The sequence below is a fragment of the Chiloscyllium plagiosum genome, unplaced genomic scaffold, assembly GCF_037043375.1.
Source record: "Chiloscyllium plagiosum isolate Xiang-an unplaced genomic scaffold, Cpla_swu_hap1 HiC_scaffold_16, whole genome shotgun sequence".
In the NCBI taxonomy this organism is placed as follows: Eukaryota; Metazoa; Chordata; class Chondrichthyes; order Orectolobiformes; family Hemiscylliidae; genus Chiloscyllium; species Chiloscyllium plagiosum.
Genome location: NW_028270154.1, coordinates 56,423,325 through 56,495,413, shown reverse-complemented (window position 1 = coordinate 56,495,413; position 72,089 = coordinate 56,423,325). Strand labels below are relative to the sequence as shown.

The window sequence follows — 72,089 nt, the reverse complement described above, 5'->3', positions numbered from 1 at the left end:
TGTACCATTCAAGATCAGAGGCGGTTACAGAGAGTGGTGAACTTAGCCCGAACAATCACAAAGGCCAACCTCCAACTATAGAATCCATCCACCAGGCTTGCTGTCAAGGAAAGGCCGCCCGCATTATCAAAGATCCATTCCACCCTGGCAATGTTTTTCTACCAGAAGGTACAGAAGCCTGAACACAGGCACCAGCCGGTTTCGAATCAGTTTCTACCCTACTGTTGTTAGAATACTGAATGGACTCTCAACCTCTTAACATTCGGCTGTACCTGTGTTTTTGTTTTTGCCGCTGTTTACGTATTATTTACTACCTATGCTACTTAACTCTGTGATCTGCCTGTATTGCTCGCAAGACAAAGCTTTTCACCGTGCCTTAGTACATGTGACAATAAATTCAATTCAATTCAATTCATCTTCATTCTTTATGACAATGAATAGACGTCAGTTTTGGGTTGTGGGTAGAACAGTGAAGATTTAAAATATTTTATTGCTGAAAACATTTGAAAAAGATTTAAATTGGTCTGTTTTTTCACTGATGTATTAGCTTTGTTCATCATTCCCTGGGGATTCAAATAGTCTTCTGTTAAAACCTCACTTATCCAGGTCTTGAATATCTTCTGCATTTCCTTTCTTGTTATGACTTTTCATATGTTGCCACGTGGCTGTTTTAACAAATAGATTCATTGGTTATTGGGATTTGAAAGACTCCATTTCCCACCCTGGCTGAGCTGAGCAGAGAATATTTTAAAGCGTTTGCTTTGTCATGTTCAGAAAAATTCATGATAATCAAAATTTCATTTGTGTTAATTTGAGAGCCCTATCAAGTGACAAAATTGATAGAATTGAGTGTGGCAGTCTTTTTTTAATAGCAAATAAATTCTATTTGTCAAGTATAATGAGTGAGGGCTAACCTCTGAGATTGGTTGGGTTTGGTTTAGGTTGAGATAAAGTTAGAATGTGACCGCAACCTGGCTCCACCCACGGGTTTAACTGTGGCACCTTTGGCTGCGTAAATGTAACATGTTCGCAGGAGTAGCACAATCATTTAGAGTGGGCAATTTCATAGCATCTCTAAAGTGCAGATAGAGGCCATTCATCCCATTGAGTATGCACTGACCTTGTGAAGAGCATACCATTCTATCCCTGTAACTCCACGTTTATGATTGTTAACCCACCTAACCTGCACACTATGGGGCAACTTAGTACAGACAATCCAACTGACCTCCATGACTTTGGACTATGGGAGGAAACCCACACAGGTATGAGAAGAATGTGCAGACTCCACACAGATAGTCGCCCCAGGCTGGAATTGAACCTGGGTCCCTGGCACTCTGAGGCAGCAGTGCTAACCACTGAGCCACTGTGCAGCCCTTAGCACTGAGAATAACATTGAATGTTATTATATGATAATAAGGAGACTTTTAATCAATTTAAACATTGTTTTAAATCAAGGTTGCCAATTTGCATTTCACAAGACTTGAGATACTTGCCTGTTAAAAGAAGGCGGTGTTGTTGGTTCATGGGGCTCTTATAGAGACCAAATTGGATAATATCAATTAAGTCTGATTTATTGCCCCTCTGTAAAAAATCAAGGACAGAATCTCCTTGAGCCAAGGAACAGCTTTTAGAAAAAAAGGGACTAGCTTGTTGGTGCCCGCTCACAAACTTCCAAAGCTTCTCAGAAATGTTTATGATGCCAAGATCAAGCCATTAAAAGTTTCCCACAGGGTAGTATTCAAAACCATATATTATTTTTGAAACTATAAACTGAAATGGAAACTGGATTACTAATATTTCTCGAGTTTTGCAATTTGAAAATCAAATGCTCATATTGTTGCAGTTTGCAATACTGTATTAATATTTGAAGAAGTGGGAAGGAACAGTTTCAGATTGAATGGCACCAATTCTGCCTGACAGCTGCCCTCTGATTGGTTGTGCTGCAGTGTGCTGACAAGCATTCGGAGCAAGAAGAGAAAATCTTCCAGAAGCTTCAAGCTGAAAGCATCCGTCTTTCTTCTCTCTCTCGGTCTACATCTCTGTGTTGAAAAAAGGCAGAAAAATAAAGAAAGCTTAAAGGAAAGAATTCCAAAACAAGAAAGACTTCACTTCACCTGATCAACCATTGAATCAAAGAACAACCATCATCCCACAGACAGTAGCATGTCATTAGTGCTAAAAATTACAAACGTCTGAGGGAGACAATTTAACCCGCCCTTGATATCTAGGCTTGTGATTGCCATGGTTTCGTTTACCACGTGTATATTAGTTTTCCATCCATACAATTTGTTTTGAACCATTTGCCTTGTGTCCACTTTAATCATCATTGAGTGTGTGTTTCTGGGGGTTTTGAAGGGGTGTATTTTAAGTTGCTTGGTAATAGATTAAAAATCCTTTCTTTTCATTGATTTTATTAATTAAAGTTGAGTGTGTTACAATAAAAAAAATTTTTGTTGCTGTTGCCTGATGTACGAATTGCTTTTGTCCTGAAAAGCAGTCAGACAAATAAATTGGTCACTTTTGATGGTCACATGATGGTATACATTTGTGATGATATCAGTTATAACAATTGTGGAACAGTGGGGCATGATTATTGACTCAGTCTCTTCAGCTAATTAATAGCAGAATGAAGAAGAAAGCTGTAAGAACTGAGTCTTAATTCAGATCAGGAGAGAGTGAGGACTGCAAATGATGGGGATCAGAGTCAAAACGTGCAGCACTGGAAAAGCGCAACTGTCAGGCAGCATCCGAGGAACAGGAGAGTCGATGTTTCAAGCATAAGCTCTTCATCAGGAATGGGCTGAAAGGGACTGAGGGAAAAATGGGAGGTGGGGTGGGGGTGGGGGTGACGGTTGGAGGCAGGGGGGAGGTAGATGGGAATATGATAGGTGGATGAAGATGGGGGGGGGAATGGTGATAGGTCGGAGTGGAAGGTGGAGCGGATAGGAGCGATGGAAAACGGAGAGGTCTTCAGGGCAGAGGAGATGACTTGGGGGTGCAGTGAGAGACACTCACTGAGATCATTATAGAGGAAGGAGAACTTCTTCAACGCGGGCATCCTTGGAAGAGGCTTCTCAGTAAGGTTATACAGAGGAATCTCAATTATCCGAACAAGATGGGTGGGCACTATTTCGTTTGGATAATTGATTCTTGAGTTAATTGATTCAATGCCTCTCCTCTGGGGCTCAGAGGTTTCTGAAGTTTCCTTTTTCTTCCCTCTGCCTGCTTTGCTCACTCTCTCTGTCTCAGAGTTCTTCTGAGCAGGCACACACTTGTGTATAATAGACGTGCGGCATTGCTGAAGCCTCCACCACCGCCCCCCCCGCCCCCCATCAGTTCAATGTGATTGACATAGTGAGCACTTGCTAAGTCCATTCCCCAGGAGACTAGGCAGCAGCACACCCCGCACGAGCCTCACCTGCCCCTAACCCTGTCCAACACCAACCCCCATCCACCCCACCCACCATCCGCACTCCCCCACCTACCATGTACCCTTGCCGATCAGTCTGGTTTGGTCCAAAGATGAAAAGGGTTTTGAGAGGCCTTTTGTCTATATGAGACTTCAGGCCAAAGTGGTCATGCTTTAGAAGTGACCTGTAAAAGGAGAGGGGAGGGGTCAGCTCTTCAGCTGAGCTGAGCAGGGCTGTTTTAGTTCAGTGTGGACACTCTCTCTCTTTTCTGCCCTTCAACTTCAACCTGTAAGCATGTGTTCCATTTATATTGGGTTTTAAAGCAAGTTTGTTTCTTGGGACTTTTGTGTATTCAGAACAGCATAATTAAGTCTAGTTGGATAGGCTAAATTCTGTAGGGGTTCTTTATTCTGGTCTTTGTGTTTCATTGTGTAATTTTGTGAAAAAAATTTTGTCTGTTTCAAAATCTAGTAGTCAACCTAGCTATCTTACTCTGGGTAATTTTCACTGTAAACTTACCGATCGCAAAGTTCGGTCTAGGGCTGCCTGTTTAAGAATGTTTTGAGTGGTCTGGCCTAGTCCATAACAATTGAAAGACAAAATCACTCACCATCCAAAGCTGTGGTGAGAGGCTGAGGTGGGATCAGAAGATGCACAGGCATGGAGGTGTTTAAGAAGATGCAACTACAATCAGCGATGGTCGATGTGTATAGCGCATTCCCTGAAGTATCATAATAGCTTTGTACTACAGCTGTCCAACATCCCATATCCATCTGCTGATATCCCAAACATTTTAGTGATGGTGGGCAGAACCTTAAAGGGCCTGACTGACATGGGTTATAGTGAAATTTGAGGCATGAATAGATGAGGCATACAGTAATGCTTCTGTTGATATCGGGAGCATGTTTTATGTGTCTGCTAGGTCCCAAAGTGAGTTTCTCAGCAGCAAATTGCCAATTACGGGTATTGTTGCCTGTTAAATGTGTGATATAAGTGGTGTAATGATATGTATAATTTTTAATGTTGTTTATTGTGAGTTTGTATCTCTGTGTTTTTGAATTAGTAACTGATGGGTTTTCTGTATGTCTGAAATTAATTAAATGCAGGTATTTCTGGAGCCATGGTGATTTCTTTTAGAAACAGCTTTGAAACATCACTTTAAAGTGAATGGATTTTGAGTAGTACTAACGGATTGTTGTTTATTTTAATCATTTTGTGACCAGTATGGTAAATGATGTGGTGTGACAGTGGAAACCTCATAACTATAATAACTGTTCATGGATTGAAAGAAGCAGCAATAACTCTGTCTCTGGAACAAGCTTTTTCTTGAGATGAAATGAGCAATGATAAATGGTTATAAAAGGAATTGCAGCAACATGTGAATTAACCATCCCTGGAAAGAAGAAGCTCCAGAAACAACATAAACAAGCTGTTTCCTTGGAGAGAGAAGATAACACTTATTTGATAATCTCCAGCTTTATGATAAATGAGGAATTAAACCTGTCTTCTGAAGTAATGTTCTGATGTAAAGGTGTTAATTGCAGGAAAAAGCTGTGTTTTAAACAGACAGCTAACCCCGAATGTAACAAGGAACAAAGGAGCTATTTCTGATCAGAAAGCAAGCTGCACACTTGTGGTCTTCGAAAATATAATTAATGTTGGGGATGAAAGAATCTATAGGATATCACAGACTTGAAAGAGAGAAAACTTTATAAGAATCCAACACGAGAACAACTCAACAACAGAACTTGGAAGAACAAAACTGCAGAAGGACTGAACACTGGAAACTTCCAGAGATGGATCACTGTTAATTGAAATCCTGGCCAGATTTCACCATTAATTGGATTGTCTGTGAGACCTATTAGTAAGTAGCTGAATTAAATGTACCTTGTGGTGATTTACCCACAACAGGGCCTCATGATTTGTTTGTATTCCAGAACTTGGGTTTTGTTTAAAGCTTAAGGGAAATACCCATAACTGAGAGAGATGTCTCATTCTGACTTTGAGTGGGGCAATCCTGCCAGCCCTTGTCATTCTGTAAATGTAAAATGCAACTGGAAATTGGTGGGGACAATGCTCAACGTGGGTAGAGTCTGTGCTAATATGTAAAAATGCACATCTGGTGTGTGATTGGACTTTGAAAGGGCACATAAATGAAGCATGTGCTTGAAATCTCCAACTACAGTTCATTTGCGATCATTTCTTTGCCCATCTGCAATACGTGCAGACTGAATGTGTTCAGCATTGAAATGCTGATCAGAGGTGATTTGCATCACACCATTGGTGCTTGCAAATCAAACATTGTCATTTCAGTGATGCAGAAGTTAGCGGCCTTGACTTAAAAGGAAGTGAATGCTGGTCAAAATCATTTGATCACTTGTGAAATGTCAATACGTGCTGAGGGAGGAGGGGAAATTGCTTAATCATTTGTCATGTAACTATGACGATAGATACAATGATTATTGAGTACAATGAAAATTTAAGTGATCGATGTTGGTCTGGGAAAGGGGTTATTGGAACACAGAAGGCAATATCATTTTGATGCAATGCCTAGGCAACTCACTTGTCTCAGCACCTCCACCAAGTTGATCAGAGCGAGGGTGGAGCAGAGTATAGTGCTCTTGAAGATGCACTTTCACTGTTTGGACCAGTCTGAGGGAGGAGGGAGTTGGGGATTGTGGGACTCCAGACGGAGCGTGCCACCTCATCCTGTTGTGTTATGTTCCACACAATGGGACAAAGTGCTGAATGCTGAGGAAGTGAGAGAATGGAGCAGTCTTCCAAAGAGGAAGCGAGGACACGAGGAAGGAGAAAGTTTTTCTTGTGCGTGACAGAGATTGATTGTGTTCGGTGTTAAAAACCAGGGCAGGACTGACACCTTCCAAACATGGGAGTTGGGGACACCACACCGTCATTGATTGTAGAACAGCTGTATATGATAACATTTGTTTTACATTGTGGGGTGAATTGCAGCCTCTATTCATTTTGTTTGTGTTCCCTTTTGCTGGATGGAAATCAAATCTACATTTGGAATTGTCCAATTGCTTGCCTGTATATGACTTTAACTTACTGGATGATGACAAGATCTGGACTACATTGGGCACTGGGAACAGAGTAGCAATGAATTAGAGAGGGTTTTCAAGTGGGATATAGATAAAGAATGGTAAACTGAGTGACCTGGTGGTTAAACAGTGACTAGGGTGAGAGAATGGAGTTGTAAGGAGTTTTAGTTATGTTAACTCTGTGCAACAAGCAGAATGGCTTTGTTGTTGCTGTACCATCAGATTCCCGGTGAGGGCACAAGGGATGCTGGTCTTTTGGTGGACACCTGCCAAATGGCAACTTGTTCTGGGGACAGTGCATGGCAAAATGGGGCTAGAATCAAGTGCAAGGGACACCTTTGGGGTAGAGTCGGTAGTTAGTGAAGTGAGTTTGTTAGGTAGGGTGAGAAATCCTGCTAGGCCTCACAGCAAACATCCCTCCAAAAAAACTCAGCTGGCACTTGGATAAACAAAAAAGGCTTCATGCTATATCCAACCAAGTGATGTGAATTGTACCTGACTGCTGTCACGCAATAAACTATGTTTTGTTCAACACAAGAATTTCTTATTAAGGCACTCAAAAAGTTTTGTTCTACCACTATAAACTAAGGAAATCTTTAGACCAAGTCAAGGGAAGAGAGTGCTGCCAGCAAACTGCATAAGCTGGTTGTGGTTGGCATTGCAGCATGTAAAACAAAGAGAGGTCACAGGTATAACTCTTCTTTGCATCTGGGAGCTGGACTATATTGTAGCATCCCACCTTCATTTCTGTCCCTCTATTTTTCTTGCACCTTGGACACTTTTCTGCAAGGAATAGAAATAAACTAAGACTGTGGAGGATATACTCACTCAGTGGGTACAGTGCATTCTGTGAAAGGTGACATATCAAGCAGATACAAAAATGGTGCTGAGTGGCAGTGATTGATGGACATATGCAGAGGAGTGGAAGTGCACTGAAACTGAAGAATGGGTTATGTTGAAACTTAAATGGGTGTGAGGAGTCATTTGATAGATTACGTTTGGCAAGACGGAAGAAGGGTTGGAAATTGCACCAACGATAGAGGTGAATCAGCAAAATGGTTGATTTTGTTTTTGCTAACCTGGTTGGGTCATTAAACCATGTCCAGCATTGCATTCAAAAACAGCTTTTTGTGCTGCTCACCTTAGCTACATTCAAGGAGAAAGTGAGGACTGCAGACGTTGGAGATCAGAGTTGAAAAGTGGCACTGGAAAAGCACAGCAGACTCCCTGACCTGCTCTGCTTTTCCAGCACCACACTTTTCAACTCTTAGCTTCATTCGACCTCACCTTCTTGGGAATAGCAGGTTTCTTTGTTGGGATAAAAGTATGTCGCTTCTGTTCCTAGCTTCAGTCAGCAAGAATTCAAGGGAAGTGTTAAAAATTCCATTTCTAGACAGGTGCTTCATATGTGGACTTTGGATTATCATGTGGGTGTGCTTGTATTCAGTTTGGTAATGACAGACCAGGAAGCAAGGCTTGGTGATTCACTGCATTTGAACTCAGAAAATCCAGTCCAGTAACTTTATTTTCCAGTTTTGTGTACATAGTCTCACCAACCACTCTACCTCAGCTTGGAAACTGTTTTGAATTAATATTGGGGCCACTTTAACATCACACTTTTTAAGCTTACTCTATTTTCTTTCTCCTCACTCAGAAAGTCTGTATTGCTATATTTAAATCATCAGCATAAAACTTTGAAGGTTCTTTTCCAAGGGATTTTGATCTTTTTTTAATTCTTTGTCTTGCACCCCACCCCTGCATTCCACAAGATCTTGTAAAGTAGGAATGGGAAAATGAGTAAAGGTATTCATTCCCAATTGATTACATCACATGATTTTCATAAGCAGCATTTTTTGGTCTGTTTGCCAAGAAAGTACTGCTAACAGGAAACATCTTGTGCTGAATTGCTCCAGGATTTTGAATGCCATAATGGGAAATGTCTGGCTGCTTGTGTTTCTTGAGTTACCTCATAATCTCACAGCCTTAGCTCAGTAGAGGCTCAGTTGCCTCTGAGTCAGAAGGTCACAGGTTCTTGTCTCACTCCAGAGACTTTAAACAGCCTGGCAGGCCAACCATGGAAGTGGCGCATTTCACATGAAATGTTAAACCAAAGTCCTGTTTGCCATCTCAGGCATTAATGTTCCCGTGAACCTAATCAAAGAAGAGCAGAAGAGTTATTCGAGTGTCTTGGCCAATATTTATTCCTCGATCGATATAATTAAAAGCTGATTATCTGGTCATTACACCATACAGACTAGCTGCTCATTTCCCCATATTACAATAGTGATGACACTTCTGAACTACTTTGCTGGCTTTAAAACTCTGAGGCTTTCTAAGGCTATGCAAGATATTTTCTAATGAATGATTCTTTCACCTTTAATGCTTCAGAGTTGTTGGTTCAAAGCAAAATGATTGCACAGAAAGTTCTTATTATCAGGTACCATAAAATCCAACTCAGCACGATCACGATTGAGGAATTCTACCCACAACAGTTTCCATTCATGATGTCAGTTGTTGAAACTTGATTCATGTTAGCAAGAATGTATCTGCTTTAGTTCCCCACATGGTTAAATCACACTTACTCACCCAAAAACAGTCACTTGGCTGGGATAGTGGACAATTGTTTGAACTGGTCGAGTGATAAACTGTGCCTTTAAGACAGTGAGGGGAAAAAAAGACTAGAAGAGTTTAAATAAAATCCATGCAATCGTCAATAGAATAAGCTCCAAACATTAACTTCCATATCTCTTTCCACAGTCAATGATAATTATTAAGAAAAATGTGTGTTGTGTGATATCCCCAGCCACATCTGAGCTTCATTCTTTACAGATGCATTTTCAACGTTGCTATGAATAGTGAATAGCATAAATCCCCAAGGCACCTCTTATTTATTTTATATATACTTGCAAAGTACTCTTTAACATGTAAATTGTGTCTGGCCCCTTTCCGTTACGGATTTGACATTACAATATTTTTCTCCATGTGATTCATTGGAAGAAAGCATTAGTATATTTTAACATTCAGATTAGAATTTGCCACCAGGCTATTGAACTGTGAGCATTTCCTGCTCCTTGGATGGCAATATTTAAATTCACTTGGCTAATCCAAATGATCTTTACAAACCTCTCTTCTTCTTTATCTCATTTAAAACCCACCTTCCGACGTACCTCTTTGACCAAGCTCTTAGTCACTCTTCCTAACATTCTTTGGTTTTGTGTCAGTTTTTCTCTGACTCTGTTTCTGTGAAGCACTATTGGACATCTTCCTATTTTAGGGGTGTCTTATAAATTTAAACTGTGTATTTTCTGTTCATTGTATTAGATGCTTTTAATGCAGCTGAAATGCCTGGACCCTCCTCATTTCTCACCAGCCCACCATCCAAAGATGATTCTCATTGTCATTAATTTACAATAATTGACAAACTTGGAAAAAAGATCATTGATAAAACCAAGTTAAAAATCACACGACACCAGGTTATAGTCCAACAGGTTTATTTGGAGGCACTAGCTTTCAGAACGCTGCTCCTTCATCAGGTGATTGATAAAACCAGTTATCTTAAAGTTGTCCCCTCTGATTTTAATTATATGATGATCTGTGAATTATACAACACATCATTTTTGGGAATTTTTTGATATGGAATTTCACAGTTGTAGCTAGGTTTGCAACCTTGGTGAAAAATTCATTAACAAAACTCATTCAGCTCAGAAAATGCACAAAATAATCTTAAAGAAATTGCATGGCTTAATTTGGATTAATCAATATTAGTGTCTAAACCCTGCTACATAAATCCACCTTATTTAAAATGCTTAATGCAGCTTGTTACTCCTCATGGTCTCACAACGCTAATTTACTTCAGTCTGGGTGGGATAAAGAAGCTATTGTTTGTTTCTATTTATCTAAAGTTGAACTATTAAATTATTTTTCAGGCAGAATCAGGAGTAAATAAGATCCACTGGTTATACAAAACACTGTCGTTGGTATGGAAACAGTGAATTGTGAGAATGTTACTCTATTTTTTCTAAAATATTAATTTAAAGAAAAATCATTTGAAGGAATTCAAGTTTTGAACTAAACAAGTGAAGCAATCATTTTTTAATAATTAAATATGAGTCCTCTTCCAGGGAGCATATTGTCAAATCTCCCTGAAAGGATTAGTTCTATAATTACCTTCCTAGTCCAATCCTCACCTTTTCAGGATTTTTCTTTGTGATTTGTGCCCCCTCTTTTATTTAGCTTGGGAATATCATATATGCTGTGTACTCATTCTGAATCATAAAAGTAAGCTTTCTTTTACATGAATATGCAATTTGCACGCAAAGCTATATGACCATTATGCGTTGTAATCACTGACATTTTAACTGATTTGTTGCCACTGTCTAAAATCATTTACTATCAGGAGAAATTGAGATATCTATACAGATTGTTTATCAATGACATGACATGTTTGCTGCTGTACCAGCATTACACTTGGTAAAATAGAAAATTCTCTATGAATAAAAACACCACTTATGCAAAACTCTTCTTGCAATGTTTTTCAGATAAGCACAGGATATGAGTAAGGCGTAAATTGAATGAAAGCATTCCATTGGTAAGAATCCTTAGATCTTTAATTGGGACAGAATTGCATCAGAAATCTGTGCTTTAAAAATGTTCATTGTTGCAGCAAAATATATTAATTCTATAGCACCATAATTTTTTGTCAGTCAGTGATGATTGGCAGCAGAGTCTGGAACCTTTGCATAGATAAAAGCTTGCTTTAAGTATTGGCCAATCCATTTAGAATTGTTCTGCAACTGTCACATGTGCTGTACCCTGATGTCAGTGTTTCTTAATATGTAGATTAGAGAAGTTCATGTTCTCATACGTGATGCAACAGTCGACTTTGGCTTTATTACTATGTATTCAAGCAAATGTTACAGTTGTCCTAATGAAAGATAAATCTCACAATGGAACAACAGTGTACAAAAGAACACTTTATTACGCAAAGGAACAATAGTGAATTAGAATAGATTCTTACGAATTCTCGATAATGTCTGACAAGCCTTTTCCTAAACAATTTGATGGTGTGTGACATACAAATGTTCTTTTCATCTTGATACAGATTGCTTTTTTTGTCGTAGCTCGGAGGGTGAGGAAATGTGGAATATGAAGAATAGACAGGAGCGAGGCAGACTGCCACCTTTTACACCTGGATCCTGGATTCTATTCCATTCAAACAGATGGAAGTCCTGTGTTTGCTCTAAGCTCTGAGCATGAAATGAGTTCAAATTCAGTCCAATTTCTAAAGTATTTGTTTCACAAGCACTTTCCCAAATTGGTGATCTTCCGCAGAGTCAGAAAATACCTTGTAGCATAGAAAATTCAACAACTTTACATATTGCTATTTTAAGAGATGGTTTCTACTTATGATTAGGATACATTGCAAGCTTTACTCTGTACCAAACTCTCTATTAGCATTTGTTAAAATGTTTAATTCCATGGTTTTGAATTCCTAATATGAAGTTCCTGCAATGCAGTGAGCACAGTATTCTTAAAGCAGCAATTTACTTAAGTGGAAATAATATGTAACCAATTTAGTTAATGAAGTTAGTTTGGAGTTGTCAGGTCAATTGACCTTTAGGTACTTCCTCATATGTTGAGTAAATTGGATATTTCGTTTTCTCTTCATTGCACAACTTGTGTGAGAATCCCTCTTTTTATACTTTTGTGTTCAAGGATAATGTCTGTATGAAAGTACTTCTCTTTCTCCAAATCAGGGTGTGCTTTGTTTCAAAGATGGTGCATTTGCTTCCAAATCCTAAAATTCTACACATTAAAAATGCTGTGACTCAAACACATCAAACCATTTATTTTTCACATTTTATTTACAAATGTTTTTTCTTGATTTTTTTATATAATCTCTGCATCAGTCCCCAAACGGTAGGTTTGTTAAATTGGAGCCGACTACGGTGAATGAAGACAAGCTGACTCCTTAAGGATAACAAGAACTGAGACCTGAGTGACTCATATCATTCATTAGTTCATAAGATCACTTTTAAAAACCAAGTCATGCGCCCAAATGACTGTCCCACCTGAGTATGTCTATGGAGTGAATGTGAACAATCAGTTAAAACTACTCAATCTTATTTCTCAAAATGACAATTATGGGAACAAATAATAAACTTGTACATCTCTTTATCTAGTTCTAGCCAATCTCTGTGTTGCTTTTTAGTGCATTTTCTCAATAAAGGAAATTTATTAAACACATGAATCTTGTGCATTTGTGAACACTTCTTCTAGTTTGCTGTTGCCTCTTAACCTTTTCATTCAAAAATATTTATAATCCTTTTTGGCAATTCTAGCTCTATAAAAACAGTAATTATAAATTGAATAATGCTGCAAAAGTAACAAATTTAGAATTGAATCCAAAATTGTAAAGCAATAATGGATTTGAGAAAAGCCTTTGCTCGGTTTAAATTTGCACGAGATGTTAACTACGTATGAAATGTTAAAAATGGCATGCAAACATTTCACGGTTAGTCATCATGTAAACATTTATGGCTTGAACAAGTTCCATAATTCAATGTATCATCATTTTAGGAATGTGGAACGTGTAAGCGTGCATGCATTGGTTGGTTTTGTTGAAAATATATTTGGGTGTTTAGGGATAACAAAAACAGTGACCTAAAGACTTTGGATTATGTTGCTATTACACTCGAGAAATTGGAGGCACTGGGAGTCAGCATTCCAATCATGCTTATTGCATGAGGTTACATTTCCTCAGCAGTTGTGCTGATACATAATGTACCAGCACAACATGTATGGACTTGTTGAGCTCCTTGGGAACTGTTGACTGATTCCAGCTTCTTGAAGCAATTTTGAAATGGCACAGGTACAACTCCAAGTTGATTAGGATCATATGCAGTTTTGTTTCTTTTTCACTATAGAGTGCAGGAATTTTAACATACTGATTCACATTTAACTTTAGAAGGAAATACTTGAGATGGAGGTTGGGGGAAATTATGACGCATTACTCCTTAAAATGCATGAGTTTCATATCATTTTGAAAACAGAATGTTCTCAACTAGCATTACCGAATTAACAACTCATTGCATAGTTGTGTGATAAACAAGAGAGACATTTTTCTTTTATCACATCTTTCTTTTAACTGGATATTTATCTTACTCCCATTTTCTTCCTAAGGCTTTAATCTCTTCTATGTTTCCTTTCAATTACATGCAATGAATTTCATGGAGGAATGATTTTAAAGTTGGTAGGTCCTACTGAAGAAGTGGGAGTTGAGGTTGTGATTGTTGGTGGCGCAGGGCAGGAGGGAATGGGGGAAATGGAGGAGTTCTATCAATTTGTACGAGTTTTATGGGAGATCTTAGGTTTGAAGAACTGTGAATTTGATTAAGGCTACTTGGATGTATAACAGCTATGCGTATACCTCACTTCTGTCCACTTTCTACAATCTTTTAAATCATGTAATTTGTTTGCACCCAGATGACATAGATCTGGGAAAAAAGTAGACAAAGCTTCAGGTCTGTTATTGCCTACCTGACAGAAATCTCTGTATAAGTAAGAAATGCTGCATTCTATGGCTCAGACGCAAAAAACTGCTCTGTTATATTGCAGCAGAAATGTAGCTCAGTCCCTGCCACAAGACCTTATTAAATCAAATTATAGTTATTTCTTTCTTTTGAACTAACTTTCCATCATTAGTATGGGCAATCTCAGCAGGAACCTCAGTGAAAATGAGAGAAATGATAGTTTATTCACAGTACATATAGTTCAATTCATTTTGCAGAATTTCCTAATTTGTCAATGGTAAGAGATTTTCATTCCATTATAGAATCATAGAATCCCTACAGTGTGGAAACAGGCCATTCAGCCCATGAAGTCCACACCGACCCTTTGAAGAGCATTACACCCAGACCCACCCCCCTACCCTATCCCCTTAACCCTGCATTTCCTATGGCTAATCCACCTAGCCTACACATCCCTGAACACTATGGGCAATTTAGCCTGGTCAATTCACGAAACCTGCACATCTTTGGACCTGCACATCAGACTAGGTTAGTTTCAAATATAAATTGAAAGTTTGCTTTAAACTTTGTTTTTCAATTTCAACAAAGTTCTGATTTATCACTGTATATATAGTTTGAAGGGTCCTGTATTTTTAAATCACACTATTTGTTCAAAGTGTACTAACATTATGTTCCAGCTTTCATTAAATAAGTAATGCACAAACATAAATTCAATAAATCCCATTATAAAATAATTACCTTTATATCATTTTAGAAAACTATTCAATTATATCAATAAAACCTTCAATGGTTTATGAAACAGGTTCATGACAACTTTCTCAGGGCAAGAACAGAGGACAATAACTGTGGTTCTTGCCAATGATGCCAGCAATTTAAATACAATAGGAAATTAGAAGCACAAATATTATGCAAGTTCAAAATGCAAATTTTTTTTTGAAGCACTACATGCTAAAGTAGAGTTGTTCTTCTGAACGAAAGAGAAACACTTGGTTTTGCTAGAGGCATTGTTGAAACCACTTTGTGTAGCATTATTATCTGGAAATGAAAGACTTCATCCCACGTTTCAGTTAATATTTTTTCCATAAAAGATTATATAAGTCCTTACGTTTTTTCATGACGCATATTTTTGCTTTTTCTCTGTGGCACTTTTATTGGTGTTGCTATTCGATACCAATAGGAAAGTGGAAACCAAAAGCAAAGAGACTTCTGAGAATCTTTTATATTTACTCAACTTTAAAAATTGTTCATCGTGGTTAACCTATTTTCGAGTAATGTATGCTCTTTGTGTGACATGTGAATAGCTGCTGTATTTAAAGTGACTGTATGCAATCTGCAGCTTCTAGCTATTAGTATATGAGAAAGGAATTCAAGAAATACCACAAGTTTGGACCAATTATAGTGGAATAATGATAAAACTTCAAGTTTTTGTTCAGTGCCTGCCAGGCATTATTGTTACGGTTGAAAGACAAGACATCATTTTGTATTCAAAATTAAATATATTTGACCATCAGGTGGTGCAGTGCTTTAGTGCTCAGACGCACTAGCGGAATAGTAGATTGGAGGTCACTTGATTTTGACTGCAGCATTGCGCATTACAGAGGCCATAAGTAGACAAGGTTTACTGGTCCCTTGCTGGTTCTGAAACTTCAGGGCCATTATGTTTAGATTAGATTAGATTACTTACAGTGTGGAAACAGGCCCTTCGGCCCAACAAGTCCACACCGACCCGCCGAAGCGCAACCCACCCAGACCCATTCCCCTACATTTACCCCTGCACCTAACGTGTTTAATCGAGGTACAATCAATAACTATTGAACCATTTTCAATCTGAGCTATTCTTTCACTGTGGTTTGTGAGAGTGAATCTAGATTGTCAGCAAAAACAAATGTTTCTTCTATGATTAATATCCAGGGAAACAAAAACTTATATTTGTAAAGCATCTTTAACATAACAAAGCGATCAAGGTGCTGAACAGGCATATAATCCAAAAACATTTGATAGCAAGCCATTGAAAGAAATGTTAGGATATACAGAAATTTTGGTCAAAGCTTAACTTTTAAAACTTCTATTTTTACATACACACCACACCAACCCCTTAACACAGTGACAGTGTTTGCTTGCTTTACTTTCAGCGATGATTCCACCAAATATTATCATGACTTCCTGGGTGATCCTATGCACTGATAACATTAGATTAGATTAGATTACAGTGTGGAAACAGGCCCTTCGGCCCAACAAGTCCACACCGACCCACCGAAGCGAAACCCACCCATACCCCTACATTTACCCCTTACCTAACACTACGGGCAATTTAGCACAGCCAATTCACCTGACCTGCACATCTTTGGACTGTGGGAGGAAACCGGAGCACCCGGAGGAAACCCACGCAGACACGGGGAGAACGTGCAAACTCCACACAGTCAGTCGCCTGAGTCGGGAAATGAACCCGGGTCTCTGGCGCTGCGAGGCAGCAGTGCTAACCACTGGGCCACCGTGCCGCCCACATGTTACCTTACTAAGTCGATATATGATAAAGGAAATGCTTTGACCTCCTTTAATCTTACTAAATCATCTGTACATTTAATGTTCTCTGAAAGGGATGATTGTACATCCTGTTTTTGCCTCGTTTTAAAATGAGGTCACTTGTGTAAAGACAACATATAAAAGTACATAAATAGGATTCAGTAGAAAGAAAAATAGAAAGAAAAATCTTTGGTATTCTGCCATTTTCCATTATTATCTTATTGCATGAATTAAGTGAAAATATTTTCTGTCAACAAAGTTCACTGAACAAAGACCCTTCTTTAGACATAGTTATGTGTTCTCTTGCTAATGTAATTTTTCTCACTTAAACTGTGAGATTGAATGTATATTAATTACATCAATTATTGGGATTCCATGCTTTCTTTCTATTCTCAGATATGTTTGAAAACTGGGACAAGAAAGATTAATTGTGATTGTTCTGAGAGTAAGTAAGCTTGTTTGTCAATGAAAGGAAGTGGATATGTTTCAGAAAAACAATTTTAAACTTCATTTGTGCAATTATGCAATACAACACAATTATTCCATGTGATTGGAACGGGTTATTTAAAGGTATTTACAAACTTGTTTTCTCTTCTACTTTACTGCTTTTGCTATACTACTTTGATCATGTTGAATTTTCCTTTGTTACCTGCTATGCAGCCTTTGATGTGGTCAACTACACTAAATGCCTCTTTTCAACGACACAGCACAACAGTACTAAGCAAAGTTGGTTCTTTTAGCCCCTGTTTTCTGCCTGGTAACTTAGGGGAAGCAAATCCAGAGCTTCCTGGATGATGAGAGAGATAAAGAATAAGATGAAGCAGAAAAGGGGTGTGTATAAACGATGTTTGGTGGATAATGCAATAGGAAATTTGGCTCAACTTAGAAGGTTCAGATGAGAATCAGAAAAAAATACAAGATGAAAAGAAGAGACTAGCGGATAACGTAAGAGAAAATCCAAAAGTCTTTGGGAGTATGATGAGGACGTTTCTGGAATACTGTGTCCAGATCTGGTTGCCCAATTATAGAAAGGATATTATCAAGCTGGAGAGGGTTCAGAAGAGATTTACCAGGATGTTGCCGAGTATCGAAGGTTTGAGTACTAAAGAAAGGCTGGGACTTTTTTCACTGGAGTGTAGGAGATGGAGAGGTGATCTGAAAGTTTATAAAATAATGAGAAGTATAGATAGAGTTAATGGTAGTTGTCTTTTCTCTAGGATGGGGAATTTCAAGACTAGGGGACTAGGGATAACGACCAGGAACAAGTAGATGAGACTAGTTTAGTTTGGGATTATGTTTGACATGGACTGTTTGGACTGAAGGGTCTGTTTCTGTGCTGTATGACTCAATGGAAATATGAATTGTTTATAAAAGGGAGGAATGGGACAAATTTTGTATCAAAGTGGGACCAGGCATATGAGTACTCTATAAGGAATTTGGATCTGTTTTTATCATGGAAAAGCATGCTGTCAAAATCACAGTGAAGGAGGTGTCAAGAATTGCTTGGGGTTTAAGCAACTGAAGATTTGGCCAGCAATGACAGAGTGATTATGATTAAATCATGATATTAATGAAGCTGAAAAATGACTAACCTTACCTGATAATTGCCTACTTTTATCAATTGGATAATGGATAGTCTGGGATGACCTTAGCCTTATGTTAAATTCTGAATGCATCATTAAATCAGGTTCAAGGATATGCAAATAGAAGTTAAGTGCCTTTTCCAGTTGGCTTAATTATTCTCTTTATGCTTGCTTGATTTCTCTGGCCACTTCCTGTGAGAGACCTTTAAAAGTTGGCCTCTTACCAAAAATGCAATTTACGTCATGCCCTGTTCTTGTGCAGAATAGAGAAAACTATCAACAGTGAGAATGAGGCACGTATGCTCACTTGCAGCTATGTAGCTAAGCTGTGGGTTCAAGATCCTCTCTTGGACCAAAACAAAAAATCTTGTGTGAAATTCAGTCGTAGTGCTGAGAGTCCATAGCACTGTGAGTGGTGCTGTCTTTCAGATGAGACATTAGACCAAAGCCTAGCTGCCACCTCAAGGATCCCGTAGTGCTATTTCAAAGCAAAGTTATCCTTTCTCATGTTGTGGCCAAAACTTATTCTTAAATCAATATCACAAGACAAATTATCAGGTCGTTAATACATTACTCATTTGTGAGAGTTGGCTGTTTGTGAATTGGCTGCCATGTTTTCTACAATATAATAATAACTAACTACACTTCAGACATGCTTCATTGGCTGTAAAAACCATGAAAGTTACTATATAAATGCAGATCTGTCTTTTTTGATTTAAAATGAATTCAAAATGTTGAAGGAGTTTTAGAGTGAATTACAATTTATTTCAAACATCATCATATCTATTCCTTCGCTACATCGATGACTGTATCGATGCTCTCACGTGCTCCCATAAGGAGGTTGAACAGTTTATCAACTTCACTAACACCTTTCATCTCAACCTCAAATTCACCTGGACCATCTCGGATACCTCCCTCCCCTTTCTGGACCTCTCCATCTCTATCCCTGGCGACTGACTAACCATGGACATCTACTACAAGCCCACTGACTCCCACGCTACCTGGACTACACCTCCTCCCACCCTACCTCCTGTAAACATGTCATCCCATATTTTCAAGTCCTCCATCTCCAAAGTATTTGTTCCCAGGATGACCAGTTCCACCTAAGAAAATCCCAGATGGCCACCTTCTTCGAAGATCGCAACTTCCCTTCCCACCAGTACATCTCCTCCACCTCCCGCACCACCGCCTTTGAACCCCACCGCTCCCAACACAAGAAGAACAGAAACCCCTGGTCCTCACATTCCACCCCACCAACCTCTGCATGCATCGCATCATTCTCCACCACTTCCGCCACCTAAAACGGAGCCCACCACCAGATATATTTTTCCCTTCTCACCCCTATCAGCATTCCTGAGAGATAATTCCCTCTGTGTCTTCTTCGTCAAGTCCACACCCACAACCAGCCCACACCCCACTCCCGGCACCTTCGCCTGCCACCGCAGGAAGTGCAAAACCTGCACCCACACCACTCCTCTCACCTCTGTCCAACGCCCCAAAGAATTCTACCACATCTGATAGAAATTTACCTGTACCTCCACCAATGTCTCACCTATGTTATCCATTGCACCTGCTGTGGTCTCCTCTACATTGGGGAGACAGGACACCTAGTTGTGGATCATTTCAGAGAACATCTCTGGGGCACCCACACCAACCAACCCAACTCCTCCTCCCACTCCACTGTGGACATGCACGTCCTGGGCCTCCTACATCGCCAAACGCTTACCACCCTATGACTGAAGGAAGAATGTCTCATATTCCACTTTGGGACCCTGCAACCACACAGGATCAATGTGGATTTCACGAGTTTCCTCATTCCACGCACCCCCCACCACCACATTATCTCAGTTCAAAGCATCTAACTCAGCACCGCCCTCATGACCTGTCCATCACTTTTCCCATCTATCTGCTCCACCTTCCTCTCCGACCTATCACCTTCTCCCTCACCTTCATCTAGCATTCTCAGCTATCCTCCCCCCAACTCCACCCCCGCCCCCCCCCATTTATCTCTCTGCTCCGTGGCCCACAAGCCTCATTCCTGATGAAGGGCTTATGCCCGAAACATTGATCCTGCTGCTCCTTGAATGCTGCCTGACCTGCTGTGCTTTTCCAGCACCAAACTCTCAACTCACATCTTAATGCCTCAGTAATATAAAATTTGAAACTTTTTGCATTAGTGTGAAATTTCTAAAAATGAACAATTAGTCATTGAGCTGTGAACATTCGAGTGCCTTAGCTTTTATGTTTAAAGATAATTGAACACCAAATAATTGATTCATTTGATATCTTGGATTGTTCAGGGAATGCTAAGTAGGGACTGCCATAGACCATAACATATAGCATCCAATGTAAAACACGACCTCATCTTTTCAATGCCAATATACAGTTTTAGGTCTATAATCAGTATAGAAGTCATACAGATATACAGCACGGAAACAGACCCTTTGGTCCAGCTTGTTCATACCATGCAGATATCCGAATAAATCTAGTTCCATTTGCCAGCATTTGGCCCAAATCCCTCTAAACTCTTCCAATTCACATACCCATCCAGGTGCCTTTTAAATGTTGTAACTGTACCAGTCTCCACCACTTCCTCTGGCAGCTCATTCCAGAAACGCACAACCCTCTGCGGGAAAAGGTGCCCCTTAGATCCCTTTCCACTTTAAACCTATAGCCTGTAGTTTTGGACTCCCCCACCACAGGGAAAAGACATGGTCTATTTACCCTATTCAGGTCCCTCATGATTTTTAAAATCTTTATAAGGTCACCCCTCAACCACCGACGCTCCAGGGAAAACAGCCCCAGTCTATTCAGCCTGTCCCTATAGCTCAAACACTCCAACCCTGGCAACATCCTTGTAATTCTTTTCTGAACCCTTTCAAGATTCACAGCATCCTTCCTAGATCAGGGAGAACAGAATTGCATGCAGTTTTTGAATAGTGGCCTGTACAGCCGAAAATGACCTCCCACTCCTATACTCCATGCACTGACCAATAAAGGAAAGCATACCAAACACCTCCTTTACTTCCTATCTACCTGCGACTCCATTTTCAAGGAACTATCAATCTGCACTCCAAGGTCTCTTTGTTCAGCAACAGTCCCCAGGATCTTACCATTAAGTGTATAAGTCCTGCCTTCATTTGCCTTTCCAAAATGCAGCACTTTTATCACATTTATCTAACTTGCACTCTATCTGACACTCTTTAGCCCATCTGCCCATCTGATCAAGATCCCGTTATACTCTGAGGTAAACTATTTTGCTCTCCACTACATCTCAAATTTTGGTGTTATTTGCAAATTTACTAAGTATACCTCCTAATTTCACATCCAAATCATTTTAAAAAATGATGAAAAGCAGTGGACCCAGCAACGATCCTTGTGGCACACCACTAGTCACAGGTCTCCAGTCTGAAAAGCAATCCTCCACCACCACCTCCTGTCTTCTACCTTGGAGCCAGTTCTGTATCCAAATAGCTAGTTATCCCTATATTCCATGAGATGTAACCTTGCTAATCCACCTACCACGAGGAACCTCATTGAATGCCTTAATGAATCTGCCCTCATGAATCCTCTTTTTCAAAACCTCAGTCAAGTTTGTGAGACATGATTTCCCACACACAAAGTCATGAAGAATATCCCTAATCAATACTGTAAATACATGTAAATCCCATCCCTCAGGATTCTCTCTAACAACTTGCCCACCACCGACATCAGGCTCACCAGTCTATAGTTCCCTGGCTTTTCCTTACCACCTTTCTTAAACAGTGGCACCATGTTAGCCAATGTTCAGTCTTCTGGCTGCTCACCTGTGGTCATTGATGACTCAAATATCTCAACAAGGGGCCTGACAATCACTTCCCTAGCTTCCCACAAAGTTCTCAGTCCTGATCAGGTCCTGGGGGCTTATCCACCTTTACGCTTTTTCAGATGTCCAGCACTACCTCCTTTGTAATGTGGACATTTTTCAAGATTTATTTCCCCAGATTCTCTATCTTCAATATCCTTCACCATAGTAAACACTGATGCAAAATACATGTGTTCCTGTAACTACATTTGTGCTTGGAGCTGACCTAACTTTTTTAGCTCACTGAAAAATTGTTATAGTTACCCTTGCCTTGTAGGTCAGAACATAGGATCAAACAAGTAATATGGGCCATGTTGCAAAATACAAGCATGGGAGTTTATAATATGCCCATAAGAATTAGATCCTGCATGGTGACAGATGATCAGAAATGGTTCCCTCTTGCACGACCAGCATCAGCCGTCTTGCACTTTGAGAATGGCTGGTCAGAATCATAGATTAGAATCATGGTATCCCTGCAGTTTGGAAGCAGGCTATTGGGCCCATCAAATCCATGCCAACCCTCTGAAACCTATCCAAACCCACCCTATCCCTGTAACCCTACATTTCCCATAGCTAATCCACCTACTCTACATATTCCTGGACACTATAGGCAATTTAGCATAGCTAATCCACCAAATCAGCACATCTTTGGACTCAGAGTTATATGTTTCTGGTGAGTCTTCCTATAACCAAATTGGTTGTTTATCATCTGCTGGCCCTTGGGCACATGAGAATGTCCCATAAGCAACGTTCATTCTAAGTTGTGTGGTCCAAGATTCTGCTCATGATCATCAGTGACATTGACTCTGGTTCTGGGAGTTGCTGCCATGCATGGATCGCGGAGGAACATGTTCCTGGAAAGCAAATTAGAGGGAATGCTGTCCATGAGGAAATGAGATTTCAAGTGCAGGATTTGCTTCCTTTTCATCCCTTTTTTGTTATTGCTCTGCTTCACCGTTTATGTATTTGAACTTAAAGCATAATACAGTTTGGTGGATAAGGTGTCGCCATTTTAAAAGAGCAACCTCCTCCCAGTCATTAATGTCAATGTCACTGTGCTTCAAGGAGAACTTCAGAGTAACTTTGAAACATTTACTTTGCCCTCTCTTGGGAAAGTTGGCTATTTGAGACTGGACCTGGCTCAGGAGATGCTTTTCAGCCATCTGGGGACAAATATTCCATCCATCATAGTTGATTTTTCTGGAGTTTTGCATGAATACTTTTAGGCCTGACTACAAAAAGGATAGTAGTGTTTGTATGACAGTCTTCTTATGAACGTGGTGCAAGTAACAGAGCTTTCTCCACTGCCGTATGTCATTGATAGACAGTCCAGGTCTCAATACTGTATAGGAATGTGGTAACAAGAATACCTTTATACACAAATGACTTCAGCAGAGATCTTTGTTATCATACACTTTTCTGCTGTTATTTGTAGAGGATGGTGACACGGTGGCTCAGTGGTTAGCACTGCTGCCTCACGGCTCCAGGGACCCAGGTTCGATTCTAGCCTCGGGTGACTGTGTGGAGTTTGCACATTCTCCCCAAGTCTGTTTGGGTTTCCTCCAGGTGCTCAGATTTCCTCCCACAATCCAAAGATGTGCAGGTTAGGTGAATTGGCTGTGCAAAATAGTCCACAGTGTTCAGGGATGTGTAGGTTGGTGCATTAGTCAGGGGTTAAATGTATGAGAATGGGTTTGGTAGGTTACTCTTTGGAGGGTCAGTGTGGACTTGTTGGGCCGAAGGGCCTGCTTCCACACTGTACGGATTCTATGACTCGACTGGTGCAGATGATCTGTATTGAATCTTCTCCTCATTGGAGGTGGCTGCCAAGATTCAAGAAATGGTCAACATATTCCAGATTCTCTTGTAAAACATATATGCCAAGTGGAATATTTAATTGATGATACTTGAACTGATACGAGTTTTGTTGTTCAAGTTGAAGTCAAACCTTCTATATAAAGAACTGGAGAGATGGAGACTGCCTTACAAATCTGATGTATCTGCATCCTGTAGATTGTGTATGCTTATGGTAGTCAGTTTAATATTGGCATGGAGCTGACTGAAGCTGAAGAGTTTTCTATCAAGATGGCATGAGGTCCAATTTTGTATGCTATGTATAAGTCGATTTTCAAAGCTTTACAGATTGATTTATACAGTACAGTCCTCTGTTGATATTTCTGGAGCAATTGCACATTACTTGGTATCACACTTATAAAGGTAATCTACAGTCACAAAGAATTGAAGTGATAAAATTCTGACTAGTATACATTCAGTATATAATTTGTATATGTGTGCATATGAATATTTATTTGTATTAAAAACATATGAAGGCATTTCTAAGATGAAAATTGTTTCCTATAGTGTGACGTTTAAGAACAAAGCTTGTATTGTGCCTTGAGACACATTTGTAGAGATCAGATATTATTTTGATGAAATCAGGTGTCATTTGAGAGAGGTCAAATACCCTTTGGGATTGTTAAAAATAGACATGAATGTGAGTTAAAAAGTTAATTGAAGCTATCAAAGGGAACAATCAATCATTTGATATGACCTTTCATAGATGAAAAAAGATGGTGTGTCATTTAAAAACAATTGTTGTCTGCTTTTTCATCCTGTCTGTTGACATTAGCCAAAACGAGCCTTCACAATGTAGAATATGTGCTACATGACTGATTTCATAATGTGCCATTGCCACTCTGGAGCTCCTATCACTTGACAGTTTGATTGCTCAAAGTGGTTATAAAGTCTTCAAGCTGGTATTATTGAATATAAATCATCACTTTTATAAGGAATTAAAAGAAGTTAATATAGTGAATTAGTTTTTATCGATTAGGTTTTTTAAAAATAATGAATTCATCAATAGACACATTATTCAATATTAGCATGGGTTATGTGATCTACTAGTGGTGCATATTGAGTGAGTTGGCATGATTAATGTAAGGGAAAAGTGTGGTAGGTGGGGGCATGTGTTGGCATGGGGCTACAAAAGCCTGTAGATGAGGCAGAGGAGAATATATTGTCATAAGGGCTATATAGGACCATGGTGTGGGTAAAAGGTCTTAGCTTGGCTTGTAGGGTATGAAGGACCATGGACGTGAGTGGGAGACATGATGTAGCATGAGTGACTGTGAGAACTGGATGACTTTTATTGTTATAGTTTTTTGTCAAAGTTGCGGCATACTGCTGGAATACTGAAGCTGATCCTTTGCCCAGCCCACCTCCTTATTTGATAACAATCATTGTTGCTATTTCACCCTGTCTATGTGACTGCCTCCAAACTGCATCCACAGGCTGTGGGCAGAATTTCCATTTCGACTTTTCCAAACCCCACCCCAGACTGCAAGTGCTCTTCTCCAGAATGCACACCCAAACTTCTCGGCCCTTTACTTTCCTGGGTGACGTTTGTAAAGCTGGTATTTGTCCCAGCTCTGTGCTCCTGAGCTGGAAGTGAAAATTCAGGCCATTTGTTTCTGTTTTCCCTCTTCCATCCTTTTGTATTCTCAACAGTTTATCAAACAATAGGTGAAACCTTGAGAATGCTCATACTTATCAATTGTTTTCTCTGTTGGCCAATCTAAAACTAGGGGTTCTTATTGTTAGCATGAAGTAGCAGCCATTAAAACAAATTTTATCTCTGAGTGATGTAAATCTTTAAAATTGTCCATGCATGAGACCTGTGGATGCCTAGTCATTGAGTATATTCAAGACTGATATTAATAGATTTATGGACATTAAGAAGCTCAATGGATATGACAATAGGACCTGAAAATTGAGTTCACGTAGAAGGTCAATTAGATTTGACTGGCAGGATATTTGACTGATGAATGATCCATTTCAGCTCCTATTTCTTGTGTTTTAAGTTCACCTTTTAATCTCCTCTATTCTAATGACAATGAAATTTAGTGTTTTAAATGAGTTAAGACAGGCCACAATGTGACCACAGCTGGTTGCAAGCTAAGAGGTCGGATTATTTTGAAGGTTAATGCAGTGTATAGGTTTTGGTGCGAAATCTAAAGAACGGATATTGTATGACTCTATGTGAATTTCCAAAATTCCTTGGTACTGCTCTCCATGTGGCAAGTTTTCAGAATGTGCTGGAAACCGTGAATTATCGCTTCAAATTAATCAAATATCTTAAAATATTCTTGCCTAACCAGCAAGTTATTTTCTGTACTGCACTTTCTGCCAAGTGATGTCAATGACCCACATTCCTGGCTTGGAAGCTGTACATGTTTAAACACAGTGAGGAACATTTGGTAATGATGATAAATAAATGGGAAACTATGACTCCAGTAGTTCAAAGTAGCTCACATAGCCTGCACAGTGGAATATAATTATGTCACAGCTGTTCAATATATCTTGATGGGGGTGGAAAGGAGAAACATTTTACAATTGAGTAACCACTGTCTTTATGAATTTAATTTTTAATAGCTAAAGAAATATGTCATCACATTGTCAGCATTGTACCATCACACTTCTGCACCAAGCCCCACCATTCCCGTAAGATCACCCATAGTAGAGGGTGAGCAGGAGCCAAAACTTGCAGGCTGCCCACCAAGTAGAATTAAATGGTTCAGACTCAATTGAACTTGTTAAAAGCTCAATTTAACAAGATAACATGTTGCCTGTTTATTGCTCAAAATCTGTTTATAAAGACATTTATAAAGTAGCAGGAAGAAAGGAGGGGTATCATCCTTGGGGGTCTTTATTCATCAAGGAATCCTTCTCAACCACCCCAAACTCCCTAAACTTTCCAAATCCTCTGGACTCCCTACAGGCCAGGACTCATTCTGTCATCTTCAAAGTCCTATCTGCATGATTGGCAGTGTCCACTCCTGAGCTTGTGGCATTGCCAGTCCTGCCAGGAATGCTGGCCGAAGAAATTAGCTGCGGTTCCTGTGAACGAGGCATCCACTCTGGTGAAGGGTGGATGTCCCACGGTGAGGTAGTGTAGCCTTTCTGTAGCATGGCATGACTATGGGGTGGGCTTCTTTCTCTTGTGTTGGCTCACCACGGACTTTCTGTCTGGCATCAGGTATGGGTGAGGGATGGGGTTGCAGCAGAAGGTTGGGTTGGGGTAAGTTGGGCGGTGTGGCAAGGCAAGCTGTTCTCCTCCTCTCATTCATGTGGCATGAATGTTACTTGTTAATGATCAATGTAAGCCTGACTATTGTCCATGTTTTTGCTCCAAATGGACACAAGCTGCTTCAGTATCTGAAGATTCATGAATGGTTTGAACTTGATGCGATCATCAGCAAACATCTTCACTTCTGACTTTATGATGGAGGAAAAGTCATTGATGAAGCAGTTGGGGATGATGGGGTCTCCGACATTACGCTGAGGAACTCTTGAAGAGACATCCTGGAATTGAGATGATCAATTTGAAATAACCGCAACCATCTAGGACTACAGCCACCAGAACGTTTTTCTCTGATTCCCATTGATTCTACTTTTATTCAAGCATCTTGATGCTTTGTTTCATCAGGTGTCACACTTTTGCAAAGGCATATGTATTATTGTCATCGTTATCGATTTACTGTCGTCATAAACCAGGTCTCATGTGAGTCACCTGTCACAGATATTTTGTGCTTTATGTAACCAGACACCTTTGCTGAGTGGTAGTTTTGTTTTCTGGCCTGTCATGCAATTAGTTTTGCCTGGTAAAATAATCTTGTTTGACATGTTCTCTGATTTCTGTTCAACGTATGTGTCAGACCATGAGTCATTATTTATTGTAAATTTTTTGTCATGTGGTTTTCTTAATCATCCCTATCCCGTCAACCTCCTCCTTCTTTATTAGTAATTAATTATAGTGCCAGATGTTTAGCATTTTCTTTGAAAACACATCCTTACATCCTGCTAGTGTAAAATTTATATTTACACTGTCACAAAGTGTAACATGTAATAAGTAACAGATTTAAGGTAGCGAAAAAACACCTTTCCAATCCAATAAACTCACTTTTAACCATGTTCACCCAGCAGACATGGTGTGTGGAAGGGGTTAAGACTCACCTCACTTTCCTACTTCAGGTCAAGTTGTCCCTGTCTGATGGCGTTATACCTTTAGCTGGGGGCCCCACTTTAGAATTTGGGTTTCTGGATTCTTAAAATCTTGTGATGCAATTTGCACTCCCACTTGCAGGCCTTGACATTAATCCCAACAGTTTTGGGAGGGAAAATGTCTTGCAATATGGTTAGGATTTAACATGATAGAATCAGGTGCTTGAATCCCTGTGAAGATTTCCTTACAGTCTGCGTCACTGCCCAACCTGAAAGCACTCCCATATTTACAGTTCGATTTCCCGTGAAAATCATTGAGCATGTTGCAACATTTATTCCATGTGAATTTTTAAACAAAAAATTGTGATAATACACAGCTAAAAGGTATGGCAAAATGGCAAAATGTTCTGACTTTGTAATCAATGCAATTGAGAAATTTCCGTCGTGCAACGGTTTTGTTTGGATACCTTGGAGCTTTTGAAGAAAAATGGAGTTGTGATAACAAAGGCATGGGAAAAAGTAATTCACTAAAGAACCTGTACCTCTGGTAAATTCCCTGCCACCAAGTGGAGTCCCTCAGTTTTCCATTCCCTACAGTAGCATAGTATAATCAACAAAGTTTCACAAAAGATGTTCATTAATAGATGCACTTATTTACATTTTTTGAGATTTTTTTGCCTGTAAAATTCTTCTGCTTATTTTCTTTTTGGACATGGTTTGATTAGCAAGATTAGAGATGATACATTGCTTTGGAATTGAAGGAATATACTATTGGTTAAGGATGGTCTAATTTCTAATATCTGTCTTAAACATTGGTGTGTAACAGCATGTTTGTGCAAGTTTCCTCATGACCTAATTCTTATGATTACAATACCAGGGCAGATATAGTGATGTGTCACTGTTCTCTACCCTCTGCCTTGGGTCTGGTCACGTAACCTCTCAGGAGTGACTTATTTGAAGACTCATTGCTTGTAACTGTTAACATTTACTCAACAACAGCTCATTGAACACTCAACCTCAGGTGCTTTTTTGTATGCATAGAGACAATAGTTTTGCAATTTTCTTTCTGGGAAAGCTAACTTGTATTTCAAAATTTACGTTACCAACAATACTTCCATTTCATGTGTATAGGTTATTAAGTATCGATTTTAGGTTTTAAAGTGTTTGAATGAGCATCTGCTGAAAGGTGAAATTTGTGTGATATACTGTAGGATCTTAATTACAAAATATTTTAATTTAGCTGTTTCACTGTCAGGAAAAGTTTCCAGCAAGATTCCCAAAGACACCTTTTCGCAATCAGTTTAAAGAAACACCTCTTTCTGAAATGGTATTTGGCAAACTATTGCCATTGTTTTAAAAATGAGCAACATGATGTCAGAAACTACCTGAAAACTAATCATCAGATTACTGACATTTAGCGTTGTGTCAAATGTGATGCAGAGTCTTCTATTTTTTAAGTAGAACTTGGAGGAAAGTTTACCAATGGCTAACTGGCAAATTTACTGACAGGTGGATACTAAGCCACGTGGATTAGCAAAACAGCTTTGATTCCTATACTATGCAATGTATTCTATTTGAGACTAGGTGATTTGTATTTGCATTTGTAAAATATCCAAAATATAGCAAACACTCCAATATGCTGTCACAACTGTTATAGAACAAAATTTTATCTAGTCATATAAGGAGCTATTTAGATAGCTGATCAAAAACTTGGGTAAATGAAGCACAGTAAGTTCTTGCATTTAAATTGTATCTTTAATGCAGTAAAATATTTCATGCACTTCAAAGAAAAATTACAAAGCTCAATTTGACAATACATCTTAAAGAGTATCTTGAAGGAGGTGAGGAATTTAAGGAGGAAATTCCAATGTCTTGGCAATAGAATTGATTTCAACCAGAATTACTGCTTTCAACCAACTGAATTGCTTCTTTAATGCTAATGAGTTTGTCTTGGATATGCAAAAGTTAGCCTGGAGAGTACGAATTGCAAAGGTTATCCAATCCCTGGAAAATAAATCAAATCACATTTTATTGTGAAAATGATGCTAATGTTTATCAAACTTTATTATTTATTTATAAATGGTACAGTAAGTTCAAGCAAAGAACAGATGGATGGTAAAATTCCAGATCTGAAAGTTGCTTAATTTGGTTTTTAGCTTTGTGAAAACATTGCTATCTGTCTCAGCACTGAACTGTGTTGAACAGCATGAAGTTGTTCTATTTGCATAGTTTTATATGAAGTAAACATGCCAGTAGAGTGAGTTAGGTCATGACATTTCAAGTGGAAGCATCCTTTTAGCAACACAAGTGTTAGTTATTGCCAATCAACCTCCTGGCACAGAAAAATAACTGTTCCAGTTCTGGAGTTGTGTTCCTTTAGCTATTAATTGTTGAAAATTAAAAATATCCCATCTATATACAAAAAAAAATTCTTTTACTTTTGTTATGAACCCAGCTGGTGGTAATACTGGACATATCGGGTTCCAATTCTGGATTAGTGGTGCTGAAAGAGCACAGCAGTTCAGGCAGCATCCGAGGAGCAGTAAAATCGACATTTCGGGCAAAAGCCCTTCATCAGGAATATAGGTAGAGAGCCTTGAAGGGTGGAGAGATAAGTGAGAGGAGGGTGGGGGTGGGGAGAAAGTAGCATAGAGTACAACAGGTGAGTGGGGGAGGGGATGAAGGTGATAGGTCAGGGGGGTGGGAGGGTGGAGTGGATAGGTGGAAAAGAAGATAGGCAGGTAGAACAAGTCATGGGGACAGTGATGAGCTGGAAGTTGGGAACTGCAGTGAGGTGGGGGAAGGGGAAATGAGGAAGCTGTTGAAGTCCACATTGATGCCCTGGGGGTTGAAGTGTTCCGAGGTGGAAGATGAGGCATTCTTCCTCCAGGCATCTGGTGGTGAGGGGACGGCGGTTAAGGAGGTCCAGGACCTCCATGTCCTCGGCAGAGTGGGAGGGAGAGTTGAAATGTTGGGCCACAGGGCGGTATGGTTGATTGGTGCGGGTAACCCGGAGATGTTCCCCGCCCCCCAGAACCCTGAGGGGAACACCACCCCTGCTCATGGACTCCACCCCCATTCCCCCCACTACCACACTCACTCCAGTTACCGGCTCCACCCCCACTCCCAGCTCCACACCGACACCAGATCCCAGCTCCCAGCCCTGCCGGGTTTTCACCAACCCTCCAGACGTTCCCCTCACTGAGGATGAATGATCAGTCCTCAGCAAAGGACTCACCTTCATTCCCCCTCCGTCCACGCATCAATGAATTTAATACACGCCGTGACGTCGAACACTTCTTCCGCCACCTCCGCCTCCGACACACTGCATTCACCTGGACACCCTGCGCTGGCCTATTACCCGCCCTCGACCTCTTCATTTTCAACTGCCGCCGGGACATTAACCGCCTCAACCTGTCTACTCCCCTCCCCCACTCCAACCTCTCACCCTCACAATGCGTAGCCCTCCAATCCCTCTGCTCCAATCCCAACCTCACCATCAAGTCAGCAGATAAAGGGGACGTAGTGGTAGTCTGGCGCACTGACGTCTACACCGCTGAAGCCAAACGCCAACTCGAGGACACCCCTTCCTACCTCCCCCTCGACCATGACCCCACCCTCCATCACCAAACCATCATCTCCCAGACCATACAGAACCTCATCACCTCAGGAGATCTCCCACCCACAGCTTCCAACCTCTTAGTCCGGGAACCCCGCACTGCCGGGTTCTACCTCCTTCCCAAGATCCACAAGCCTGACCACCCTGGCCGACCCATTGTCTCAGCATGCTCCTGTCCCACTGAACTCATTTCTACCTACCTCGACACTGTCCTATCCCCCTTAGTGCAGGAACTCCCCACATACGTTCAAGACACCACCCACGCCCTCCACCTCCTCCAAGACTTCCGTTTCCCTGGCCCCCAACGCCTCATCTTCACCATGGATATCCAATCGCACTACACCCCCATCCGCCATGACCAGGGCCTCCAAGCCCTCCGTTTCTTCCTCTCCCGACATCCCCAACAGTACCCTTCCACCGACACTCTCATTCGTTTGGCCGAACTGGTCCTCACCCTTAACAATTTCTCCTTCGAATCTTCCCACTTCCTCCAGACCAAAGGGGTAGCCATGGGCACACGTATGGGCCCCAGCTATGCCTGTCTCTTTGTTGGCTACATAGAACAGTCGATCTTCCGTAATTACACCGGCACCACTCCCCACCTCTTCCTCCGCTACATTGATGACTGCATTGGTGCCACCTTGTGCTCTCGCGAGAGGTTGAGCAATTCATCAACTTCACCAACACATTCCACCCTGACCTTAAATTTACCTGGACCATCTCTGACACCTCCCTTCCCTTCCTAGACCTCTCCATCTCCATTAATGACGACCAACTTGATACCGACATTTTTTACCAACTCCCACAGCTACCTGGATTACACCTCTTCCCAGCCCACCTCCTGCAAAAATGCCATCCCGTATTCCCAATTCCTCCGCCTTTGCCGTATCTGTTCCCAGGAGGACCAGTTCCACCACAGAACACACCAGATGGCCTCCTTCTTGAGAGACCGCAATTTCCCTTCCCACGTGGTTAAAGATGCCCTCCAACGCATCTCGTCCACATTCTGCACCTCCGCCCTCAGACCCCACCCCTCCAACCGTAACAAGGACAGAACGCCCCTGGTATTCACTTTCCACCCCACCAACCTTCGCATAAACCAAATCATCCGCCGATATTTCCGCCACCTCCAAACAGACCCCACCACCAGGGATATATTTCCCTCCCCACCCCTTTCCGCTTCCGCAAAGACCGTTCCCTCTGTGACTACCTGGATCAGGTCCATGCCCTCTTCAACCCACCCTCCCATTCTAGCACCTTCCCCTGCCACCGCAGGAATTGCAAAACCTGTGCCCACACCGCCTCCCTCACCTCCATCCAAGGCCCAAAAGGAGCCTTCCACATCCATCAAAGTTTTACCTGCACATCCACCAATATCATTTATTGTATCCGTTGCTCCCGATGCGGTTTCTCTACATTGGGGAGACTGGATGCCTCCTAACAGAGCAGTTTAGGGAACATCTCCTGGACACCCACACCAATCAACCACACTGCCTGTAGCCCAACATTTCAACTATCCCTTCCACTCTGCTGAGGACATGGAGGTCATGGACCTCCTTCACCGCCGCTCCCTCACCACCAGACACCTGGAGGAAGAACGCCTCATCTTCCGCCTCGGAACACTTCAACCCCAGGGCATCAATGGGGGGCTTCAACAGTTTCCTCATTTCCCCTTCCCCCACCTCACCGCAGTTCCCAACTTCCAGCTCATCACTGTCCCCATGACGTCCTACCTGCCTATCTTCTTTTCCATCTATCTATTCCACCCTCCCACCCCCCCCGACCTATCACCTTCATCCCCTTCCCCACTCACCTATTGTACTCTATGCTACTTTCTCCCCACCCCCACCCTCCTCTCACTTATCTCTCCACCCTTCAGGCTCTCTGCCTTTATTCCTGATGAAGGGCTTTTGCCCGAAACGTCGATTGCGAAGCTCCTTGATGCTGCCTGAACTGCTGTGCTCTTCCAGCACCACTAATCCAGAATCTGGTTTCCAGCATCTGCAGTCATTGTTTTTACCTATGTCCGGTTCCAAGCTGAGACTTGCCTTCTGTCGACCAAGATTGGCTCTGGTGGATGAAATTGAGAATTCACATTGTTTTTAAACTTGAAGACAAAGGTTACAACTTGAATTTCAAGGAAAGAGATAATCAGCAACAGGAACCTTCTCAAAGTAATTTGTTTTTAGAAGAATTACAGGCCAACGTTAATAATATTTTTGTTTTTGAATTATAGGTGGGACAAGATTTGTGATGTCTCTTAGAATAACCATATTAGAGTTTAACAGATACGTCATAAACAAAAGCTATTCATCAGATTATAAATATTTTGTAATCGCTATTTGCAGTATGATTAATGACACAAAATCAGGGATTGACATTCTTTTCCACTTTAGTCACTAGTTTTGAAGCTCACTGCAGCTCACACATCTTCTTGCTTTGCTTTATTCTTAACCTCATTTTGCTCAGGAGTAGAGATGATAGTTAAGGTTGTTACTGAGCGAATAAATAGTTTAAATCTCTGAATCTTTCATACCCCCTCTCTGCAACTGTTTATTTTCTTTCCAACTGAATAAGGAAGTGAGAAAATTCTCAATGTAACTTAAAAGTCTGAAGGACTGTTCAGCACTTTTCCCCATGGTCAATAGCAGCAAATTTACAAGGTTGCTAGGAATGAGGAGAAGTGGTAGGGGCAGGGCAGGACAGGAATAGGGGATAAGAAACCTTGGCTTAATTATATTCTTGAGAAAAATGTTTTTTTGGCTTTGTATGTTAGTTTTCATGAACAAAATTATGAGTCGTCAATGAAAATATGTAACACATGAGACTATAGTTGGTGGGAATGGAAATCCAGGAATTGATCGCATTGTGTCTATGACACTTGACCTTCAGCAGTAGAATGTCCAAAACATATGCAGACCCTTTTAATAGTCCAATTTTCAGATCATGTTTTGGGCGTGCTGTTAGTGGTAGTAGTAGAAAATTAGAAGCACATTACTGTCAGGCAAGGATGGCCCTTCAAATGTGCAAAAGAAACAGCAGAATGGCAATCGTGTGAATCATTGGTTTAAATGGGAACAGGAGCATGATGGTTATATTACTGAACATGTAATTCAGAAGGCTGAACAAATCATCTGGAATATGACTTCAGATCTGACCACAGCAGTTACAAAAGTTAAGTATGTTTAATTAAATCTGGGATACAATGTTAATTTTAGCAAAATTGACCATGTAATTAATAGATTTTTGTAAAAGTCTATCTGGTTCATACTATTCCTTAGGGAAGAAATGTGGCTGTTCTTATCTGTTCTCTGCTACATGTGACTCTCGGGCTACAACATTGTGGTTGATTCCCAAATGTCCTCTGAAATGGCCTAGTAAATCATCCAACTGTCAAGTATGTCAGCACCTTCTCAAGGGCAAATAGGATGAGCATTAATTGCAGGCTTTGCCAGTAATATCCATATCCTCCAAATGAATATAAAAGAGGAGTGCAATATTCTTGTATTGGAAAATCTGGCAACAATAAGTGAATAAAGAATAGTTAATGACTGTTCACGTTGTTAATGGCAGCCACATCCTTAAATTAATAAAAAATAATATTCAGTATCCATACGTTGAGAGATCTGACTGAAACTAATAACAGCGTCAAGGTAAGGCATTAATAAGAATATGAAACAGCTCTACTGCATATACTTGAAAACTAATTTAGATCTGTTTTATTCCTACAGAGAAGTGTATTATCTTTCATTGTATCACCTGTGATTTGCTCTTTCAATTTTCTTGTTATGGATTTCTGCCCTGAGCCTTCAGCAAATAATAATCATGTCTTGGTTGTGTTTTCTTAATTTCTGTGTTTCATGGGTTCTGATGCAAGAATATGTCGAATAGATTCAAACCATAGAAACCAAAAAATGCAAAATCAGAAGATTTTCCAAATGAGTTAATGAATTAAATTGGAAAAATGTATATTGAATTTGAAAATTAATCAGATCATTGGAGTGCATATCTACCATCTAAATCAGGGAAATTGGAACTAAATAGCATGAACCTTACTTGTTTGAATCAGATCTAATGATAATTTAACTTCTATGGTTGTTTTATCTTCTATTAAAATTGCAATGCATTATCAAATTAAATTGTATGCTTTAAACAAAAGAAAGAAAACTTGAATTCATATTGTGCTTTTCATGATTCCTGGGAGTGTCAAAGTATTTTATAGCCAAAAAGTACCTTTTAAGTATATTCAATATTGTAAGGTAAACAACCTGGCAGCCAAAGTGTGCACAGCAAATTCTCGCAAACATAATGTGATGATAACCAGATATTCTATTCTTTTATGATGTTATGACTGAGAGATAACTATTGGTTTGGACACCTGAGTTAACTTCCATGATCCCCTTTTGAAATAGTGCGGTGGGATATTTTACATTCACCCAATGGGGCCTTATTTTGATTTCCGATACAGCACTGGAGGTAGAGCCTTGAGTTTTATGCTCCAGTATTAGAATTAGTTTTTACTCCAGACCCTTGTGACTTAGATGCGAGAGTGCACAAACTAACAAGATTTATTTATTTATTATCCCAAAAGGTATAAAATTATGTGGTTAATTAGCTTGAAGTACACTAATTCATATGTAGGCAAAGATAGCAGCCAAACTTTACTGTTATCAAGTTCATACACACAGGAGCAAAATACTTGATTGAGTTTGACTGACAGAAATTGTTGATTTCTTACAGGGGATGTGATGGCCTAGTGGTATTGTCACTGGAATGTCATTCCAGGGAGTCAGGTAATGTTCTGGGGACTCGGGTTTCAATCCTATTTTGACAGATGGTGGAATTTGAATTCAATAAGAATCTAATGATGACCACTAATCCATTGTCAGGAAAAACCCATTTGGTTCACTGCTATCCTTTAGAGAAGGAAACTGTAAGTTACCTGTTCCTGACGCTTAGCAATGTGTGTTTTTATTCCTTCACAGGATGTGGCATTGCTGGCCAGGCCCACATTTATTACCCATCCTTAATTGCCCAGAGGGCAGTTAAATATCAACCACGTTGCTATGTGGTCAGAAGTCACATGTAGATCATACCAGTAGTTTTCTTTCTTGAAGGACATTAGTGAATCAGATGGGTTTTTCCCGGGCAATTGATAATGGTTTCATAGTCATCATTAGACTCTTAAATCCAGACATATATTGGATAAAAAAATTCACATCTGCCACGGCAGGGTTTTAATCTTTTCATCTGGATCCCCACAAAACTACCAGGGTCACTTGATTAATAGTCTAGTGAAAATACTGTTCGGCCATCATCTGCCCTCAGTGGTTGACTCTTATTGTCCACTGGGATGGGCAATAAATGTTGATCTAGTCAGTGACACCCTAATCTCAGTGACGAGTAGAGAAAAAAAACAGAAGAATTCTCTGTTTTTCAAATTGTGCTATCCAGACTTTAAAATTTAATTGGACCGTTGGATTAATCTCACACATTTTCAGTTTAATGACTCATCTGAAAGAATAACACCTCAAAATGTGCTGCGCATTCCAAAGTATCAGTTTACTTTATGTGCTTAAACTCTTGTGTAAGGCCAAATTTACAAAGATGGAGACAAAAGTGCTGCTAACAGAAGTAATGTTGACAAGTAGGAGGCTGGAAGAACACAGCAAGCCAGGCAGCATCAGATGGTGGAGAAGTCAATGTTTCAGGTATAACACTTCTTCTCGGGGTGGATGTAAGGGGAGGCTACAGATAAAGGGTGGGGTGAAGGAGGGTTTTGGGTGGGGACTGGGGTGGATTGGTGAGGCAGTGAAAAGTGAACACAGGTAGAGGGTACGGCATGGTTGGTCATTGGGAGGAATGAATCTGGCTGGTGGCTGGAAGGAGGGATCGGTAAGTGGAACAGAAGAGAGGAGTAGGGGCTGGAAGGGAAGTTGGTGGATGGGAAGGGAGGCTATTTGAAATTGGAGAACTCAGTGTTGAGTTCAGTTCAGCCTGGGTGCAGGATGCAGCACTGATGCAGTCATCAATGTAACGGCGGAAAAGTTGGGGAACAGTACCTGTATATGTGCTGAAGAGGGATTGTTTGATTTAGTCGACAAACAGGCAGGCATAGTTGGGGCCCATGCGAGTGCTCCACGCTGGTGTCCAGCCCCCTCTCGTCCCCTTTGGATTCCAACATCTGCAGGTTCTTTTTGTTGCTAACAGAAACAATGACAGCCATGTGGGTTTGTATTTGTAATGTTATTATTTTAAAATGCTGTGGATAACATTTAAAATTCAGCATCTATTTTAAAATTGTGGCGTGAATGCATCTATTATGTGCATATCTGTGCCTGAATGTGCAATATTTACTGAATTTGTTAACATGTTACTGCAAGTGCTCACTGTCCCCTGGTGGCTAAACAGCAGCATGCATGTAGCATAAACATTTTAAACATTTTAAAAAATACTAGACAGTCATCACTCAGAGTTGTCCATAAATATTGGTCAAGCGAGTGGGCCACAACCAATCCTGGGGGTTCATCTACCAAAATTCACGGGACTTATCCCGCGGCCACTGCTGGAGGAGGGGAGCTAGCGTCTCATTTGTAGGCGTCTCATTTGTAGGGATTGGAGGCAGCATTATTGGATACAGAGGGGCTAACAAATGTGAAGTGGGTAAATATTTACCTGCAGCTAAAATTTATTTAACTGTATTGATAAGTAAATCTTATTAATTATACCAAAACCTGATCTTTGTTTTCTGTCAACCTATGTCTACAAAGACAGGTAAATTGGGGAGTTTTGCATACTTTTTGTAATGTTTTTAACTTTTGTGACAGCTTTATAAATAGCAGGGCTTAATTTCCAGTTCAGCACCCCAGTGAAGTGTGACAGTAAATGTCCAGTTTTCATCATCAGCTTTTTGATAATTTTCCTATCCAGCTGCAACTACAAGATTGAAGGTATAGAGTCAAGTCATAGAGTCATGGAGATGTACAGCATGGAAACAGAGAGTCATCCTCAGCACAGCACGAGATTTCATTGGTCCAAAGTGTGACGTGAGCAGCTTCAGTAACATGTGCAGGGTATTGAAACTTGGAAGATAATTGCTACAGTTAATCTTTTCAGGCCACTATACATATCTTGTGCTTAATAGTAATTAATTCCTGATGCTGTATGATGTGGACAAGATTGCTTAGGCTCATACTTTGTACTCTGCACAGTAGAATGCTTAATATTCATAGACATTTGCAAGTGTTTTTCAGCTGTAAAGATATCTGTGTAATCCTCTTACTCTTTGATAGGCCTCACATTAATCGACAGTGTAGCCCCTTCCCTTACAGAAAGAAACATCTATCTCACCCAACCTTTCTAAAAAAGGGTCACTGGACTCAAACATTATGGAACATAGAAAAGTACAGCACCGAACAGGCCCTTTGGCCCACAATGTTGTGCCGAGGTTTAATCCTAATGTAAAATATAGTAACTTAACCTACGCACCCCTCAACTCACTGCTATCCATGTGCATGTCTAGCAGTTGCTTAAATGTCCCCAATGACTCTGCTTCCACCTCCACAGCTGGCAACACATTATGTTTGTTCTCTTTTCACATGTGCATCCAGATGTTTCTGTTTTTGTTTGTTGCCTATCTCACCACTCCAGGTATGATGGCAATTTACATTGCAGATTTTTTGTTTGCATCATGATGAAGGAAAACAGCATTTGCACATCACAAAGCGAGACTAGGCCCAGCCTCGAGGTAAAGCCCCAAATTTATAGATTCCTTTCTTGGTAACCCTCCCCATCAATCCCATTGGCTATCTATTTCTCTACATTCCCAGTCAACTCGTCTCTCCATCTCCCACTTTAAACTCCAGTTCCAGGCATATCAAGTCATGGGTGAGTAAGACAGCAACAGACAATGATTCTTACTTGATTGCCGGGACATGGATCAACAATGAGCAGTCTTATTCTTGCTGACCAGTGCCAGGATCATGTCCTCACAAGGGCTGAATGTGGGATGCCCCTCCTCCTGTTCTGGCTCTCTCCACTTGAATGTGGGTTGTTTTCTCATGTAATGCAAGAAAAGGGAGGGTTTGAATGAATAGCTGTTAGTGTTTGTACAGGTGGTGAGCTGTACTGAGTGAGTGAATAAGTGCAAAAGGCATTCAGAATTGGTAGGGTGAAGGAATTGGGGTGGGTGACATTCAGTGCAATAGCGAGTGTGGTAAACCATGAGACTTGGTGGGAGGTGATGCAGCAGCAGAGATAGAGTAGATGTGAGGCAACAGAGAGAGAAGATAATGGTGCTCTGACCTTCTTTCTGCATTGCTGTGTGCTCCTCTGGACTATGGATGCTGAGCTGTTCCTGATATCAGTTTCTGATCAGGATCCAAGGGTCTGATGTTCAGCCTCTTCTACTGGTTTTGTATGGAAAGAGGACAATCCTCCTTCACACAACCCTGTCCACCAGGATCTCCAGGTCCTTGTCTGCAAAGTGGGGTGCTAATTTCTTTTTATCTGTCATGTCTAAGGCAAATACAGCCATACAGGGCAACTTTGGACTACCAACACATGATCAGGTACACGTGTGCCTTTTAAATATGGAGCTGGTGCCAACAGTCCCTGCAAAGGCGAGTATTTCAACCTCCAGTGACTGGGAGAATACAATGAATGGGAGCAGCATAGGGTTGCGATGCATAGTTAATGAGACACATTTTGGATAATAGGGCGAAAAAACACACTAGGCCTCACAGAGAGAAACCGCTCATAAAACTAGCCAAAAATAACGCACAGCCTCCTTTGACAATCCCATGTAAAATTTGTGGATTTGTAGGCAGAGGAATGTTCATCATACTGTGAGATAGGTGTGTCGCACATTGTCAATATGATGCATTCAGGGAAAAGTTCTGCCAGTAAAATCCCAGAAATTTTTTTTCATTATATTAGGCGTGGGTTTTGCAATGACGGAGAACTTATCCACTGTTGCAAAAATCATGACGGAAGCCAGAAATCAAATATATCATGTCTGAACATGATATCTAACAATTTCACAAGAATGGGAATATGGACTGGATAAGATTCATGCATTTGTATTTGTAGACTGCTCACTTAAATTAGTAGTTTCCCGCATTCATGTCGAAACTCAGAATACAAGATGAATGAAAAAGGATATGCACATGTTGGTAGGGGAAACGTTTGAACCCTACAGAGTCCTTTGGAGAGGTGAGGTACCATTTAGAGAGGTAGGTACTCATTTGGAAATGGCCCAGGCATAGAGAAATTCAGCAGTGTCTGGAAGAAATAAAGTACCCATGAGAGAGGTTCAGTACCCATTAGGATTAAGTGTAAAAATGATTGCCCATTTACTCATTAATTGTGCAGCTCATAGGAACTGTCAAAGGCAACAATCAAAAATGTCAAAGGAAATTGTCAAAGCATTTAAAACTCTTGTCCATTAGGATATTGGAAATAAAAATGTTCAGAGTGCTAAATAAATTGCTTGTCATTTCACACTGTCACTTAACATAAGCCTCATGGTTACCACAACGGGATTAATACTATAGGACTGATTTCACAACCTTCCATATCACAATGCCTGCCATTTCTCAGTTTGACAGGCCCAAATGGCTGAAAACACTTTGAAGTGGGACTATGAATTTCCATTTTTTTTTAAAGTTTATTGTATATCTGATTGAAATGTTTCTTCCTATAAATGATTAAATATTTGAGGGGACATGTAAATGCAATGAATGGGTTATTATAAATGATAGGGTTTTGTTTTTAAAAGAAGTCTGTAATTGACACAAAAAGTTAAATGAAGATTTATTTCCTAGATCCTAAAACTGGCTCATGGAGCCTGGGTGAGTTGACATGGTAAGTGTTAGGAAAAGGGTGGTCAGTGGGGCTTTGGTTTCATCGAATTAACACTAAATTGGCATGGTGTTACAGAAGGCCATGGGTGTAAATGGAGGGCATACGTTGTCAAGGATGATATCACGGTTAAGGGTGTTGGTTAGAGGGCATAGAGTAATCTGGAGAGAATGATGGACTGTGGATCTGGATGGAGTACATGAAGTTGCATGGCTGGAGGTTAGGGAGTGTGATTTTTCAAAAAGATTGAATACAATGGTGAAGCATTGAGGTGGACCTTCCACCCAGGTGGCCTCTGAAACCCATACACTCCCCAGCATGAAAATTCCAACTTCTGGGGCACTTTCTCCATGCTAAGATTTGTGGAGCTGGAAGATGTCCCAAATTTGCACCCTCAACCCGTGAATGACAATTCAAGCTTTAACATTCAGGCCTTCAATTTCTTTCAGTTTTCTTGTTGCTAATTTTGAACAAGAGATTTTTAGAACTTTAATATGAAGTAAACATTTGTACAATCATGGAATGAGACAGCACAGAAAGATCCCATTTACCCCTTCTAAAATATTGGTTCAATACATCCCATTTCATTTCTCTTTCCCAAAAGCTTAATAAATTATTCTGTTTCAGATTTATTTCATACCCTTTTGAAAATTGTTTTGAATTTGCTTCAATCACTTTTTCAAAATATACATTCCAAATAAATATCTGTTGCATTTTGTTTCCATTGAAAATGTTTATGCTTATTTGTTATATCAGAACCCTTTGTGATTTAAACATACCTCTCAAATGTCCCTTAACCTCTCTGCTATAAGTGGAACAATTGCCAGCGTCTCTTGTCTCCCTTTTTAACAAAAGTTTTTCATGATGAGTACTATTCTCATAAAGCTACTCTACATTCTGCCTAAGGTTTTGACAATTTTCTAATGTATAGTCCTCATCTTTGAGCACATCCCTTTGGAGGTTAAACAGTGTTTTATTAAGTTAGTGTAATGTTTTTACTTTGCCTCTATTCATAAAAACAAGAATTTTCTGTTTTAAACAATCTTCTCAACTTGTCCTACCACCTTCAAAGACTTGTCTCATTTGGCTTATATAACCTCTTGTAATTATTCCCTTCAAAAATGAATCACTTCCACATGTTAAAATGCATCTGCAATTTGTCTTCCCAGCTCAGCAGTCTGTATCTGCCTTTCTGAAATCTGCTTGATTTACATTTATTACATGTATAAGTCTCATACAATCTGAAAACTTTAAAATTATACCCAAAACCAGTCATTAATCTGTACATGAGCTTCCAAAACAGAACTGAGGGACCTTTACATTTCTCAATTTAAAATGTCCATGTTCTCTTACTTTCTACTCTAGCATCTAATCAAATTTCATATCATAATCATCACTGCCCTTTTAAAAGCCATTGACTTCAATTTTGAAAATCCATGTACCGTTTGTCAACAAAGTCACCTTTTATCTATTAACCCATATTTGCTAAAGTGTCTATTCATTTTATCCATGATAAACGTCCCTAAAACCTTTCTGGGGTTCTCTGTATCTCATTTTTTGAACAGAAGAGTTATATTTGCAATTTACTAGTCATCAGGTTGCACTCTTGTATGTGAGAGGATGAATAGAAAATGTGGCCAGAGCTTTCACCATTTCCACTCTTGTTTCTCTCTGCGAGCAAGAGTCACCCATCTGCTCCATGTGCTATTACTGTCAAACTTACGTATTCTTCATCTATTTTCATCCTATCCAATTTCCCTATTTCATTCTGTATCAGCACCTCCTCTTAAGTGAAATAAGCACTCATTTAGTAGCTCAAGATTTCCTTTTTGATCCTTAATTGACTCCAGCCTTTCATTGACTGCTCTATTACTACTTAACATGTTTATAAAATATTTTTGGATCTCTTTTCATAAACTCACATTGCCACTGGCTCATTTGGTTCCTTCTCCACTTGGTGCTAAACTTCCTTTGAGCATTTCAGCTACAGCTTCCATTTTGATTAGTTAATCCAAGGAAATCAGCTTTGATTCTTTCAGATAAATATAACTCAGCCTTTCTCAGAGTTTGATTGTAGAATGAAAATACAATGGAAAATAAACAATGGTGGATACATTTTGCCAACTGCATATACCAAACAAATTCATGCTAGCTCTCTGTTTTAATAATTTGTATTTATTAGTAACAAGTGGACATTGCTTATAATGCAAATTATTGCTATTGACAATGATGAACCATTGTCTTAAATGTAAATGGGTAGCTCACTGAGCCAGTTAAGAAGACTGATTACACTCAGTCACATTTCTGGTGATCTGGAGTCCCAAGAAGGCTAGGACTGATAAGCACAGCTGTTCTGCTTCACAAAGGTCCAGAAAAGGCTCTTAATGTTCTGAGGAAGGGTCACCCGACCCAAACAGTAACTCTGATTTCTATCCACAGATGCTGCCAGATCTGCTGAGCTTCTCCAGCAATTTCTGTTTTTGTGTCTTCATACAATACAATTGGTTCATGGTCAATATTGCTGATATTTCTTTTCTATTGCAGATTTTATTTAATTACTTGAATATATTTACTTGAGCAACACATCTTCCTTTACTATTATAATGTTTCCTATTTCAGCTACAAGGTCGAGAAAAAGATTGCTAGTGGCTGTGTTCAGCCAATAGCTTATAGGAAGTGTCCGTATATGTCTGTAGCATACCACTATACAACGCTGCATAACAGCTAACAAGTCATAGATTTAACCAATAAACATAATAAGTAGTCTTGCAACTGTGGAATGTATTTGGCTCCAGTCTGGTTTAGTCTATGTATAACAGTGGTATGTGGGATATTATAAATAAATCTGTCAGCATACAAATAACCAGATAAGCATTTGGTATAGATTTATGTTGAGTTTACATTACAAAGAAATTAGAAAATCTAAAACACTGAGTCTGAAATGAAAACAGACTTGGTGCAAAAAGCAACGGTTCCATTTGTCTTGGCTATAGTGTGGTGGAATTTATCCTTTGACTCAGTTTGCTGGATGGCTGGAGTGGATCAGATTGGTTTTGATGCCCATTCAGCCTGAGGTGGTTTTGAGATCTGCTTCCATGTTCTACCTATGCAGGACAACATGGCACTGTGGTTTGACCTACCTTAAGTTCGAGACTCAATGCTCAACTTCTAGTTCTGAATCTTAATCTACATCACTACACTATCTCAGCTGTTAACTGAAGGATAAATAAAACATTTCACTTTGTAGCAGATCTAGAGAGAGAAACATGAGTGCTTCACTTTCCTTATAATTCCTTTGCAGTGTCAGATGCAATCCCTGTAATCGTATGACAAAAAGACAGTATTGTGCAAATGAGAATCGTGTGGTTGGATCACAGATGTTGCCATGAATGTATACCTTGAAAGATAAGAATTAAAGTTGGATACATGTTACAATAATGAATTGGATAGATTTACTTCTTAAGCCTTTTTAAAAAAGCAAACAACATACAAAGTTCATTTCTTCACAGAGCTCTGTTAATGGCTTTGGTCAGATGCATAAAAAGGCCACTCATTATCAAGATGGAGAAAAATACCTTGATGCAGAGGGATTTGGGTATCCTCATGCATGAGTTGCTCAAAGTATACAGATACAGAAGGTAACAAGGAAGGTAAATGGAATTTTGACATTTATTGCTAAAGAAATTTAATATAGAATTAGGGGAATGTTGTTGCAAGTGTACAATGCATTGGTGAGGCCCCATCTGGAGTACCATGTCCAATGTAATTGCATTGGAGGCAATTCAGGGAGGGTTGAGTAGATTAATTCCAGAGATGAAAGGCATGTCTTACGAATAAAGATTGAGCAGTTTAGATCTACACTTGCTAAACTTTAAAAGAAAGACAGGACATCTAAGTGAGGTATCTAAGATGATAAAGGTCATTGCCTCTAATGGATAGCATTAACCAATTGTCAGTACTGTCGGAATCCATTTCAAAGCTGCTCATTGTAACATATCAAAATGCCCGCTATTTCTGTCAGTGCAATCCTTAATATGTAGCAGCTTAATCCGTAGGAATGCTGGATCCTTGGCTTTGTTACTGGGCTAATAATGACTCACAGATGGAATTTTAAATTCTACCTGAGCAGCTGGGAGAATTAAAACCTGTTTATTAAATAAATCTGGAATGGAAAGCTAGTTCCAATAATGGTAATAATGTAATGATGTAATTGCAGTAAAACTAACTGGTTCACTCATGTCCTTTAGGGAGGAGAATGTACTGTACTTGCTCTGTCTGACACTAATGTGGCTTTTGACACATAACAATGTGGCTGTCTGTTAACTGCCCTTTGAACTGATCTAACAAGTAATTGAGCCTTCAAAATCCTCTGTTACTTCTGGGGACTTGTGCCTAGATTGTGAGAACTGTCATGCAGTCTAGTCAAGCAATGTCCTTTGAGAGTCATAATTACAGAATTCTATCTTTTAGCCACTATGCCAGACTTCTCCATTAGCCTGCCCTGGGAAGGTCCCATGATGGGAGAAAATAGCAGTGCCTGATCTGCCATTCAATATGATATAGCTGATCATCCAACTCCATAACCTGTTCCGCACACCCTTTTTTCCCTTTAACTCTAAAAGGTATATATAACTCCTTCTCAAAGAAATTCAATGTTTTGGCTTCAACCACTTTCTGTAGCAGACAATTCCACAGGCTCACTGCTGTCTGGGTGAGGATATTTCTCCTTATCTCAGTCCTAAATGGCCTAACGTGTATCTTTAGACCATGCCCACTGGTTGTGGACCGTCCCACCCAGGAGGGTGAACTTGCAGTTTTTTTTTACATCTGTGCGGTCCTTAAAACTGGAAGGTGTCAAGCATGCATCAGGATAAATACCTTTCTGGTCGAACTAGAGAGACTTTTTGAGTAAGCAATATTAAGTTTACTGCATTTCTGTAACTATTTACAAGTTACATGAATTAAATCTGCATTACTACAGAGACTACAAGGTGTACACCAGCCTCAGGTCTGACTCCTACAAGCTCTTTCTTAATTCTGACTAAGACTCATCATGGTGGGTGATGCTTACTGCACTCAATTAAATATTAACACTTTCATACAACAGTCCTTTCCAGAGGAGAGGCTGTGGTCCTGGGCTGTCACCAGTATCCCCAGACCTGAGAAGTCTCATAACACCAGATCAAACATGGCCCAGTAAGTCTCCTTTTAATTATCGTCTTTTACCCCTCCTTGGCTGATGAAACAGTGCTCCCCCATTGCCCTCAATGCATTTTGAGGAAGCATTAAGGGCAGTTGGTGCATATATGTGCTCTAGGTCAGAGCTTTCAATATTCATAGAATCCTGACAGTGTGGAAGCAGGCCTTTTAGCCCATCAAGTCCTCACTGATGCCTGAAGAGCACCCCATACAGACCCCATCCAACCCCTGTAACCCTGCATTTCCCAAGGCTACTCCACCTAGTCAGCACATCCCTGTACACTAAAGGAAATTTAGCATGATTAATTCACCTAACCTGCACATATATAGACAGTGGGAGGAAACCAGAGCACCCGGAGGAAACCCACATATACAGGGGGAGCATCTGCAAAGTCCTCACAGACAGTTGCCCAGGACTGGAATCGAACTCGGGTCCATGGCACTGTGAGGCAGCTGTGCTAATCACTGAGCCACTGTACTGCCCACAGCCAAAGGTAACAACATTTATCTTTGAGCTAGCTGAGACCTGAAGGACACAGTTATCGTACATGATCTGCAGCAGATGTTAAGTGGACCAATAGGAGAGAATAAATTGTTTGATCTTATCCTTGCCAATCACCCAGTCTGTCCATGACAGCAACAGCAGCGATGACAACCATGCAGTGAATTTAAAGCCCTGGCTTCACAGTGAGGAGATCAGTGATACACCTAAACGGAATGAAGTTCAGGACAGATCTAGCAACTCAAACTGAACTTTCATGAGGAACATGTCTGATGGTAGAATAAGATAATTTCTTTGTCATTTTCTTAAAAGTTGGAAATCCCAATTCTCTTCTGTTTTTCCTTCTGTAGAACTGTTGGAATATCTAAATTCCGGCAATGTTGTGAGGGCAATCCTTCAATACAGTGCAGCATCTCCTATAATCCATTACCCAAGCTCATTGACCAAAAGTACTGACAACAGCCACCAAAATGTTCTTCAGTATTGATCAAGATCAAACTGAAAATTACTGTCATGGAAGTGTATATTGTTGTAAATAAATAAGACTGTCTCAACACCATACAATGTGTTCTGGACCCACCCTCTCAGTTTTTAAAAAAATTTTAACCTATTTTTCTAATCAACCTGTTCAGAGATGTTAGTACACACTTCTGGAGTAATGGAACTTGAACCTGAGCATTCTGATCCATGGTAGGGACTGGTAGGGACACCACCACTTGCCACAAGATTTACTCGCCCACTCAGATTAGTTTTTAAAGTCAGTGGTACACAGACCTTTTATTTATATACTTTTTAAAATTAATCTGTTTTCTGTATCCTATTCTTTCCAATCAATCTGTTCAGAAATGTTATTACACAGCTCTGAAGCAGGTGGGACTTGAGCTCCTGGTTCAGGTGTAGGGTCACTACCACAGTGCTACAAGAGGCCCCCCTCCTCAGAATTTTAAAGGTCCAGATCAATTAGGGCCTGGGAGTGGATTCATTGTCCAATAGCGGACAGTAGGCAGTCCCTGAACAGTGGGAGGCCCTGCATCACTGACAATCAGCAGCTCACCAGCTTTGGGGTAGAGGCTGGAGGGAGTGGTGGTACTGTTGTTTCAAGCCCTATAGAAGAGAGAGAGTGTGAGGAAGAAGGCCAGGAAAGTTCATTTGAGTCTTCAAAAATGGCCAGAGCTGCCTGGTCATTACACTGGAAACAGCAAATCCTGCAAACTCAACCAGAGCTGCAACCTCCAGCCATTATTGTCAATATCTCATGGAGGTGACAGGGGTCTTGACCACTGGCAGGAGAGCTGACATGTCACCCACATCTTGTGCCACTCAGGCAATTAACAGGGCAGTGATGGGCCTTCCCTCAGATCACTGTTGAAGAAGTAGTAGTCCTGGTCACTAGCCTTTGGCTACCCAGAGATCATCAGCTCTTCTGTACTCAGCAGTGACACCAGACTGGTAGTGGTTTCTGCCAATATACAACACTCACCTATGAGGTCACACAAGTCAGGGTGAGTGATGATGGCGGGGTTGGAAAAGTGGAATGGGCGATTTCACAATAAGGCTTTCAGCAGTGTACCCCTCCCCTGATGCCAAGTCCCTTAATTAGGCATTGAGTGCCTCAGAATGAAGGACACTCCCCTGCCCTCCCCTACCAGGAGCCTACAAGGATTTCCTTCTTATGCTGCTGACCATATAGTGATCTCCCTGGCTACTGCTGGATTATTGCCATCAGAGTGGGATGAGGTGAGGCCCTTTCTCGATCATTAATTGCCTGTTTAAGGATTTCAGTTGTTGGTGGGTTGGGAAGATGTGGACCTCCTTGTAAAGATTTAATTTGGGTAGGGAAGGAAAGGCAATGGGATCTCCAGTTGTCACCCTCCTGCCTGATGAAATGTCTCTCTGCCACCAAACCTACCATTATGGGACAGCACAAAATTCCATCCTGTGGTTTGAGAGTTCCCCTTGATGATTCATTGTGCCTCCATCTCACACCCTCCTTGATCCTTTCAATTTGAGCTGACCACAGTTCAGCACCAAATGGCCTGCCCACATTGTTGACTGAAAATCTGAGTTGACCTGGGAACAGGACTGTATAGGTTCCATGATTAGCCTGAAATGGCTGTCTGCCAGGAAGTGATGGGCAGCCACCATGGCCCTAAGCTGCCCTCAGGGTTGGTATGGTGCTGGGGAAAGAGCACGGAGGCAGTGATGCTAAAATGCTTGTCTGCCTGCATCCAATGAAGCTGTTTAAAAATCCATTCCTATTCATCAAGCATGTTTCCTGACTGTTTTCATTGTCAAGGTTAAAACTTAGCAAGAAAGCTACACTTAAATTTTAATAAGCGTGTGCGTATTTAGATATACCCCACGAATTGCAATATTTAAATTGACACAGTGCTTCTTTAGCAGCTGTTTAAATAAAAATAACTCGAGGCAAGTTAAGCAGTGACCCTATGCAAATCCAGCACAGATCATCACAGCGCTAATTTCATCACTGTCATAAGCCATGAAAAATTGATGTCATCAAGTGGAATTTAGACCCTGGTACTCTTCATTGCAAATGTTCACTTTTCAGTAGTGAAGGGAGTAACTTCTGTCAGAAGTCAATTCTGAAAACTGAGCTGCTATTCTGTATCATATATGAAAGGCACAAAAGGATTTTACAATTATTTTGGAATGTGTTCATGCAGATGTATGTTTGTTGATGTTGACCTTGAACATAAGTAGCTATATGATTCATCAAATGCCATCGAATTAATTTTAGGTTGCTGTATATTATGAAACAAATTGTTTCTATATTTAGATGGGAATAGGATTATATTATCATCTGCTTCCTTGGCATAAATATTTGAATCTCACATGAATTATAAGAATGGATTTGACTCCACTGAGAGGCGAAAGGTATTTTTAAAGTAATCTCCGATCAAAATATAAATCCCACAATCCTATTTCCCTTTAGGCATGCGTATACTTTATTGGCAGTGACAATGGGGTTTAAGAAGATTGACTCAAGATGTAATTGCAATTCCTTACTTGCTATGACATTCTGTATAAATTTAAATTTATGAATAAAGTATGTTGTCAGTCGTTGCACCTTAATGCTGCTACAAAACATTTATAAATATATATTCGTAAATCTCTATTTTACATTTCATTATATATGCCATCATTTTATCATAGATGTTACTTTGCTGGTTATACCAGTTTTCATGCACAACATATGGACTTATGCAAACCTGATTTCCAAGTGTTTGATGTTGACCTAAAAACATATAAAAACATGGAAAGTACATTGCACCACAGGGATGTATTTTACCAGCTCAGATTACATGTCCTCCCTGACTCTCCCAAACTAAATGTCAGTCAGCTTATCACAAAATGGAAGTCTGACTGCTCTATAGCAATACCAAGCTTGAGCAGCCGTAATACTGTCAGAGTGGGACTGCTGCCTGGAGAAAACTTGGCCAGACAGATTTTCTGGCTGCTCTGGAGTCCCAGCAGTTCCAGAAAAGAATTCTGCCACCAGCATTCCCAAAGAGGAAGTGTAGGTACCTCCCTGTGTTTGAGATAATGCTGCAGATTTTGGGTGGCCTCTACTGGGAGACTGCAGCTACTGCATGTAAAGTCTCTGGGGAGTCAGCTTAGAAAAGCAGTGGAGCAGTTTGGGATGTTTATGATGTTGGGTGGTGGAGTGTCCCCAATGGGCATAACTGAAAATTGTAGCGGGAGTGGGACAAAGCCCTTCAGTGGCAGTTAATTGGGTCTTAAGGGCCTCAAAAGGCCTAATGTTCTACCTGCAACATTGGGGAATGAGGTGGAAAGATGGTGGGCTACCTCACACTTTATTTTCTGACCGCCTCCACCTTAAAATGCACCAGGGAGGATCTGCAAATATCGACTATATTGTTCAAATATGGCTATGTTTATGGCTACTTCAGTCATTTGTAGAGAAAGAAAGATAAGGCTTGAATTATTCTGTAGAGAAATTTCACAAATTGGGAAATTTGTGCTGGCATACTTTAAATGTATTTATTAACATTGAGCAGAGTAGGTTTCAAACCAATTTCAATGTATTGTCCTGCATCACTTAACTCATTTACTTTCCAAGATAATGAATAATTCTTAGCAAAAGAAGAGATCACATCTTGTCACAGTTAAGACTTTGTTTATAGGAAATTTAGGTTTTGATGACAGACAAGAGTATTATGTTTATCTTGATATAAATTAGGATCTAAATAAAATCCAGAGTTTGCTGTAATGGTATATCTCACAGCGATGATACAGCAACATGAACAGTATGTTCTTATTCATTCCAGATCACGCTATAGTTGTGCCAACATTTATAGAAACACTGAGTGACATTGGCGGACTGATGTTAGCATTGCAATTGAGACCTCATGGACATTGTATGGATTTCTGTTTGTTGTCACTTAAATAAATGAACTTTGAAACACAAAGAAGAATATGGGGTAAATTAGCTGACTGATTAAAATAAAACTAAAAGGGAATGCAATAGAGTGGTTTGAGAGTGAAAGAGTGAAAAAGGACAGCAGAAAAAGGGACAATAGAGAACAAAAAAGACATTCTAACCAGTTATGTTTATGAAGTACTGTAATGGTCTTTGAGATAATACAAATGATGTCATTGTCAATGAACTAAATTCACAAACATATTAAGGCCATGAGTTTGAGGATCGCAACATTGGATCTCCATTCACAGGAACAAAGTAATGCATCTCGTTTTTCTTCTACCAATCCAGGCATCCAGTGATACAGTAATAATAACCAATATTTCTAATTGAGTCTTTAACAACAGCAGACATGAAATGAGCAAACACAAGATGAACAAACACAAGTGTTAAAAGGCATTTGGGAATTATTGGTCCAACATCACATTTATTCTTTCAAACATGCTAAAACTTAACCACATCGTGTTTCAAAATAGCTCATATATTGTGTCCTAAAATCTTTATCCCTTATGCACATGAAGAGTCAGGATTCAGCAATAGTTGTTTGCTTCCTGTGTGAATGAATGAGATCACTGAACTCATGTTCTTGCTACAGGTACTGAAACTTGTTTTCCAGCAGCCGTATAAGTGGCTTTCAAAACCAATGGTCATGTCAATTCCATATCATTTTTCTTCACTTTAAAACCAATGTTTCAAACTCATTGATAACATATTCTGGCAGACAGCATAGGCCAAAATAAATAAAGTAATTGTAATATAAAAATAAACCATTTTGGCTTTTACATTTAGATTTTATTTGTTACTGCTACTGCTCCAAGCCCTGTGGTAAATGTAATTCCTTAAATCTTTATTTTTTGCTGCGCTGCTTAGCTTCTTCATGCTGTACAGGGATTTAGAACAGAATTGAAATTAGTGAAGATTGATATGTGGATGGATGCTGAGCAAATGGCTTGCATGTCACCTGAGGTGTTTGGGATATATTCCTATAATTCTCTTCCTTCCACAATCAATGCTGCATGTGCTGTACAATGGTCGTATGCGTCAGCCTTAGTTAAATCTAACCAAAAACAAAAACCTGTGTGGAAAGACTGAGGGGCATGAGATGAACAATTAGATTTGAGGATACCATCACCATTAATGAAATCAATCTCAACATTGGGCCTTGCCATAAAGTTCAAACCTATCTCCTCTGTGAGGATTAGAACATATGGGCTCACCTTGTCACCTCCAGTTAACTCTTGCTGTCTCAGGTTTTGCAATAGCTTCTCCTGAGAGAGGGAGAGAGGAGAAGCGTCAAGTCAGGAAGGACAGTTGTTGCTGAATCAAGTGATGAGAATCACTCTTCAAGTGAATCTGACCCTGGGACTTCAGGCATCCTTTCTGCAGGGTTTGCTGAGATGATATTTTTGCTGGCCAGGACTTGCTGTCCTTTAATTTCTCTTCTCCAGGTACCTCTTACTTCCTTGCAGGAGGCACGGAGTGACTGGTTTCTCAAATTATAAAGTTGCTAACTTACTGGTTAAACCAACCCCTGACAGCAATTAGTAGGAGAAGAGACTGGCTTTCTTCAGGCTTCAAGTACTTTCTACTATACAAAGGCGCACTACTTCCCCTCTCAGATGTCCCAGGTCTCCTGGCAATATCATTCACACCCATCAGCTGTTCAGCAACATAAGAACTGCATTGTTGCTGCCAGGCTGATGGTGGTTATCATCCACAGATGGTCACAACTCCAAAAACCAATCAACTACTTGTTGCTGGCTAAACCACATGTTGTACATACCTCTTGTTGGCAGTATGTCTGCAAACAACCTCCCTCACTGATTGAACAAAATGGCAATGTAAATTGAACTTAAAATGAGTGTCAGGTAAATTGCTTTTAACAAGTATAGCAATCCTGTTCAAAATCACTAGGGTTTTCCATGTGTGCCTACATTCCACAACATTATCTAAATAAACTACACAATTATAGGCCTCAGCTATGACTTGATTCATGAGCTTCTAGAATGTAGCTGGGGTATTCTTTAACTCAAATGGCATCACTTGACATACATATAAACCATTTGTTGTAACAAAAGCCATATTTCTTTAGTCCGTGATATTAAAGGCATCTTCCAGTAACCCCACAAGAGCTGAATCTTAAAAAGGAACAAAGCGTTGCCAATCCTATTCCATGACTGTATTCACCTTTCTGTAGTCTACATAAATGTAGTTGACCCATTCAATATCAGGACTAATACAAACAGTGATGTTCAGCTGAATATAGAACGTAGAACGTTACAGTGCAGTACAGGCCCTTCAGCCCTCAATGTTGTGCCAACCTGTGAAAGTAATCTGATGCCCATCTAATCTACATCGTTCTATTATTATACATATGTATGTCCAATGTCCATTTAAATGCCTTTAACTTCAACGAGTCTATTACTGTTCCACACCCCTATTGAGTGAAGAAACTACCTCTGACATCTGTCCTAAATCTATCATCCCTCAATTTAAAGCTATGTCCCCCCGTGTTAGCCTTCACCATCCAAGGAAAAAGTGTCCAGTCTATCTGACCCTCTAATTATCTTATATGTCTCGATGAAGTCACCTCTCAGCCTTCTTCTCTCCAATGGAAACAGCCTCAGTTTCCTCAGCCCATCTGGTGGGCGGCACGGTGGGCGGCACTGGTAGGCGGCACGGTGGCACAGTGATTAGCACTGCTGCCTCACAGTGCCAGAGACCCGGGTTCAATTCCCGCCTCAGGCGACTGACTGTGTGGAGTTTGCACGTTCTCCCCGTGTCTGCGTGGGTTTCCTCTGGGTGCTCCGGTTTCCTCCCACAGTCCAAAGATGTGCAGGTTAGGTGAATTGGCCATGCTAAATTGCCCATAGTGTTAGTTAAGGTGTAAATGTAGGGGTATGGGTGGGTTACGCTTTGGCGGGTCGGTGTGGACTTGTTGGGCCGAAGGGCCTGTTTCCACACTGTAATGTAATCTAATCTAGCCTTTCCTTGTAAGACCTTCTTTCCATACCAGGCAACATCCTAGTAAATCTCCTTTCCAAAGCTTCCACATCCTTCCTATAATGCGGTGAACAGAACTGCATGTAATACTCCAAGTGTGGCCTTACCAGTGTCTTGTACAGCTGAAGCATGACCTTGTGGCTCTGAAACTCAATCCCCCTACCAATAAACGCCAACACACCACATGCCTTCTTAACAACACTATCAACCTGGGTGACAGCTCCAGAATGAACTTTTCTCATCAACCACCACCCTCTGTCTTCTTTCAGCTAGCCAATTTCTGATCTAAACCGCTAAATCATGAAATTCTGTATTTTGTGCAATAGCCTACCATGTGGAAAATTATCAAACACCTTACTGAAGTCCATATACACCACATCAACCACTTTGCCTTCATCCACCAGTTTTGTCACCTTCTCAAAGAACTCACTAAGGTTAGTGGGGCATGACCTACCCTTCACTAAACCGTGTTGACTATCTCTAATCAAATTATTCTTTTCTGGATGATTATAATTCCTATCTCTTATAACCTTTACCAACACCTTACCCACAACCGAAGTAAGGCTCACTGGCCTATAATTACCAGGGTTGTCCCGACTCCCCTATTAAACAAGGGAATAACATTTGCTATCCTCAAGTCTTCTGGCACTACTCCTGTTGACAATGATGACATAAAGATCAGAGCCAAAGGCTCTGCAATCTCCTCCATTGCTTCCCAGAAAATCTGAGGATAAATTCCATCCGGCCCAGGGGTCTTATCTATTTTCAGAGCTTCCAAAATTGCTGAAACCTCCTCTTTGTCAACCTCAATCCCAGCTAATCTTGTAGCCTGTATCTCTGTATTCTTACTAATATTGCCCTTTTCCAATGTGAATACTGACAAAAAGTATTCATTAAGTGCTTCCCCATGTCCTCAGATTCCACACACAATTTTCCACTACTATCTTTGATTGGCCCTAATCTTACCCTCGTCATTCTTTTATTCCTGATGTACCTATAGAAGGCCTTAGGGTTTTCCTTGATCCTATCTGCCAACAACTTCTCATGTCCTCTCCTGGCTCTTCTTAACCCTCTCTTTAAGTCTTTTCTGGCTAACTTATAACTCTCAAGCCCCCTAACTGAGCCTTCACACCTCATCCTCACATAAGCCTTCTTCTTCCTCTTGACAATAGCTTCAACTTCTTTAGTAAACCATGGCTCCCTCTCTCAGCAACTACCTCCCTGCCTGATAGGTATATACTTATCAAGGACCAGCAGTAGCTGTTCCTGAATAAGCTCCATATTTCAAGTGTGTCCAGCCCCTGCAGTTTCCTTCCCCATCCTATGCATTCTAAATCTTGCCTAATCACATCATAATTGCCTTTCCCTTAGTTATACCGCTTTCCCTGCGGTATATACCTATTCTGGCCCATTACTATTGTAAACATAACTGAATTATGGTCACTATCGCCAAAGTGCTCATCTACCTGCAAATCTAACACCTGGCCGGGTTCATTCCCCAGTACCAAATCCAATATGGCCACTCCCCTTGTTGGCCTGTCTACATGCAGTGTCAGAAAACCCTCTTGCATACAATGAACAAAAACTGACCCATCTAAACTACTTGAACTATAGTATTCCCAGTCAATATTAGGGAAGTTAACGTCCCCCAAACAACTACCCTATTACTCTCCCTCCTATCGAAAATCATCTTTCCTATCCTTTCCTCTATATTCTTGGAACAATTTGGAGGCCTATAGAAAACGCCTAACAGGGTGACCTCTCTTTTTAGTTTCTAACCTCAGCCCAAACTACCTCAGTGGATGAATCCTCAAACATTACCTCAGCTACTGTAATACTATCCTTGATTAACAATGTCACACCCCTGCCTGTTTACCATCTTCTCTGTTCTTACTGAAACATCTAAATCCCAGAATCTGCAATAACCATTCCTGTCCCTCCTCTGGCCATGTCTCTGAAATGGCCACAACATCGAAATCCCAGGTACCAACCCATGCTGCAAGTTCACCCACCTTATTCTGGATGCTCCTGGTATTGAACTACACACATTTGAAACCAACATCCTGATTGGCAGTGTCTTCTCGTGACCTTGTAAACCTATCCCTGATCTCACTACCCTCAACCTCCTGTACACTGGAACTACAATTCTGGTTCCCATCCCCCTGCTGAATTAGTTTTAACTGCTTTGGCTATGTTCATTTGAGTGATTTTGTCACATGTATTGAATCTCTGATTCCACTTGAGCTCATTTTTCAGGGCTCAGTGATAAGGATTGGTTTTATCAATACTGATTACATTACATACATAGTGCACCTAGTGGTATCCCTTCAGGTACCTTATACTTTCTAAGTAGTCTTACACGATCTTCTCATCATCATTCCTCTAACTCTGAAAACACAGAAAACACAGAGTCTAACTGTTCCAGTGTTAGCTAATCAAAATGTGGGAGGTTTGCTTTGTGTGTCCTTCTTTACACTCTTACTGCCTCTGTCAACTTCCACTACTCTTATCACCTGGCACATTTATTTTTCCTCATTCTCTTCTACAGATATTACAGGGGGCTGTTTCTTCATGATGGTAAGACTTTGCAGCTTTTGACCATACATGTTGATTAGATTAGATTAGATTCTCTACAGTGTGGAAACAGGCCCTACAGCCCAAGTCCACACCGCCCCTCCGAAGAGAAACCCAACCAAACCCATTCCCTACCCTATATTTACCCCTGACTAATGCACCTAACACTGTGGGCAATTTAGCATGGCCAATTCACCTAATCTGCACATTTTTGGATTGTGGGAGGAAACCGGAGCACCTGGAGGAAACCCACGCTGATACAGGGAGAATGTGAAAACTCCACACAGACAGGCGGGAATCGAACCCAGGACCCTGGTGCTGTGAGGCAGCAGATTTAACCACTGACCCACCATGCCGCCCATGATATATGTTTCTCTGCAGTGATCCAGGCAGATAAATCATTGCTTCAGGATGTCAACTGTGTGCTTGATCAATTTGCTTGTTATAGCACAGCTCTCTTTGTATGCCTACTGCAGACAGGTGTATAGGCTGTGAACTAGAGTCATGAGTGATTTTGTCAGCAGATGGAACTTTTTGTCATGTACCTTAATGCTATGCTTAGCTGTGTGAGGCTAAGAGAGAGGGCTTAAGCTGAAGTGGTGAATTCTACTGCATTCTGATTGATAACGTCATCTATTTGCTCATCCTGCTTACAGGAGATGTGCAGTGTGCTCATTTTGAGGAAGTTACTCCTTTAACGAGGTTATGCTGTCCTTGGCTTCTTTTTCAGTGAGGTTGTAAAAGCAGTGATTCCAAAAAATCTAGGTTGGAAGGGTTCTAGGGCCAGTTTGATTATACATAACAGATACTACCTCAAGCAAAAGGCGTTGAAATTAGAAAAACAAAATCACTTGTACAATAAAAAGGGAGTGGCCAGTTGTCCCAGCTCACCTTTTCTCTGGTTTGGTTGGTTTGGGATTTTATTTAGCAGTCTGGCTGTTCACTGAAAGCAGTTAGTCAGTTTGAGGCTGCTGGTCCAAGAAACAGCTACATGCAAGAAGGTGTTCCATGCTGAAGCTCTCTGCCTTTTCACTCTCTCTCTCTCTCTCTCTCCACGTAAGACCTGTCATTGATTTTATCCTTTGTGCCAAGGGGTGTTTATGAGGATTGTTACAAATATTTAGAACAGTACCATTAAGTTAGGGTAATCTGTTGGATTTTTGGATTGGTTAAGTTATTCTATATTTGTTTGTGTTTGTGTTTCATTCAGTAATCTTGTAAATCAATTCAATTTGTTTAAAACTAAGTGGTTTGACCAGCTGCATCACTCCTGGAAATCCACATGCACCTGCTTAGAACAGCTTAGGGTCGGGGCTACTTTCTCGAAATAGTTTGAGGGGGTCTGGCCTGGTCCATGACATTATGCTAAACCATTCAACAATACCGAGTCATAGAGTCATGCAGCATGGAAACAGACTATACAGACCAGACTGGAAACAGGTCCAACTTGTCCATGCCGATGAAATTTCCCAAACTAAACCAATCCCATTTGCCTGCATTTCCCCTGTACCCCTCTAAACCTTTCCTATTCGTGTACCTGTCCAAATGCCTTTCAAATTTATAACTGTACCTGCACCTACCACTTCATCTGTCATTGATACCACATACATATCACCTTCTGTGTGAACAAGTTGTCGCTTAGATCCCTTTGAAATCTTTCCCCTCTCACCTTAAACTTATGCCCTCTAGTTTTGAACTCACCTACCCTCGGGAAAAGACAATAGACAATAGACAATAGGTGCAGGAGTAGGCCATTCTGCCCTTCGAGCCAGCACCACCATTCATTGTGATCATGGCTGATCATCCTCAATCAGTATCCTGTTCCTGCCTTATCCCCATAACCCTTGATTCCACTATCCTTAAGAAATCTATCCAACTCTTTCTTGAAAGTATCCAGAGACTTGGCCTCCTTTGCTATTAACTTTATCTATGCCTCTCATGAATTTATAAACCTCTATAAAGTCACCCCTCAATTTCCTATGCTCCAAGGAAAAATATCCCAGCTTATCCAGCTTCTCCCCATAGTTCCGACATTCTCGTCCCAGTAACATCCCTGTACATCTCTTGTAAACCAATGCTCTAATGAAGGCAAACATGCCAACTGCCTTTTTCAGCACCCTATCGACTTGCAATGCCACTTCCACGGAACTACGTACCTGAATCTAGGTGTCTCTGTTCCACAACATTCCCCAGGGTCCTACTGTTAACTGTATACTTCCTGCCCTAGGTAAAAACAAGGACTGCAGATGCTGGAAACCAGATTCTAGATTAGAGTAGTGCTGGAAAAGCACAATTGTTCAGGCAGCATCCGAGGAGCAGGAAAATCGATGTTTTGGGCAAAAGCCCGTCATCAGGAATAGCTGCCTGATGAAGAGCTTTTGCCCGAAACGTCGATTTTCCTGCTCCTCGGATGCTGCCTGAACTGCTGTGCTTTTCCAGAACCACTCTAATTCCTGCCCTAGTTTGTCTTACCAAAATGTGACACCTCATGTTTATCTAAATTACCCTCCATCTGCATTTCATGTTAGGAATGTGTATATGCAGGATGGACCTCAGTTGAGAACTTTAAGGACTCACTTCGCAGTCAAAAACAAGTGCCACCAAGCCCAGTTTTGTCTCCCCTCTCCATCACCTCTCCCAATATCAAACCTTTCTCAGTTTGTATACAGCAACTGCTATCTGTAATGCAGCTGTACCTTAGTTAATAATGTGACTTTCTTTACTATTAATTAAAGTCAACCACGGAACAAACACTCCCTTTCATTGTGCCCTTTGAACACAAATTTTGTGACTTTTCAGAGCAAAGGTTTTAAAGTAAATGGGAGCAGGGATTCTTCTGCTCTGTTTTGTAACTTCAACATGCAGTTTAATTTCAAAATTCAAATCACTGTAATTCTTTTTGCAAAATGTCTCCAAACACACAGTGGAGGAGAGTAAGGAAAGAACCAGTTATTAAACCAGTCTATTTCCTGGTAACTTTGAAAGTGTTCAAGCCTTTTGCCATCTGGAAGGTCAACTGCATTTTCTTTCAAAACATAGCAGGTAACTGTGCTGGGTTCAAACCAAATACAATTTACCTTAGCTTATTCTTAAAATAAACACTACTGACAACATCATTAATGTGCATGTTTATTTTCCTACAGACAATTCCTCTCTGCATTAAACTTACTGTAAACACAAATACTTGCATACTGGCTTTGGAATGATTTCTGCATCAGCAAATCTTGTTAAGGTAGTGAAAGATCTTTATCAGCTGGAAAGCATTTATCAACCAGAGAATTTTGACTCTTAAAAGTTTTAGGGATCAAAGAAAATAACTCTGAGTTTTGGAGCACTGGACAATAATAAAATGGAAGTCTCTCTTGTACTAAGTCACACTAAATTCTAAGATCTACTGATGCTAAATGGCGCTATCTCTGAAATTTCATTTTTTTCCCTCTGTTCTCATAAGTGATTCCAGAAAGACAAACAACAAACCAACATCTGGTAACCAGCAATTTGATATGCTTCATTCAGAGGATTTAGTCGGTGAGTGTTAATATTGTGTGATACTGACATAGGCAGACAAGCATATTTGTCTAAAATATTATTTGCAAAACCTGAGATTGTACAGCAATTCAAAATGTTTCAATAATATTCAGAATGCTCCATTTTTATATATATTGTTTTCATTGCTTTCTAAAGGATTATTTCTTTGTCTTTAAGGGGAGTTATGCAATTTCCTTGTCTTAACCAGATTTATGTCCATTGCTGAATTTTTTCAATATAAACTAGCTCTACTATAGCCACAGCTTGGTGGCAGTGTTGATCACAGTTGATATTTCAGCCGGTCTTATGAAAATAATTAATTTAGCAACTGTGAATTCATTGTTTCAGAAAGAAAAAATGCTGATGACTAATTATATTAGTAACCTTAAATTGGGACTGTTAAACATGTTAAGAAAAGTGTCATATTGTACTTCTGTTTTGGCCTTAATAATCATCATACCAACACAACCAATGCAGTTTAGGAATACTGCAGCAGGAATGTGCCAATCAGCTCTTTAAGCCTGTTTCATTATTCAATTAATTCATAGGTGATAACTCCGTTTATCACTTGGTTTTATAACCATCTATAACCATGAATGAATAAATAAAAAAGATCAACTTTAGTTCAAAGGTTTTCTATCCTTGAAAATGAACTAAGGACAAGAATGAATGATTTCACTTCCCTTTATGTGAAGATGTTCTTGCTGACAAAACATTATACCTAAATAGCCCAGTTTTAATTTTATGGTTAATATTACTTGTTCTGATTTCCCCACCTAAGGGAATAGTTTATTTCCAATATTAATCTTTTATTCTCAAGGAAATACAAATTGAGTTTATCAATTTGCCTTATAATTTAATCCTTTTGACTCCAGTTGCATTCTGGTGAATCTATGCTGCACCATCTCTAGAACCAATGTGTACTTCCTGAGATACAGGTCACAGAACTGAGCAGTGTTCTCACAATGGGATAGAACTAGAGACATATATAACTATAAGTTCTACTCCTTTGTATTGTAGCTCATTGAAATAAAAAAAAAGCATTTTATTTAGCTCATCACCACCTTCTCAAGGGCAATTATAAATGTTTATCAAATGCTGGCCTGGCCAGTGTCACTTACATCCCATGAGTGAGGAAAACAACATTGTACCCATCTGCTAATTTTTAGTGATTTGTGCATTTGGATCCTCAAGTATCTTAACTCTTCAATATTTCCTGGCTTTTCACAATTTATCTGTTTTTCTTCATTTTATTTCAGGAATGCATTGAGGAGATCACTGGGAGTCTTCAATCGTAACTAGGTTCTGAGTAGAATAGTTGCTTTGGGTTTCTGGAGTCAGATATACAAATCAATGTTCCACCAATACCTAGTTTTGAGGAATCATTGTCTTGATAATAGATATCTCGGCTTGAGAGAAGATACTGATGTTGGACTGCCTTCCTTTGCGATGGGATTTGGAAGATCTGACAAAGGTACATTGATAGATCTTCTCCAGTGCTCTGAGTGGTCTGCTGTAAGGTTTTCAAATCGCTGAAGCATATAGGAGCACAGCGATCGCTGCTGCCTAGTAAACCCAGACCCTTAATCTCAACTTTGAGGTTCTGGTACTCAAATACTCTTTTTCCCACTCACCTGAAAGCCCAGTTGGCATTTTAGAAGCAATCGTGAAGTTTAATATCCATGCCTGCCTTTGTTGAGATGAGATGCCCAAGATTTGGACAATAAATTGTGTTTTCTAAGGTTTCACCCATTGATCTTAATGGATACTTGGAGATATTATGTTGTGGGAGTTGGTGAAAAGAGGACCTTTGTTTTCTGCACATTTAGTTTTTAAAAAAAGACCTGCAAAAACAATTACCTGTACCTCAGTTTCTGAATGAACATGAATGCAAATGTTATCTGTATACTGATGGTCAATGGATCATGAAAGTTAATGGCCTATGATAAAACGGAATAAAGGTACTGAACTCTTCGAGAGTCTTCATCAAGAACCTGTGGAAGCAAAGTTAAGGTGTTGGACATTGTACACAAAACATAAAACAACTCATCCATCAAACCTTCAATATTCACCTGACCTACAGATAATAACGTCCTCAGATCACACATTGGACTTATCAGCACTGTAGAACATATTAACTCAGGCTAGAAGCAATTCATCCACAGTCTGAGTGGCTAAGAAGAAGCAGAATCTTAATCTATGTTACTTGGGTGTGCATTGAAATCCATCTACCAAGCTATCCCATTTACTTAATCAAGATACGCCTCTTCGCAAATTTCTGCTTCCACCTATTCTATTTACCAGCCACCTAACATTGTGTCATCAGCATATGGCTGTCTACTTCCTCAATCTATGTAATTTATAAATATCATGAATAATTGAATCTTCAGTGCAGATCTTTGAGATACACTATCAGTCTTCTTCTGCCAGTTGGAGTGTATGTTGATCATTCATACTGTTTTGCTCCAATTTCTTAATATTCCTTCCTGTAATCAATAAATTGCCTCCCATTTTATATGTTTCAGCTTCAAAATATTTTTCAAGGGTTCCTGTTGAGACTTTCTCAAGGACAACTTTTAGATTTTCAGAGGCTAACCTTTCATTCTCACTGACTCATCTTATAGGCAATGCTGTCATGTAATAATAATGGCCCAGATATTCTGTGGGCCAGACAGTTGTTATTCCAGCATAGATAAGAATTGCTTGGAGATCCTGTTCAATCTTCATTGTAGTAAACTTAGAAGGAGTTGTCTGGAAAATTGAATGTTTCACTGTAAAATTCCCCTATGCCTTTAACCTTCTGAAAGTGTCCATTTAAATCACAGACTTTGGAGGCTTCCAATGAAATTAAGCATAATAGCTACTTAAGAAATATTAGACTATTAAATACATAGTCTAACTCCTGCATAGCTATACAACAGATGCCATACTAGCTTTGTGCATCTCCATTTATACCTCCCCAGATCGCTGTCCCAACACATAGGCCCCAACTTGACAAAGCCCCGGGTCATGATCTTACCTCCAAAAATCCCACACCATTGGATTAGACTCAACTTAATCTGATTTCCCAACTCCTCAAACTACCTGGACTCATTGCGTCCCGCCCCACACTTAGTTGGACCTATTTTCTCCTATAATTGATTAAGATATAATTAACCATTCACTTTACACAGATCTCCAGTGATTTATTCTCATTTTAAACATCCTCCATTTAGCATTGAGTACCATGAACCACAAATAGAAAAGTAAGCCAAGAGGAAAGAGGAAGTGAAAGAAGAACTTATACAGAGTTGTCCTTTTCCTTTAACTTTCCTTTTTGGGAGCATGCCTAACCCTACCTTCCAAATGGATACTGGACAGACTGTGTGTTTCAATCAACAGGTTGCTTTCTGGCCCTGTAACTTCTTGGAAATGATCACTTGCAATTTAATCCATTCAACTGTGTTGGCAAAGACCCATAACCCAAATCGTGGGGGTACAATTGAAATTTTGAGACAGCAGTTTACATGTGAGGCTGTAGTATATTTCCCACCAGGCCAAGTGTTGGGGAAATGCTTTAGGGTTGGAGAAATGTATAAGATGAAGTCTTAAGAACTTTTTAAAATCTTACTTTGTGAGACCAGGAGCAAAGATTAGTTCTATACCATCATAGACTCAGACCCTTCTTCTCAATGTAAAATCCCTTTCACAATGGCACTCTGTAGAAGATCCCTCTACTTACAACATCCAAAGCCTCTGACACACACAGTTCCCTCCAGCTTCCCAGTAATATCCCACCCAGCTGGCTACATTTCACTGAAGTTTAAGATTAAAAATTCTCTCTTCTGGAGCAGCAGCTGTATTTCCAAATTACACCAGAGCCACGTCTACCTAAAAATGTTTTGGGGTAAACGTTTTTGGACCTTAAACTTTCTATGTGTGAATATAAAGGCAAGTTCAGATTTTATTGTAGATTTGAGGACCAGTTCAATATGGCGACTGGCTAATGCTATTTAAAGGAAGGCTGCATCTTTCAAAGGGGAGGCACTTTGTAGTTGTTGGAAGTAGTGTTAGGATATCAATTTCTTCTAAAATATATTTTGCAGAATGGCTCAGCCTCAGAATGGTGAATAGTTAAGCTTTCTGATAAAACACCAGAGGTCTTCATGCAAGCTGGACAGAAATGGGATAGCCTCATTCTCAAGGGACAGGAGGCCCTCAAGGGTAATATCAGGAATCTATGGGAGGAAGTAAAGATAAAAATTAATAGCAGGAACATACCTCTAAAGTCATGGGTGCAGTGTATGAAGTTCAACTATCAAACAAAAGTTAACAAAGTGAGTGTGTTCATATTTATATATTTTGCCAACTACATCACTAGCCTTATTCATTGATAATTCCCCACACCCCTGTGATCCACCTCCTGCAATCTATTAACCATTGTAGGCATCACTGAGCCTGCAGACACAGACAGTGCCAGAGGGACTGATGATAAGGCAATTAGCATACACATCCTCCTTCTCTCATCCCACTTCATCCTAGTTCCCCATAACCTCTGCCCCTCTGTTATTTCTGAATTTCCCCACCTGAGAATGTTACTTCAATATTGCTTCCACATTGAATATTTTTAATATTTTAAACACCTCAGTTACCTATCCCTCAAACCTCTGGTCTGAAGAAAATCAAGCACAATTTTATGAATTATTTGCAATATATTAACAACTTGGATGAGCTAAGTGAATGTGCTGTAACCAAGTTGGCAGATGACACAAAAATATGTGGGAAGGCAATTGGTAAGGATGGCACAAGGAATCTGTAGAGGGGTATAGAGAGGTTAAGTGAGTGGGCATAAACTTGGCAGATGGAATGCAATGTGGAAAAATTTGAGGTTATGCACTTTGGCTGGAAAAATGGAGGAGCTGAATATTATTTGAATGGAGAAAGACTGCAAAAAGCTATAGAACAGAGGGATTTCAGAATCCTTGTGCATGAATCACAAAAATGAATATCCAATGTCAGTGGGTAATAGGGAAGGTAAATGGAATGTTGACCTTTATTCATAGGAAATGGAGTGTAAAAGTCAGGAGGTTTTGCTAAAACTGTACAAGGCACAGACCACAGCTGGAATACTGTGAACAGTTTTGGACCCCTTATTTAATGAAAGATTATTTGTACTGGAGGCAGTCCAGAGAAGGTTCACTTGACTGATATGTTTACTGAGGAGAGGTTGAGTAGATTTGGCCTGTACTTATTGGAATTTAGAAGCATAAGAAGTGGCCTTATTAAAACATGTTGTATTCTTGGGTAATTCGACAGGATAGATGCAGCTAAGTTGTTTCCGTTTGTGGGGGAGTCTACGACCACAGGGAATAATTTGAGAATAAGGGGTCACACATTTAAAACAGAGATGAGGAGGAATTTCTTCTGAGAGTAATAAATCTGTGGAATTCTTTACCACAAAGGGCTGTTAAGGCTGGGCCATTATATAGTTTCAGGATTAATTAGTAGGGGAATCATGGAAAAGTCAGGGAAGTGGAATTTAGGATTGTCCAATCAACCATGATATCACTGAATAGAGGAGCAGTCTCGATGTGCTGAGTAGTCTACTTCTATTTCTTGAAGTCTTACAGTTACATTTTTTTCTCATAACTTCATTTCATAACCTCCAGTGTAATTTTACTGAATCCATGCAGTACAATGTCTCCAACTGCAATATCCTTTCAAAGTGTGCTGTAAAGAACCATTGGCAGTATTAAAATGGGGACTATACAGTGGAAGCATATCTCATTCCCTTTGTATCGCAGCCCCTTTGAGATAAAGACCAATGTAGTGTTAGCCTTATTGAACAATGTTTGTACCTGTGCAATAGTTTTGATTTAATGGTGGCCTTTAATTTGCTTGTAAGACGTACATCAAATACAACCATAGACTGAGTTTGAAAGTGCCAATCTAAAGTTTACTAATCCTGGTTAAAGTTAAAAATCATACATCGCCAGGTTATAGTCCAACAGGTATATTTGGAACTATTAGCTTTCAGAGCGCAGCTCCTTCATCAGGTAGCAGTGGAGTAGGATAATAAGACATGAAGTTATAGCAAAAGATCACAGTGTCATGCAACTGAAATATATATTGAACAGACCTAGATTGCTGTTAAATCTTTCATCTTTTAAAATAGGTTGCATGTTTTGGTTCATTAATATATAAATCCCAGAACTTCGTTCAAGTCATATTCTCAAGATAACTTAAGGTTTTATTAAAAAAAAAGTGACATCTCAGTTCAGACAAAGCATTAAAGGTGTGACGTTAGAGTCTGTATCCAACCTTGAGCCAGGCTGTTTCTATTTCCAGAGTAGGAATTTATAAAATGTTACATGGATTGATTGCCTGCATTTACTGTCTGCAGATTGTGTGCTTTTTGAGAAATTTAGAATATATCAGCAATTACAGTTCTGCAAATGCAAATTCACCTCGCAGACTTATATGTGTGTGTGCATGCATATGAGAGAGAGAGTGTGTGTGTATGAGTGAGTGTTTGTGTGAGTGTGAGAGAGCATGAGTGCGTGTGAGAGTCTGTGTTTGCATGTGTGTGTGCATGTATGTGTGTGAGTGTGACAGACTGTAAGCCTGTAAGAGGGTGTCTGCATGGGTGTGAGTGCAGGGTGTGTGTGTGTGTGTGAGAGAGGGAGGGTCTGCGTGAGTGTATGAGTATGTAAGTATGTGTGTATATGTGTGCTTTTGTGTGTATGGGAGAGAGCGTGTAGAGTGTAGTTAGGTCACCTGTAGTGTGACATGAATCCAAGGTCCCGGTTGAAGCCATCCTCATGGCTACCGAACATGACTATCAGCCTCTGCTCGGCCACTCTGCATTGCTGTGTATCCCGAAGTCCGCCTTGGAAGGTGGTCACCTGAAGATCTGAGGCTGAATGTCCCTGACTGCTGAAGTGTTCCCCAACTGGGAGAATACATCCCTGTACCAATGTACCTTGCCTCAGGGCATTCTTGCCTGCAGTTTATGGTATAGATAATGTTGGCCAAGTCAAATGAGTACCTGCTGTGTCCATGGTGGGACGTGTCCCCTCATGTACCTTGGACCTTGGGTTCATGTCACACTACAGGTGACCCCACTAGACTATACACTCACACACTCACACACACATACACACACAAGCACACATACATACATACTCTTACATACTCACACACTCATGCAGACCCTCTGTCATACACAGACACTCTCTCAGACACACACACATACACCCTCCACACTCACACCCATTCACACGCCCTCTCACAGGCTTATATTCCATCATACCCACGCACACACTCTACCAAGCACACACACATGCAAACACAGACTCTCACATGCATTCACGCTCACATGTACATACTCACACCATGCACTCTCTCTCCCTCACAGGCACGTACACACACATATGAAGTGAATTTTCAATTGCAGAATTGTTATTGCAGATACATTCTATTCTGTTCTAAAAGCACACACGCAGGAGGCAGTCAATCCACGTAACATTTTATAAGTTCCTACTTTGGAAATGGAACTAGTCTGGTTCAAGATTGGGATACAGACAGACTCTACCCTCGCACCTTTAATGCATTGTCTGAGCTGAGATGTCACCCTTTTTTATAACACCTTAAGTTATCTCGAGAATGTGACTTGAAAGAAATGTTGGTATTTCCACATTAATGAATCAAAACCTGCAACCTATTCTAAAAGATGAAAGACTGAACAGCAATTTAGGAGAAAGTGAGGATTACAGATGCTGGAGATCAGACTTGAGAGTGTGGTGCTGGAAAAGTACAGCCAGTCAGGCAGCATCCGAAGAGCAGGAGACATTTCAGGCATTAGCCCTTCATCAGGAATGAGGCTTGTGGGCCAAGGCGGGGTGAGAGATAAATGGGAGATGGGTGGGGCTGGGGGGAATGTGATAGTTAGATGAAGGTGGGGGAGAAGGTTGGAGAGGAGGGTGGAGCAGAAGGGTGGGAAGGAAGATGGACAGATAGGACAGTTCAAGAGGGCGGTGCTGAGTTGGAGGGTTGGGATTGGGATAAGGTGGGGGATGGGAAATGGGGAAATCGCATTGATTCCATGTGTTTGGAGGTCCCAAGGTGGAAGATGAGATGTTCTTCTTCCAGGCGTCGAGTGGTTAGGATTTGGTGATGGAGGAGGCCAAGGACCTGCATGTCCTTGGTGGAGTGGGAGGGGGAGTTAAAGTGTTCAGCCATGGGCGGTGGGGTTGGTCATTGCGGGTGTCCCAGAGATGTTCTCTGAAATGATCTGCAATTTGGCATCCTGTCTCCCTAACGTACAGGAAACCACATTGGGTGCAACAGATGCAGGAGATGATGTGTGTGGAAGTACAAGTACATCTCTGTCAGATGTGGAACAATTCTTTGGAGCCTTGGATGGAGGTGAGGGGGGAGGTGTAGCAAGGGAAGGTTCCGGGTGGGGAGAGTGGTTTGGTGGGGGATGTGGACCTGACAAGGTAGTCATGAAGGGAATGGTCTCTTGGAATCGCAGCTAGGGGTGGGGAGGGAACAATATCTCTGGTGGTGGGATCTGTTTGTAGGTGGTGGATGATGTGCTGTTAACACGGAACTCCACTACAAACCCACTGACTCCCACAGCTACCTGGACTATACCTTCTCCCATCCTGCCTCTTGTAAAAATGCTATCCCTCATGCCAATTCCTCCACCTCCACCGCGTCTGCTCCCAGGAGGACCAATTTCACCAAGAACATCCAAGATGGCATCCTTCTTTAAAACTGCAATTTCTGCTCCCACGTGGTCTACGATGCCCCCAGTGCATCCCCTCCACTTCCCACACCTCTGCTCTTGAACCCAACCTTTCCAATTGCAAAAAGGACAGAACACCCCTGGTCCTCACCTTCCACTCCACCAACCTCCAGATACATTGCATCAACCTCTGCCATTTCTGCCACCTACAAACAGACCCCACCCCGAGGGATATATTTCCCACCCCTATATGTGTTTCATAGAGACGCTTCCCTCCACAACTCCCTTGTCAGGTTCACGCCCCCTCACCAATTCACCCTCCCCTCTCGACACCTTCCTCTGGCATCACAAGAGGTGCAAACCCTGCGCCCACACCTCCCCCCTCACCTCTATCCGAGGCCCCAAAGGATCCTTCCACATCTGACAGAAATTTACCTACTTCCACACACGACATCTACTGCATCTTTTGCATCCGATGTGGTGTACTCTACATTGGGGAGACAGGACGCCAACTTGCAGATCATTTCAGAGAAGATCTCTGGGACACCTGCACTGGCCAACCCGACCGCCCTGTGGCTAAACACTTTAACTCCCCTCCCACTCCACCAAGTTCATGCAGGTCCTGGGTCTCCTCCATCGCCAAATCTTAACCACCTGACACCTGGAGGAAGAACACCTCAACTTCCACCTTGGGACCCTCCAACCACATGAGACTAATGTGGATTTCACCAGTTTCCCCATTTCCCCTCCCCCTGCCTTATCCCAGTCCCAACCTTCCAATATGGCACCGCCCTCTTGAACTGTCCTACCTGTCTATCTTCCTTCCCACCTATCCGCTCCATCCTCCTCTTTAACTTATCACTTCATCCCCACCTTCATCTACCTATCACATTCCCAGCTACATTCCCCCCAGCCCCACCCCTTCCCCTTTATCTCTCACCCCCCACCCTTAGCCCATAAGCCTCATTTCTGATGAAGGGCTTATGCCAGAAATATTGTTTCCCCTGCTCCTCAGATGCTGCCTCACCAGCTATGCTTTAACAGCAATCTAGATTTGTTCAGTATATCATTTCAGTTGCATGACACTGTGATCTTTTGCTATAAATGGTGTGTCTTATGATCCTACTCCACAACTACCTGATGAAGGAGCAGCAAATAAACCTGTTGGACGATAACCTGGCGTTGTGTGATTTTTAACTTTGTCCACCCTAGTCCAACACCGGCACCTCCCCATTATGGCTAATCCTGGTTAGTTACAACATACATTCCACGTACAAATATGTTTTCATGAGTTTTACAGAATTAATTAAGTTCATCACAAATGCAAATGAAATCACTTTAATGAAGGCAGTAGTTTTCAGCCTATCAAGTTTTAGATGCCAGTTCATGACATTGGTTCACTGGGCAGGGATTTCCTGTTCAGTTTTGCTCCTTGCAGTCTTTTTTGTCTGTCTTTGATCTTCCTTTTTTGTGCAGCAAAGCACTAAAACTGAGGGTGTATTAATCCTTACTAGCCATAATCCCTATACATGATCAGAGGCATCGAAAGTCAAATTGGCTTATTAATGCAAAAACAGTGCATGAACAGTTCATGGTCAATCTTGGATTGGCTAAACAATTTGTGTCTAATTTCTAACTGGTTTCTTTAACTGCATGGTGATTTTACACAAAGGGCAAGAAATAGTGAAAAACCAGTAATATTTGGAATTGAGTGAACTGTTGATATTTGAGCGCCATTTTGAAGTATGCAAGATATGCCTGACCACTATGTCTCATTTGCAATTATTCCCAGTTTTTCCTTCTGGATAGTGACATCAGAATATTGTCTCCCCATTCATTCCTTAACATGCCAAACACTTTATTACATGGTCCCTGTTATAACTGTTTGTCCTTAGTTTACCATGTACGTAGATTTTTCACCAAGGTAGTGTGGCACCGGTGATTATCTGGCATTAGATAGTCTGAATATTGGATTATCTGGCAAGACCACAAGGTCCCGCAGCTACGCTAAACTATGTTATCCAGCATTCAATTATCCGGAATTCGATTAACTGAACAAAATACTCCCCGCCTGTGTCCTTTGGATAATCGAGGTTCCTCTGTATATATCTGCGTAGAGAATGTAATATCACCTCTAAGTGATTAACGATCAGTGGTAGTCTGGCGCACTGACCTCTACACTGCTGAAGCCAAATGCCAACTCGAGGACACCTCTTCCTACCGCCCCCTCGACTATGACCCCACCCCCCATCACCAAACCATCATCTCTCAGACCATACAGAACCTCATCACCTCAGGAGATCTCCCACCCACAGCTTCCAACCTCATAGTCCGGGAACCCCGCACTGCCCGGTTCTACCTCTTTCCCAAGATCTACAAGCCTGACCACCCTGGCCGACCCATTGTCTCAGCATGCTCCTGCCCCACTGAACTCATTTCTACCTACCTCGACACTGTCCTATACTGCCTAGTCCAGGAACTCCCCACATACGTTCAAGACACCACCCACGCCCTCCACCTCCTCCAAGACTTCCGTTTCCCTGGCCCCCAACGCCTCATCTTCACCCATGGATATCCAATCCCTCTACACCTCCATCTGCCATGACCAGGGCCTCCAAGCCCTCCATTTTTTCCTCTCCCGACATCCCCAACAGTACCC

At 40.6% G+C, this 72,089-nt stretch overlaps 1 protein-coding gene and 2 long non-coding RNA genes across 5 annotated transcripts in view; 2 read left to right on the top strand and 1 right to left on the bottom strand.

Annotated features, from left to right (window-relative positions):
• The window catches only part of ergic1 (endoplasmic reticulum-golgi intermediate compartment 1), a 137,745-nt gene extending 125,029 nt beyond the window's left edge, over positions 1-12,716 (top strand). For all 3 annotated transcript variants that reach the window (XR_015759791.1, XR_015759793.1, XR_015759790.1), the window contains exons 11-12: positions 11,011-11,060; positions 11,574-12,716. The gene's annotated coding sequence lies outside the window, so the exon portion shown is untranslated. The remainder of the gene's footprint in view (positions 1-11,010; positions 11,061-11,573) is intronic.
• A 16,982-nt stretch (positions 12,717-29,698) lies between these two features.
• LOC122556717 (uncharacterized) lies at positions 29,699-43,502 on the bottom strand. The gene is made up of 3 exons (XR_015759789.1): positions 43,354-43,502; positions 37,633-37,773; positions 29,699-29,955 (listed from the first exon to the last, which is right to left on the bottom strand). It is a non-coding gene; the product is annotated as an uncharacterized LOC122556717 (long non-coding RNA).
• On the top strand, positions 35,140-63,206 carry LOC122556718 (uncharacterized). Its single transcript, XR_015759788.1, has 4 exons — positions 35,140-35,223; positions 44,941-45,081; positions 60,623-60,699; positions 61,959-63,206. It is a non-coding gene; the product is annotated as an uncharacterized LOC122556718 (long non-coding RNA).
• Positions 63,207-72,089: the final 8,883 nt, after the last annotated feature.